The sequence below is a fragment of the Papaver somniferum genome, chromosome 5 (assembly GCF_003573695.1).
Source record: "Papaver somniferum cultivar HN1 chromosome 5, ASM357369v1, whole genome shotgun sequence".
Classification (NCBI taxonomy): Eukaryota; Viridiplantae; Streptophyta; class Magnoliopsida; order Ranunculales; family Papaveraceae; genus Papaver; species Papaver somniferum.
In genome coordinates this window covers 106,618,212-106,690,300 of record NC_039362.1, presented here as the reverse complement: position 1 = coordinate 106,690,300, position 72,089 = coordinate 106,618,212, and the positions used below count along the sequence as shown (strand labels likewise).

The 72,089-nt window shown below is 36.2% G+C and overlaps 5 protein-coding genes across 6 annotated transcripts; all 5 read left to right on the top strand.

Annotated features, from left to right (window-relative positions):
• Positions 1-24,985: 24,985 nt before the first annotated feature.
• On the top strand, positions 24,986-29,440 carry LOC113282375 (E3 ubiquitin-protein ligase RGLG2-like). 2 transcript variants are annotated; one of them, XM_026531361.1, is made up of 12 exons: positions 24,986-25,467; positions 26,075-26,422; positions 26,735-26,819; positions 26,900-27,040; positions 27,133-27,246; positions 27,347-27,444; positions 27,747-27,826; positions 27,916-28,021; positions 28,134-28,261; positions 28,401-28,617; positions 28,769-28,825; positions 28,969-29,440. In XM_026531361.1, exons 2-12 carry the CDS (start codon positions 26,108-26,110, stop codon positions 29,047-29,049), a joined length of 1,422 nt encoding a protein of 473 aa, XP_026387146.1. In that variant the 5' UTR covers positions 24,986-25,467; positions 26,075-26,107; the 3' UTR covers positions 29,050-29,440. The 2 variants fall into 2 exon arrangements, with proteins under 2 accessions (XP_026387146.1, XP_026387145.1); XM_026531360.1 differs by having other exon boundaries at positions 24,987-25,467; positions 26,071-26,422.
• A 122-nt stretch (positions 29,441-29,562) lies between these two features.
• LOC113282374 (aldehyde oxidase GLOX-like) lies at positions 29,563-31,817 on the top strand. The gene has a single exon (XM_026531359.1). The coding sequence runs from the start codon at positions 29,791-29,793 to the stop codon at positions 31,627-31,629; it is 1,839 nt and encodes a 612-aa protein (XP_026387144.1). The 5' UTR covers positions 29,563-29,790; the 3' UTR covers positions 31,630-31,817.
• Positions 31,818-36,653: 4,836 nt separating this feature from the next.
• LOC113279423 lies at positions 36,654-37,079 on the top strand. Its single transcript, XM_026528118.1, has one exon. The coding sequence runs from the start codon at positions 36,654-36,656 to the stop codon at positions 37,077-37,079; it is 426 nt and encodes a 141-aa protein (XP_026383903.1).
• A 1,748-nt stretch (positions 37,080-38,827) lies between these two features.
• On the top strand, positions 38,828-39,648 carry LOC113277702. Its single transcript, XM_026526728.1, has one exon. The coding sequence runs from the start codon at positions 38,978-38,980 to the stop codon at positions 39,398-39,400; it is 423 nt and encodes a 140-aa protein (XP_026382513.1). The 5' UTR covers positions 38,828-38,977; the 3' UTR covers positions 39,401-39,648.
• A 25,179-nt stretch (positions 39,649-64,827) lies between these two features.
• Positions 64,828-65,319, top strand: LOC113279422. The gene has a single exon (XM_026528117.1). The coding sequence runs from the start codon at positions 64,828-64,830 to the stop codon at positions 65,317-65,319; it is 492 nt and encodes a 163-aa protein (XP_026383902.1).
• The last annotated feature ends 6,770 nt before the right edge of the window (positions 65,320-72,089 follow it).

Genomic DNA, 72,089 nt, shown 5'->3' with positions numbered 1-72,089 from the left:
AACAATATAATGCGGAAAAGAAATAACACATACACCAGAAATTTTGTTAACGAGGAAACCGGAAATGCAGAAAAACCCCGGGACCTAGTCCAGAATAAACACACACTATTATAAGTTGTTACACCAATTTCCTACTACCTATTCGGACTAGATGTAATAACTTCTTTAGCACAAAAAGAACTCCTAGCACAACACCGATTGTCTTTAGGAATTCTTCTCGTAAATCTTCTAGCAGAACCCAATTAGAAGATACAACAACAAGATTCGATATTTTGTTTGCACAAAACACCGGTTTGATTTCCCTTTAGATGTAAATCAAGGTTTTGGAAATCTTGTGTTTATTTTGGTAAAAACAATTACAAGGCAAAAGTAATATCAAAACAAACTTGTAGATTAGGGATTACTGTACTCTTCAAAAATAGGAAGAGAAACCTAATAACTCTACAACAAGAACAACTAGAATAAATCTAGAGATATCTTGTTTAAAACTTCGAAAGGATTTTTACGAGATGACTTAATCCAAGTTTTCTTTCTAGCTTCCGATTTCGACTAACAAGTGTTGGTATACGATCGGAAACTGAAATCTATCAAAACCTAGGGTTTATGATCAACAACTCTTGAATGGTTTTATATCAGAAGATAAAACCTTAGAATAGACAAGAGGTGAAAAACCTAGATTACAAGTTGTATAATCAATCACGAAGATTATATTCAACTCGGCTTTGTGATCCCCAATACAAAGACTTTTATCTCACTCTTGTTCACGAAGAACAGAAGACATGGAAAACAACCTTATGAAGCTAACACCAATTTTCCAAAGGGGATGAAAACGTGTAGCACTCATGAACCCTTTATTTATAGTGGACAATAACTTGGAAGCTACACAAAGCTATTTTCCTTTTTCAAGACTTTCCTAATTTTGGGAGTCTTTCCTAAGTTACAACTCTTGCCAAAATAATTAAATAAATAATTAATTAGCAAACATTGTATTTATGTGAATAAATCACATTCTAACTTAGGAAGGAATCACAAACACTTTAATATGGTAATCAAATATGTTTGGATTAATATCCATCTTTCCTAGATAAGGAAACATCACCAATTTGACTAAAAAAAGACTTCTAGTCACGTAATTGGGCCCAAGTCCGTGAACCGTTACAAACAGTCCATGGATTGTTTCCTACTAACGAACTGTAACAGTTACAACAACACTTATAACTGTTACTTTAATAAATCACTCATAACTTCATCGTTATAACTCGGAATTGAGTGATTCTTGGCTCGTTGAATTCGTACGCTCATTCACTATAACATGAGAATATTTCCAGGGATAAAGGTTATTGTCACCAAGGTCATGAATCAAATAACCTCAAGTATATATACATAAATGTACATTTACCGTCATAGGGATTGTTTCATACAGTGAGCATTTGTCTCGATAGATTAGAAAGGTAGAATTGAACAAGAATCCAAATGAAATCAATCACATACCTTTTTTGATGAAGTACTTGTTGATGTCTTCTTGTAGTATGCAATCTTCATACTTTAAGGATAGCTTCGATTCAACTTCTTAGACCTAATCTAGTCCGAAACTATCTTTAGTATGCTAAATCAAGAATGCATTTTGGAAACTAAAATTGACAACTAACTTGACATACCAACGCTAGTGGGTTCAACCGAGCAATGCTCTAACAGAAAGCATTAGTGAAGAATCAATACCTAATAAAGTCATCTCCTGTGAATCTACTGAACAAGTTAATCGGTGTAATGAATACTCTGATGACTGGAAAACTTGCCTTGAAAAACAACTTGATGAAATTTCCAATGATGGTGACTCTGAAATTGATCAAGATGTAGAAGAATATATCTATGTATTCTCTTCACTATTAGGTGGTGTTTCTACAAAAACTCTATCTACCTCAGATGTGGTTGGAATTCTTGCTCCGCTTTGCAGAGAAAATAGAAAACTAAGCAAAAAATTCTCTGGGTTTTATAAGGGATATCAGAATGCTCGATATCTTCTTAAAGACTGCAAAGAAAGCTTGAACTCAAAATCTCTTGATTATGAGAATCTTTGCAGAAAACATTATCTTTTGAACAAGAAACTTGTTGAAACCGAAGCAAGGATTAATGCTCAAAAATTAAAGTTTGACCAAAGAAAACCTTCTTAAAGACGACCTTGTCAATGCTCGTGACAAAGTTACGTCTCTGGATGAGGAAGTTGCAAAGTTAAAATGGCTCAATGATAGCACAATCAATTATTTTCTTTGTTGGAAATAAGAAGAAGTCATGGTGAAACACGTGGCTTTGGATATGAAGGAATAGTTAGTTTTACGAACAACAAAGAAATAAAATTTGTAAAGGCTACAAGTTCTTCCACTCCAGAGGATCCATCTAAAACTACTGAGCTCCTGATCTACCAAAGAGCTCTTGTGAGAATCTAAAAGAGAACGTTACTGCAAGTAATCATACTGAGTCTCCAAAGATTAAGAATCAACATGCACAAACATCAGAACATCTCACAAAGGTAATCCTAAAACTAACACTCCTTTTAATAAGTATTGTTACTACTGTGGAGATAAAGGTCATGTACAAAGGAGTTGTAAAATTCCAAAGACGCAGAATGCTTTGTCCTTTGTTTCAAAAAAATTGGGTAAATTTTCTTCTTACAAAAACTCAAATCATCATTATCCTATTTTGAGACAAAAGAATTATTCTTATAGTTCACATTTTCTGTCATGCAAGGGTGATTCCTAAAAGGAGCAATGATAAAAAGGGTAATACCTTTGTCAACTGAAATATAAGATCTGGTGTTTCACCTTGGATAAATGCAATCTTACAAGAAATGAAACAATATCTTCATCCTAAATCCTCCCACAAGTGGATGCCCAAGTATGAAGTAAAAACCACAAAAGAGTCATCTAAAGAAAGCACTAAGGAAAACAATCAAGTTTTGATCTTAGGTAAATATGACTATGACGTCCAATTATTATACTCAAACAAGACCCAAATATATCCAGTGATATCGATACAAAGGTATCCTTCAACAATCTACTACAAAGTGGAAGAATAAAAAGGAAGTCAATCAGGAATCATTGATTACTCAAATCTTACTGGTATGCAATTTTCTTAAAAAACAAAGGGGGGTGGAGTAAATTTTGTTCTGCATACATGAGATGATTTTTGGTCATTTTTATGTAATCAAAGGAGACTTTCCTTATTTGTATATTGTTACTTCCGAAATTTGAAGGTTTCCTACTTGAACCTTTTGAAAGAGCTATATATAGTTTCAGTCATGATCTTCTTCATATAATTTCAAGAATACAATAACAAGATCTTGTGGTATATATAAAGATATTTTACAATGTCTTCTCTTTATGATGAGGAGTGTGAGGAAGATTTAACAGAGAAAATTTCGGATATAATTAACTCCTGCATATATGTACCTCTTTCGAAAGAACTACATACTATTTATTTTATCAAAAAGAGAATAGAATGTAGTGATGTTATCTGTGAATATTGTCTCAAAAAGATAGAGAAAATTCTTGAGTCAAGCTCCACATATTTTGAACAAAGGGAAGTTTGAACTGTGTTTTGAATACTGTTCTTTTCCCATCAAGACAACTCTCTCAAAAATCATTGCTCCCAGACTGTTTGAAAGAACAATAGAACTCATTGGGAGAAGGGATCTACTCAAAGATGATATTGTTGATGCTAAGATGGGAATCTCTTGCTATGAGCATCGTATTGCCTATCATCATTGGCCTCTAAAACAAGAAGGAGGTGATGCTGAGTGGAGAAGGAATTTAAATTACTGCAAAAGAAATCTGACAGAAGCAGAGAACCTTCTGAAAGAAATCTCAGAAAAGGCATGTAAAACAAAAATAAGATCAAGTTCTTATTTAAAAATGGGTTAATTCTATAAAACTATCAATATTATTATTATGAATAAAATTATTATTTATAATTCTTATTTCATGTGATAGTTTCCAATTACATTGCATGTGTATGAATGCTTATATTTTTGCTATGTGGTCTGATTTCGGTTTTTATTAACCTTAATATTCAATCTCATATGGTGTAGCCCTTATGATTTGTGTGGCTTTTTGATTTAGCAGGATTAAGTTCTAGCCCATGTTGGTAGGCTTTATCAAAGGATCATAAGGTGTTCCGACTGAAACTCATATGTGAAAAGTCACAATATGTTGAATCAATTTATGTTTACGTAAGTTGTGTTTAGCATAACATATGTGTTTCGGGTTTTCAACTTTTGCTATTGGCACGCATTAGTTAAAACGGATTCAACCTTTCTCTGGTAAAAATTGCTTTTGTTGCTGTTCTTTTGTTTCTTGCGAAAGGATGACAACACACAGGGGGAGAGTTCTTATTTGAACTTGCACTTAATGATTTTATTTGTTAATCGTTTTTCCTGTTTAAGAAAAGACTGTTTATATTGCATATATTTTGCCTTTGCTTAACAAAATGGCGGTACAATTGATATGTTCTATTATTGTGTATGGATTGTTTATGTGATTCAATTGTTTCTGGTTAAGAAACACTGTGTCATATTATTTGTCTTATTGTTTGGTATCTTCTTTATTGTTGGGTATCAAGTGTTTTTCTTAACGAAAGTCGGTGCAATTGCGGTGTTGTAATGTATATAGCTGTTTCAATTGCTTCCGGTTAAGGAAAATAATTTTTGCAAGTCAATTTATTTTGGTTTGTATCTATTGTTTTTGGCTTAACAAAATTACAGAATCATTTGTTTGGTCCAACTAATTCCGGATAAGACAAAATAAGTTTATTCTGATCTTAGTTAGACTTATCAATTGGAGGATTCGGTTATTCAAGTCCAATCGAATGCCTTGACAATAAAAGCTAGTTAACTAACCTAGTGTTTGTCTTGTACAAAGGGAAAGGTCTAAGTTATTGTCTGAATAATTAGAGCCTGATGAGAAAAATAAAGTTAATTATGATCTTTATTTTGGTCTTATCGAAACAAGCGATTGTACATACACAATCAGTTAAACAATAGAATTAAGTTTCTTAGTCGATTTGTTGGACTATAGGGAAAATTGTTTCGGCCAATTGTTTCCTTGATAATATATAGAAACTAAATTAATTTTGTAGTGTCAGTTTTAATATTGGTTATCTAAAATGGTATGTGAAACCTTTGTGCTTTACTCTTATAGGTTGTACAAGTCTTATAGATTTGTAAGATCCTTTCGGTTTGTCCTTTATTTGCTCAAACCTTTGTCATTTTGTGACAAAAAGGGGGAGAAATACATGGAGTAACCTCATGGGTGCCCAAATAGGTACTCGTGGTGCTTAAACTTATATCTAATTAAAGAGTAATGCATAGACTAAGGGGGAGAAATATATCATATTGTTGTGTAGTAATTCTTACTACAAAAGGGGAATAACAAAGATGTTCGGATTGAATATATAACGAAGGTTACTACATCTTTATTCGGTTATACCAAATACAATATATAACGAAGGTACCCAAATAGGTATGGTGAACTCATGGTGCTTAAACGTTATATCTAACGAAAGAGTAATGCATAGACTAAGGGGGAGAAACATATCATAATGTTGTGTAGTAATTATTACTACAAAATGGGAATAACAAAGATGTTCGGATTGAATATTTACCTATCTTGCCTTTAAGGGGAGTAAAATCTTTTGCTATTCAAATGTCAACAACTGCATTTATTGATTGAATATATGTAGGTTATTATGCTGTTGAAACTTGGAATCAAGCGATGAAGAATAAATTATTTATGTAATTCGTTTAGCTCCATATGTAATAAGAGTTTTGTCACTAAGACTGACAAAGGGGGAGATTGTTAGAGCATAGCTCGGTTGAACTCTCCAAGCATTGGTATGTCAAGATTGGTTGTCATATTTTAGTATCAAAACTCATCTAAAGTCGCTTGATTAAATACTGGAGTCAACATCGTTTAGGTTAGACTAGAAAGTCTAGGAATGTTGATACATACAAGTATTACTCTGAAGACCTGAAGAATGAGAAGAAGTAAGTACTACAACGACGACATCATCCTTCCACTTGAGGTTAGTAATATTGATTTGAACTTGTTTCAATTCCTAACGAATCTTTCAAGTCGTGCTATATTGAAAACATAACATGCGAAGCTGTATATATTGCATATTATACTCAAGTGGAGAGACATGATCATAATAGTATGATCATAGTACTAAGGAATTAGAATACGAAGTATAACGCTTATCTTTTGAACTTCGTATATATGACATCGACATAATCGTATGAATGCTATTGTGATTATGTGTATGGGTAAATGTAAAGATTTCATCCTAGGAAACAATTTTTTACATTTGTTTAAAGGAAGTACATTCATGAACTTGTTTCATGAACCGAAAGGGAAATCAATAGGTTTATTGGTCCAGCTATTCATTGCATATTCTTTGGATGACCAATATGTGTGAGTTGGTAGAACCGATCTCAACTCCTGTTATGTATCTTTGTATAACCGATCACAATACCTAGACTTATGATTTGTTATGACCGATCCTGGTAATTGGTATAATCGATCCTAAGTAATCACCATGAGATGGTATGATCGATCCTTCTAATTGGTGTGACCGATCATAAGTGGTTGTGTGATCGATCCTAGTGACTGGTGTGACCGATCACAAGTAGATACCATGTATAGGTAGAACCGATCCTAGTGATTAGTATAACCGATCTGAACCCATATATGTAACTTAGTAGGACCAATCACAACTAACCATTGTGACTTGGTATGACCGATCACATGGTAGTCTTGGAAGTCTGGTAGAAACAATTCTAAACTTGTTTGCAAGTGAAAAGATGAGGGTACCCAAATACACCACAATCTTTAAATTATCCACCTATAAGTCCTCTTACCGGAAGTGACTGTCTATGGACAAAGTCAATACAATACTACAAATCGGTATTCACACTTTGTGATCGTCTATGGATACGAGATCGAGACAATACAATAATCAAAGTGTGATTACTTGATAATAGGTTTGGACTTAACCAAACTCTATAGGATCACTATCAAGTAATATGGAGTTAAAGTTTGTGTAATTTACTTTAAATTATAATAACAACAATTATAATTTCGGAAAGGAAAAGTAAATGACACAACAATATTCTGTTAACGAGGAAACCGCAAATTCAGAAAAACCCCGGGACCTAGTCCAGAATTGAATACTCTCATAATTAAGCCGCTATACAAAGTCTAAACCAAAACTTCGTATAGTTGAGACCAAGCAACTAAACCTAGTTCACTTAGTTTCTTCAGTATCCCTGCACTTCCGACATTCAATAAGTGCATGCACTGGAAAAATTCCTTTGGACCGTATTCCAAACAGTAAAGAAACAACAAATCTGTTTGGTAACAACTCTCTTGATTCTTACAGATGAAGATACTCAAGTCATATGCAAAGGCTCTTCCGTTTAAACTAATAAACTCATTTGCCTGGTTAGATCAATCTATCCAAAAACTACCGAAGTAGCAGAGTTTAAATTTGCAATCAATCAATATATATTCCAACAAGAAACTATAAGGTGATGTTGATCTCACGCAACTAATCAATCGAATAAATCCGATTCTAGTTGGATTCCAACCGATCAAGGTTTGTGCACACCCCAAAGGTATAGAAACCAAATAAGATATCTTCTTTGTATTCAAATCTTCTTTAATCTTCAATAACCACCTGCACAACACCACTTGAATCTCTTGTGATCAATCACGCACAGAACGGAGTCTGTTAACAATGGATTATCACAAGATATCTGTAGATCTACAAACAGTTCTAAAGATCTCGTCGACACTTCGATCTAGTTTGAGTGAATCTTATATCAGAAGAGAAGATTCTCAAGAATAAACAAACTAGGTGCAATCAAAGTTCAACAACCGTTAGTCAATCAAATCAATAGTAAACTAAAATAAATTGTAATCATCTAGTTTCCCACCAACGGTACTCATAAAGCTTCTCGATCCCACAGAAGACTTTAAACGAGCGATCGTAAGAGATTTCACCTAATTAGGATACTTTCCGCTCCGGATAGACGGCTCCACCAGAATCAACAAAAAGATGAAGTTTGCCCGGCTCTTAGGATAATTTGCTAGAAATGCAAACTTGGGTATTTATAGACCAAGGATGTTTGGACACCAAGGAATTTCCAAAACCAAATATTATCAAGATATGCAATAAATGCCCAAATCGGTTTTCATAATTCCTGGAAACGCTTTGTCCAATATTTTCCGAAATCTCTCAGTAGAAAATCTCCAATTAGTAAATGCGCATTACTAATTTTTATTCTCTAGAGATATGATTTATTTGCTGGTAATTAAATCATATAAAACTAACAACCTTAGTTCAAAGATTCTTAATTTATTTCGGATTGGGATCTCCTTGAGTTATTAAGGAATATCTTTGAACAATAAAAGATAAGAGTTATTGTCATGTTTAAAGCATGTTGACATCTTTTCTTTGTAAATCCTCTTTCATATTTACAATCTTGGAATTGATTATACCACACTTCCAAACAAGTTTAGAATTGGTTCATCTGTATTCCAAGACAACTATGTGATTGATCAAATATCAAATCACTAATCATGGGTTCACGGTCCTACAAAACACAATGATCGGTTCTACCTCAATATGGTTTGCTTGTGATCGAACACACAAGTTACCAGGACCGGTTACATCAGTTACCAAGATCGGTTATGTCAATTACTAGGACCAGTTACCATATACTCATGGTATTACTTGTGATCGGTTACACAAGTCACTAGGATCGATTACACCAATTACTAGGACCAGTTACACCAATTACAAGGATCGATTACACAACTCTTTTTGTGATCGATCACACCAATTACTAGGATCGATAACACCAATTACAAACATCGATCATACCATCTCGGGTGATTACTTAGGATCAGTTACACTAATTAAGTCATACCAAATCATAATTCAGGAACTTTGAATAGTTATACCAAGATACATAACAAGTTATGATCGGTTCTACTAACTCACACATATTGGTAATTCAAAGATATGCAATGAATAACGATACCAATAAGCCTAGCGATTTCCCTTTCGATTCATAAAACAAGTTCATGAATGTACTTCCTTTAAACAAATATAAACATTATTTCCTAGGATGAAATCTTCACATTTACCGATACACATAATCACAATAGCATTCATACGATTATGTTGATGTCATATATACGAAGTTCAAAAGATAAGCGTTATACTTCGTATTCTAAATCCTTAACACTATGATCATGTGATCATGTCTCACTACTAGAGTATAATCATTCACAGTTTCGTAGTTATGTTTTCAATATAGCACGACTTGAAAGATACGTTAGGAATGAAACAGTTCAAGTCAATATTACTAACCTCAAGAGGAAGTATGATGTCATCGTTGTAGCTTGTTACTTCTTCAAATTCTTCAGGTCTTCGAGTAATACTTGTATGTCTCATAATCCTAGACTTTCTAGTCTAACCTATACGAAGTTGTATCTAGTTACATAATCAAGCGACTCTTAGATGAGTTTTGATTCACTAAAATATGACAACCAAACTTGACATGCCAACGCTTGGCGGGTTCAACCGAGCTATGCTCTAAAAATCTCCCCCTTTGTCAATTTTAGTGACAAAACTCTTAATACATATGGATAAACAAATTACAAGAATTCATTATACATACGCTTGATTCCAAGTTTCAATAGCACAATAACCTGCATATATTCAATCTATAAATGCCGATGTTGATATTTGAATAACAAAGCTAATACTCTCCCTAAAGGCAAGATAGGTAGATTTTTAATCTGAACATCTTTGTTATTCCCCTTTTGTAGTCAAGATAACTATAATAGCAATATGATATGTTGCTCCCTCTTAGTCAATGCTTTAACTCTTTCGTTGGATATAACGTTTAAGCACAATTGCTCTTTCCTTAGCGATTACAAATCACTTGTTTACTCCATATATTTCTCCCCCTTTTTGTCACAAAATGACAAAGGTTCGAGCAAATAAAGGTCAAACCGAAAGGATCTTACAAATCTAAAAGACTTGTACAACCTATAAGAGTTAAACACGAAGGTTTCACATACTATTTTAGATAACCAATATCAAAACCGAAACTACAAGTAATTTGGTTTTAATATGTTATCAAGGAAACAATTTCCCGAAGCAATTTTCCCTAATAGTTTAAAAAAATTGACTAAGAAACTTAGTTCCCTTGCTAAACCGGTCGTACACATACATTCGCTTATTTCAATAAGACCAAAATAAAGATCAGAAATAACTTTATTTTTCTCATCAGGTTCTAATTATTCAGACAATAACTTAGACCTTTCACTTTAGACAAGACAAGTAATAGGTTAGTTAACTAGTATTTCTTGTCAAGGCATTCGATTAGACTTGAATAACCGAATCCTTTAATTTGATAAGTCTAACTAAGATCAGAATTAACTTAGTTTCTCTTATCCGGAATCGAATTGGACTAAACAAATGATCTTGTATTTTGTTAAGCCATCAACAACACATACAAACCAAGTAAATTGACTTGCACGATTATTTCTTTTAACCGGAAGCAATTGAAACAAACATAGACATTATAGCACCGCAATTGCACCGAAATTTCGTTAAGCAAAAACAATTGATATCAAACAATAAAGAAGATACCAACCAATAAGCCAAATAAATTGACACAGTTTTTCTTAACCGGAACAATTGAATCACACATACACACATCCATACACACATAATGGAATAAATATCAATTATACCGAAATTTTGTTAAGCAAAAGAAAAATATATGCAATAAAATTAGTCTTTTCTTAAACAAGAAAACAATTAACTAACAAATTTGTTACCTCAGATTCCGCATCCTCTTCTCCCCAGAAAGATATATCATTAAGCGCAAGTTCAAGTTAGAACTCTCCCCCATTATGTTGTCATCCTCTCGCAAGAACAAAAGAACAACAACAAAAGCAACCTTTACCAGATAAAGGTTGACTCGGTTTTAACTAATGCGTGCCAATAGCAAAAGTTGAAAACCCGAAACACATATGTTTATGCTAAACATAACTCATGTAAACACAAATTGATTCAACACATTGTGATTTTTTATATATGAGTTTCAATCGGAACACCTTATGATCCTTTGATAAACCCTACCAACATGGGCTAGAACTTAATCCCGTTAAATCAAAAAGCCACACAAACCATAAGGGTTCACATCATATGAGATCGAAAATTAAGGTTATGAGAACCAAAATCAGACATCCCATAAACACATAGCAATAATATAAAGCATTCAAGCACAGGCTATGTAATTGGAAACTATCACAAGAAAAATTATAAACTAATAATTTTATTCATAAATAATTGATAGTTTTATTCAGAAAGACCTTATATAATAATTGAGATAAATCAAAAACTGATGTCTATTTTTTGCAACTTAGTCCTTCATATCAGTGCTAGAGGAGGGCAGATTATTACTTTCAGTCTTCAGCTTGTGAATTTCTTCAAGTAGATAACCTTGTTGCTTGACCAGAATTTCTTGCAGTTGAGAAGTTTTCTTGAAGGATTCTGCAAGTACATGTATTTCTGTCTTTGATTGAACACAAAAGTGTGTCAATGCCTCAATACACTGATCTTTATTCAGCATATTCTCTCTTTCCTTCCTGCTAAGCCAATCTCTCTTTTTGATTTTCCTCTTCGGTTTCTCAACATCAAGAGAAGGTGTCGGCTTCTTCTTAAAGAGATCTTTCAGATCATGCACCTTATCAGGAGAAGACATCGGATCCTGACTGATAGTTCGGACAAGGACCAGAGTAGGAGAAGGATCCTTTTAAATTTTTCATACTTCCGAAAATATAATATTCCTATAAATACGAATATATTGAATATATTTTCAATTACTAGATTTTATTCCCATAATCTACACAAAAGTGCCTTGATTTTTACTTCCTCACACATAAATACGGCACACAAGGTGGGGATGTAATTTTAATACCGATCAGATGGTATTAGTATGAGATTTTCTCTCATTATGGGATTTGGAATAACAATGTGTCCTTGATCTAGTATCATGAAAAAAAAATTCTTGTTACCTCGAACTGACGAAGTACTTTGAGATTGGTTGGAGTTGGATATACAACTTTTAGCAATTCTGCTTTTTGAGACAGTTTTGTATTTTGTCTTATTTTTCCCTTTACCATTAGATGATTTATTAACATCGGAAAACATGTCCATTTTTAAAATGGTTAAATCTCTAATGGAGGAAGAGCGAATTAAATTGACAACTAATGCAATATTAGTTGTTTCCTCTTCTTCATAATCATATGAATCAGAGGTCTCGTCTAGAGTTATAGCCAATGCCTTGCTCCCAGTGTATTTCCTAAGATTAAGACAATCTTTAGCCATATGATCAAAACCTTTACACTTAAAAAACTGAGGCCGATACTCATCATCTTCTTCCTGATCTTTCTTGTTCTTGATAGGAACACGATCATGAGGTCGAGAAGATCGATGAGCATCTTTTATGAATCTCTTATTTCTTTTCTTTAAGAGATCTCGAAACTGTCTAGTGATCAATGATAATGATTGTTCAATTTCATTATAAGAATTTTCTGCAATCATTTCATCAGAATCATCCATCAATCTATCTTTCTCCATTGTGGCTTTTGGAAATTCGCAGCTTTAAAATCAATTCCTTTAGCTTGAATAGACTGTGATTCATAATCAAAGATCTTTAACTTTCCCACAAGTGTGCTTCGTGAAAGCGTTGAAAGATCATTTGCTTATATGATTGCATGCTTCTTAGATTCTTATCTAAATGGCAACGATCTGAGAATTTTGCACGCTATATCTTTTTCAGTAATAGTCTTTCCAAGCGAGAAAGAAGCATTAACTATCTCAGAGAGTTTAATATGAAACTCTTCAAAAGTGTCGTTGTCATCCATTCGAAGGTTTTCCCAATCAGACGTAAGAGTTTGAAGTCTAGCTTTTTCTCTAATGTATTACCTTCAAATACGATCAGAAGATTATCCCAAGATTTCTTTGAAGTCTGGAAAGTTGATACATGATGTTGTAGATCACTACTTACAACATGTATAATAGCATTCAAACCATTTGAATTTTGCTTTGCAAAAGCCTTTTCTTCGCTTGTATAATCAACTAAGCGTTTAAACACAGTTTCCAAATTTTTTACTTTTGGGCGATTATAACCATCAACGACTAACATCCAAGTATTAAAGTCTCGTGATTGAAGAAAAGATCTCATAGCAGATTTCCACCATAAATAGATTGTTCCGTCAAATCTTGGCGGTACGTTAACTGAAATCGATTCATGAGAACTCGAGTTCATTTCTTATAGGTTGGATCGCACCATACACAGATTGTTAGATCTTTTCGTGTTTGCCTGCTCTGATACCAATTGAAAAGACTAGGGTACCCAAGTACACCACAATCTTTAAATTATCCACCTATAAGTCCTCATACCGAAAGTGATTGTCTATGGACAAAGTCGTGACAATACTACAAATCGTCATTCAAAATTTACGTGATCGTCTATGGATACAAAGATCGATACAATACAACAATCAAAGTGTGATTACTTGATAATAGGTTCGGACTTAACCAAACTCTATAGGATCACTATCAAGTAATACGGAGTTAAAGTTTGTGTAATTTACTTTAAATTATAATAACAACAATTATAATTGCGGAAAGAAAAAGTAAATGACACAACAAGATTTTGTTAACGAGGAAATCGCAAATGCCGAAAAACCCCGGGACCTAGTCCATAATTGAATACTCTCAGAATTAAGCCGTTATACAAAATCTAAACCAAAACTTCGTATAATTGAGACCAAGCAACTAAACCTAGTTCACTTAGTTTCTTCAGTATCCCCGCACTTCAGACATTCAATAAGTGCACGCATTGGAACAATTCCTTTGGATCGTATTCCAAACAGTAAATGAACAACAAATCTGTTTGATAACAACTCTCTTGATTCTTACAGATGAATATATCTCAAGTCATATGCAAAGGCTCTTCCGTTTAAACTAATAAACTCCTTTGCCTGGTTATATCAATCTATCCAACAACTACCGAAGTAGCAGAGTTTAAATTTGCAATCAATCAATATAGATTCCAACAAGAAACTATAAGGTGATACCGATCTCATGCAACTAATAAATCGAATAAATTTGATTCTAGTTGGATCCCAGCTGATCAAGGTTTATGCACACCAAAGATATAGAAACCAAATAAGAAATCTTCTTTGTCTTTAAATCTTCTTTAATCTTCAATAAACACCTGCACAACACCACTTGAATCTCTTGTGATCAATCACGCATAGAACGGAGTCTGTTAACAATGGATTATCACAAGATGTCTTTAGATCTACAAACAGTTCTAAAGATCTCGTCGACACTTCGATATAGTTTGAGTGAATCTTATATCAGAAGAGAAGATTCCCAAGAATAAACAAACTAGGTGCAATCAAAGTTCAACAACCGTTAGTCAATCTTCCCACCAGCGATATTCGTAGAGCTTCTTGATCCCACAAAAGTCTTTAAACGAGTGATCGTAAGAGATTTCCCCTAATTAGGGTACCTTCCTCTCCGGATAGACGGCTCCACCAGAAACAACAAAAAGATGAAGTTTGCCTGGCTCTTACGATAGTTTGCTAGAAATGCAAACTTCGGTATTTATAGACCAAGGATGTTTGGACACCAAGGAATTTCCAAAACCGAATATTATCAAGATATGCAATAAATGCGCAAATCGGTTTTCATAAATGACCCAACCTTAGATTCCTTACTAATTGCTCCCAGATCATCGTCTTGTACAGGGAAGCGTAAAATTGACTCAGACAGACTTGCTTGTAAAACGTCTTTCTTGTATCTTCACGTTATTGGCTTGTGTATTGAAGGCATAATGAAGAAATTTGATGATGTTAGATCACTTACATCCTGAATTTATGGTTTCTTTTTCTTTATATTCTTGGAGCGCTCTATTCTCATGTAATCATCATATTAGGTGTCGAATGATGAAGCTGAGAATAACCGAGTTGATGGCGATGGTATGAGCGGTATTGTGAATCAAAGAACTGACACAACCATTTATGCACCTGAGGAGGTCGTTACTGAAACTATTGAAGAAACCGAAGCTCAGGTCGTCATCACTTCAGGGATAGAAGAAACTGCTTCAATGGATAAAATAAGTTGCTCAGATAATTGAGACTCGTATAGTGGTGCACAAATACCCTAATGCAGGTATTTCCTTTGCTCCATCATTCAGTGAGTTACTCCCGTATCATGAACTAGTTGGTGGATTCAACGTACTGGATATGCTTGTATGAAAATATATGGGAGGGGTACGGTCATATCATTGTTACCCAAGACTCCAAACGTGTTTACTTCTTGACAATGCAAGTAGGAGCTATCTTGTGTGTCATAGAAGTCATATGAGAGCTATAAGTATTGTTACTCAAGACATACCCTTTGATTGAGAGTACAACTTGGAGAACGCTTGGCTTCAATGTGAAGTGGCTTGGTCAGAGAATAAATATTATCAAGGATTCTTGTGAGAAGAACATACCCTTTCCCAATGATGATGTAATGGAGAAAGAGGCCGCAATTGCTAGATTGACCAAGGAGATGGAGTTGGAGAAAGAAGTTTTGCAAGTCTTGAAGAATGCAAAGGAGCAAAAATCTTGCTTTGTTGATTTCCTTTTATGAAATTTTGATCGTCCGTTCTCTGAATATCTTATGTTGATTCGGAATCCCAGTGGAGTTCCACGTTTGTGGAGCCTTCCAAGCTTGTGGAACATGTGGACACTCATGGAGGGGAGAGTACATAGGATACTGCTTGTCGTGTTCAGCGATTATTTCAACAATGAATATATTAGTGAGGTGCTCGACTCGGAGAGGTTCCGCATCCAACCACTTGGTGAAATATTTCTGAGGTGAGGTTATCCATTCATAGCATTTTGCAATAGCTAAGTTGTTGGTGGAGTAAAGCCCTCGAACCAAAGCAGCATGTTTGAGAACTGATAATATGGACACATGAGGAGGAATAAGACTTGCCTGAGTGCGAAACCTTTTGATGAAAGTATGCGCATTTTCTTCAGGTTTTTGTGTCAGCTCCGTCAAGGTTTTGACTTCCTTCAGATGCTCGAGCAATGGAGTACCCTTTATATCTTCCGAATCAGGGCTTTCCTCAACAGAGAGATGTGCAATTAAAGGTGTTGGAGTTATCCTTTCAGCATGGATCCATGTACGTCCAAGGATCATATTGTATTCTGGATCTTCTCGGATTAAGTAAAATTTAGTTTCTGTCCAAGCTGAGTTTATCTTCATCTTGAGAGTAATATAACCATAAGCATCTCTGGGTGTCCCTTCATGATCCATGATTGAGACTGGAGCATGAATGGCTTCTTGTCGCGTGATACCAGCAGCTCTGAGATTTTTCAGAGGGATAACATTCACAGCAGCGCCAACATCAATCAACGCTCGTTTGAACTCGCTTCCTTTGAGATGGATTGTGGTGAGAAGTCCCCAATCGTAAATTTATTTATCTGTTACTGAAGGATTAGGGAGCGTTTCCTGAATCAATAAACGCTTTCCGGGAGAGGGTCTTTGTGTACTCCTTCAGTCCCCAAGTTAAGCTCTCCTGATTCGACTTTTTCTTGGATTATGCGCTTCAAAATTCTACAGTCCTTTGTGGGATGATTGACGAATCTGTGAAAGCGACAGTAACGAGGATTTTCCATGTTGGTTCTTTCTTGACATACGATAACTTGATTGCACCGTCTTGAACCCAGAAATCTAATAGTTCAATCACCTCTTCGATGGGAAAAGGGAAATCGGGTGCCTCTTAATCAGCTCCTGCGCGTTGGGTAGGAGGTTGTGCATCTCGATTTTGATTATCCTTCCTTTGTTCTTTCGAAGGGGCTGGAGAAGTATGCTTGCGTTGCGGTTCGGCTTTTCGTTTGCTCCCTTATGCAACAACATTTGTGGACGGTTGGAAGTTGTACTGTTTGTTGATTAAACGTTTGCTACCTCGAGTTTCTCATGGCTCTTCAGCTTTTGTAGTTTTATCTCTCTCCAATAAAGCAGGTGCAGTGGTTGTTGATCTCTTAGCCGCTTCATGAAGTTCTGAGAAAGTCTGGAACCTGAGATTTTCCAGTAAATCTCTGTAGACTGGAATCATTCCATTGATGCACAAGTCCACGAGTTGTTGTTCTGTGACATTTGGATCATGACAGTCTAGAGCTTGAACTCTGAACCTTTTCACATAATCATTAGGATGCTCATTGCTCCTTTGAAACATCCTTTCAAGATCAGATAGGGTAATTTGTTATGACACGAAGAAAAATTTTCTGTAGAAAGCATTAATCATTTCTCCCCAACTTGTGATACTTCCTGGTGCGATGTTGTTTTACCAGGTATATTCCCTACCTTTTAGAGACTTTGAAATTTCCTTCAGACGGACGACATGGTTGTGCTCATGTTCACCCAATGCTTCCAGAAACCGAGAAACATATTCTCGAGCATTGGAAATGCTTTATCCAATATTTTTCGAAATATCTCAATAGAAAATCTCAAATTAGTAAATGCACATTACTAATTTTTATTCTCTAGAGATATGCATTTAATTGCTGGTAATTAAAGCATATAAAACTAATAACCTTAATTAAAAGATTCTTAATTTATTTCGGACCGGGATCTCCTTGAGTTATTAAGGAATATCTTTGAACAATAAAAGATAAGAGTTACTATTCATGTTCAAAGTATGTTGACATATTTTCTTTGTAAATCCCCTTTCATATTTACAATCTTGGAATCGATTATACCACACTTTCAAACAAGCTTAGAATTGGTTCATCTGCATTCCAAGAAAACTATGTGATTGATCAAATATCAAATCACTAATCATGGGTTCATGGTTCTACCAAACACAAGGATCGGTTCTACCTCAATATGGTTTTCTTGTGATCGAACACACAAGTTATCAGGACCGGTAACATCAGTTACCAGGATTGATTACGTCAATTACCAGGACCGGTTACCATATACTCATGGTATTACTTGTGATCGGTTATACAAGTCACTAGGATTGGTTACACCAATTACTAGGACCAGTTACACTAATTAAAAGGATCAATTACACAACTCTTTTGTGACCGATCACACCAATTACTAGGATCGGTCACAACAATTACAAATATCGATCATACCATCTCAGGTGATTACTTAGGATCGGTTACTCTAATTAAGTCATACCAAATCATAAGTCAGGCACTATGACTAGTTATACCAAGATACATAACAAGTTATGATCGGTTCTACTAACTCACACATCTTGGTAAGCCGAAGATATGCAATGAATAACGATACCAATAAGCCTAGCGATTTCCCTTTCGATTCACAAAAAAAGTTCATGAGTATACTTCCTTTAAACAAATGCAAACATTATTTCCTAGGATGAAATTTTCACCTTTACCCATACACATAATCACAATAGCATTCATACGATTATGTCGATGTCATATATACGAAGTTCAAAAGATAAGCGTTATACTTCGTATTCTAATTCCTTAACAGTACGATCATGTGATCATGGCTCACTACTAGAGTATAATCATTGACATCATCGCAGTTATGTTTTCAATATAGCACGACTTGAAAGATACGTTAGGAATGAAACAGTTCAAGTCAATACTACTAACCTCAAGAGGAAAGATGATGTCGTCGTTGTAGCTTGTTACTTCTTCACATTCTTCAGGTCTTCGAGTAATACTTGTATGTCTCATAATCCTAGACTTTCTAGTCTAACCTATACGAAGTTGTCTCTAGTTACATAATCAAGCGACTCTTAGATGAGTTTTGATTCACTACAATATGACAACCCAAACTTGACATACCAACTCTTGGTGGGTTCAACCAAACTATGCTCTAACAGGAAGTGTGGTAGAGCCGATTCCAAGATGCAAATCCATGTATATACGGAATAAGGATTTGCAGTGTAAATGTGTCAACATACTTTGAATACGAGCAACAACTCTTATCATTTATTGTTCATAGATATTCATTGGTACTCAAGGTGATCATGTGCTGAAATAAATTAAGAATCTTTTAATTAAGGTTTTGGTTTTATATGCTTTAATTACCAGCAATTAAGCATAGCTTCAGAGAATAAAAATTAGCAATTAATATGCATTTACCAATTGTAGATTTTCTATGAGAGATTTCAGAAAATATTGGACCAACATTTATTGGAATTAGAAAAACCGAATTTGGCATTCATTGCATATCTTGAGAATATTTTCGGTTTTGGAAATTCCTTGGTATCCAAACATCCTTGGTCTATAAATACCTAAGTTTGCATTTCTAGCAAACTATCCTAAGAGCCAGAAAAACTTCATTTCTTGTTGTTTCTGGTGGAGCCGTCTATTCAGAGAGGAAAGTATCCTAATTAGGTAAAATCTCTTACAACCGCTTGTTTAAAGACTTCTGTGGGATCAAGAAGCTCTACGAGTACCGTTAGTGAGAAACTAGATAATTGTAGTGTTATTAGTTTTCGATTTGATTTGATTGACTAACGGTTGTTGAATATTTGATTGCACCTAGTTTGTTTATTCTTGAGAATCTTCTCTTCTGATATAAGATTCACTCATACTATATCAAAGTATCGACGAGATCTTTGGAACTGTTTTTAGATCTAAAGACAATTTTGTGATAAACCATTGTTAATAGACTCCATTTTGTGTGTGATTGACCACAAGAGGATTCAAGTGTTGTTGTGCAGGTATTTGAAGGCAATAGAAGATTTGAAGATGGAGAAGAATTCTTATTAGTTTTCGTATCTTGTGGATTTAGTGCACAAACCTGGATCAGATGGGATCCAACTAGAATCAGTTTATCTTTGATAGATCTGATTGATTAATTGCGTAAGATCGGCATTCTCTATATTTCTATTTGAGATTTATATCGGTTGAGTGCAAATCTAAACTTGACTATTTCGGTAGTTATTGGATAGATTTATCTAACCAGACAAAGGAGTTTATTAGATTGAACATAAGAGCTTTTTTCAACAACTCATCTTATCTTTAGCAAAATTGATTAGAGTGGTTACCAAACAGATTTTTCCTTTGCAGTGTAAATATGTCAACATACTTTGAACATGAGCAGCAACTCTTATCATTTATTGTTCAAAGATATTCATTGGTACTCAAGGTGATCCTGTGCTGAAATAAATTAAGAATCTTTTAATTAAAGTTTTTGGTTTTATATGCTTTAATTACCAGCAATTAATGCATAGCTTTAGAGAATAAAAATTAGTAGTTAATATGCATTTACCAATTGGAGATTTTCTATGAGAGACTTCAGAAAATATTGGACCAGCATTTATTGGAACTAGAAAAACCGAATTTGAGCATTCATTGCATATCTTGAGAATATTACCAGTTTTGGAAATTCCTTGGTGTCCAAACATCCTTGGTCTATAAATACCTAAGTTTGCATTTCTAGCAAACTATCCTAAGAGCCAGAAAAACTTCATTTCTTGTTGTTTCTGGTGGAGCAGTATATTCAGAGAGGAAAGTATCCTAATTAGGTGAAATCTCTTACAACCGCTCGTTTAAAGACTTCTGTGGGATCAAGAAGCTCTACGAGTACCGTTAGTGAGAAACTAGATAATTGTGGTGCTATTAGTTTTCGATTTGATTTGATTGACTAAAGGTTGTTGAATATTTGATTGCACCTAGTTTGTTTATTCTTGAGAATCTTCTCTTATGATATAAGATTCACTCATACTAGATCAAAGTATCGACGAGATCTTTGGAACTGTTTTTAGATCTAAAGACATTTTGTGATAATCCATTGTTAACAGACTCCATTTTGTGTGTGATTGATCACAAGAGGATTCAAGTGTTGTTGTGCAGGTATTTGAAGGCAATAGAAGATTTGAAGATGAAGAAGAATTCTTATTAGTTTTCGTATCTTGTGGATTTAGTGCACAAACCTGGATCAGCTGGGATCCAACTAGAATCAGTTTATCTTTCATAGATCTGATTGATTAATTGCGTGAGATCGACATTCTCTATATTTCTCTTTGAGATCTATATCGTTTGAGTGCAAATCTAGACTTGACTATTTCGGTAGTTATTGGATATATTGATCTAACCAGACAAATGAGTTTATTAGATTAAACATAAGAGCTTTTTTTTCAACAACTCATCTTATCTTTAGCAAGATTGATTGGTATTTGATTTTATATAACGACTTAATTTTGAGAGTATTCAAAATTGGACTAGGTACCGGGATTTTTCTGCATTTGCGGTTTCCTCGTTAACAAAATCTTGTTGTACCATTTACTTTACTTTTCCGCATTATAATTGTTCTATTATACTTAAAGTAAATTTCACTTTACGTTAACTCCGTAATACTTGATATTGATCCTATAGAGTTTTGGTTATTTCCGAACCTATTATTAAGTACACACTTTGTTGTTGTACTGTCTCGATCTCTAATCCATAGACTATCACACGATGTGTGAACCGAATTGTCGTATTGCCTCGGCTCTGTCCATATACGATCACATTCGGTAGAGGACTTATAGGTTGATAAGTAAAAGACTGTGGGTATTTGGGTACCCTCGTCTTTTCAGCTTTTGTTATTCAAATTTCAACAACGACATTTATTTTTAAATATGTGCAGGATATTATGCTGTTGAAACTTGGAATTAAGCGTATGGAGAATGATTTATTTGTAATTCGTTTATCTCGAAATGTATTAGAGTTTTGTCACTAAAATTGATAAAAGGGGAGATTTTTAGGGCATTGCTCGGTTGAACCCACCAAACGTTGGTAATTCAAGTTTGATTGTCATATTTTAGTATCAAAACTCAATTAGAGTCGTTTGATTAAAATTACTAGAGTCAACTTCGTTTATGTTAGATTAGAAAGTCTAAGAATGTTGAGACATACAAGTATTACTCTGAAGACCTGAAGAACGTGAATACGTATCGACTATAACAAAGATATCATCCTTCCACTTGAGGTTAGTGATACTGATTTGACTTTTTTTTAATTCCTATTGTTTCTTTCAAGTCATTTAAGATTCAAAACAAAACATACGAGGTTATATATATATATATGATACTCTAGTATTAGACTTGGTCATATCAGTATGATCAAAGTGTCAAGGAAATATATGAATTACGAAGTATAACGTTTATCTTATGAACTTCGTAAATGCGACATCGACATAATCTATGTAACTTGTTACTTGATTGTGTATTGGATATAGGTGTGATTACATCCTAGGAAACCATGTTTTATTACATTGGTTTAAAGGAAGTACATATACGAACTTGCTTCGTAATCGAAAAGAAATCAATATGTGTTTTGGTCCGGTTTTCTATGAAGATATTTTGGATGACTAATTCAAACCTAATGTGGAAATTCAAGTAGAACCGATCTTAATTTATGTTGAGAGTCAAGGTAGAACCGATCCTTACCTATCTTGGGATACTTGGTAGAACTGATCCTAGCCTTTGTAAGGAATCATGGTAGAACCGATCCCTACCTATATTGGTAGAATCGATCCTATATTTTGTTGGAATCATGCTAGAACCGATCCCTACCTATATTGAGAAATTTTGTAAAACCGATCCTAGCTATTATTGGGAGTCATGGTAGAACCGATCCCTACCTATATTTGGAGACTTGGTAAAACCGATCTTAACCTATGTTAGGAGTTATGGTAGAACCGGTCCCAAGAGCAAAACCGATTTTCAATATTCACATATTGCTTTATGGTTTTGTGTGAGTTTGGATTTAGGGTTTGCTAGATAGGAAAATTTCAGATGTCGATATAATTTGAACATGTACATAATTCTTATCATTGATTGTTCAAAGATATTCCTTGATACTCAAGGTGACCCCAAACCGAAATATTTACAATATTTTAATTAAGATTTTCGAATTATATGTTTTTGATTTTCCGGCAATCAAAATATATCTCTGGAAAAGCTATATTAGTTAAGTGCTAAACTAATATTAGATATTTTCTAAAGAGAGATTTCAGAATTACAGGTTGGATATTAGTTGGAAATATGAAAATCGAAATTAGGTACTTTATTGTATATCTTGAGAATCTTTTGGTTTGGAAATTTCCTTGTTGTCCAAACAACCTTGATCTACAAATAGTGAAGTTTGTTCTTCTTACAAACCATCCTTAGCCAGGAAAATTTCATTGTTTCCGGCGGAGTCGAATACTAGTATTACTTGTAATGCTCTACCGGAGAGGAAAATACCCTAATTAGGCGAAATCTCTCACGTCCGCTCATTTAAAGACTTCTTTGGGATCAAGAAGCTCTAGCAAGTACCATTAGTGGAAACTAGACAAGAGCATTGTTATTTAGTTTTCAATTATTGATTTGATTGACTGACGGTTGTTGAAACTTTGATTGCACCTAGTTTGATTATTCTTGAGATCCTTCTCTTCTGACATAAGGCCACTCAAACCAGATCAAAGTATCGACGAGATCTTCAGAACTGCTTTTTAATCTGAAGACAACTTGTGATCATCTATTATTAACAGACTTTGTTCTGTACTGATCAATCATAAGTGAAATCAAGTTTTTTGTGTGCATGTACAATTGAAGACAAAAGTACGTAAAATGCAAGAGGGTCAAGGCATTGATTAACCCCTTGAAAATTAGTTCTTCCGACTGAATAAGCCTAGAATCTGGGAAGAAGAGAAGGAAAATCGAAACATGGTCTGTCTGGCATCTACTAAGGAAAATGCGACAAGATTTTCCTAACTTAGCATGTAGATCAGTCGCTTTGTGATTCATCGGTGAATATTCATCACCCAAAGCTAATGGTATTCGAGTCCCAGCAGCACTTAAATCTTTATCAGATAAAAAAAAAGGCTTAATAGGTTTTTTTCCTTGTGTGGGCATTTTCATCTGTCTACTACACTTGCTTTTAGCACGAATGGAATAAATTGACAGGTGCATCATGCATGTATCGTTGCTAGTCTCTAATTATGAAAATCCCCGAAATACCTTGAATGCAAGAATATTTATAAAATTTTTTTATTTTTCATATCATGTAGCATTTTGTTTCATGATAAAATAAAATTGCACGGATGTTTACAAGATAATCAAGAACATTATAAAACAAGAAAAATAAAATCCAAATACAAATTACGAACAAATTTTCGGAGTCATCACACTTACACTTACATGTAAAAAAACGACGCAAATATGAAATCCTGAATCATCACACTTAGGCGAAGCACTATGGGAGGGGTTATCCCTTGATTGTAGGGAAGGGATATGAGTCAGAAGGCAGTCTCACTATGGGATGCTTTTATCCCTTCCTTACATGACACATAAACTCCATGTGAATAGTGCGAAACGGATACTAAGTATCCGTTTTCTTTTCCCAATTTTTTTTCGGTTAGGAATATATTTGTATAGGTAAAAGAACATATTTCAGAGTAAAAAAGAGAGATATAATAGGTAAAAAAAGAGTGAAAAAGGAAAATTTTAGGATAAATCTTAAAAAACCAGATACTTAGTTTCCGTGTAAAAAGTCACGGATACTGAGTATCCGTAAAACAAGATTTTACACGGAAACTTATTCCCTTCCGTACTACCTGGATCAAATGGGTGGATTTTTAGATTTTTCTCTAAATGTGAGATACTTAGTTTCCGTGTAAAAAGTCACGGATAGTGAGTATCCGTAAAACAAGATTTTACACGGAAACTCATTCCCTTCCCTGGATCAAATGGGTGGAATTTTAGATTTTTCTCTAAATGTGAGGGATAGGAAAGAAATAAAGGGCACTATAGTGCTTGGCCTTACACTTACATATAAAAAAACGACTCAAATATGAAAAAAATGAAGTCCGAAGGAAGCGTGGTTGTTTATAGATGAAGAAAAATCTAAAATTAGATTCGGTGGATGTCTATCTCCTGATACCCCATTTCCCTTGTACCGAAATCTATCTACTAAGGAAAAAGTAATATTTTCTCGATCAAGTTATAACAATCATCAAAAAGTTTCAAAAACAATTTTAATAACTCCAGTCTTTGGAATCTGTAAATTATTAGTACTGATTACAGGCTTATAAGCATCTTTTCGCCCAAATTTTCGTCCATTGGAATCTCTCTTTCTTCGACGTCAAAAAGGCTATCAACTTTCTCTCTAATCACCACTTTATCCTTTTTTTTTTTTTTTCTTTTCTCTTCTTTGTTTCCCTTCCTGGTTTCCTCTCTCTTTCTCTTTCAAGAACTGAACTCTGCCATTAATGAACCCCCTGATTCCTTCCTCCTCCTGAGTCCTGTCTATATCATCTTCTGCTGGAAGCATCATAAATGAAGTCAATTGTTATCAAATCGTAAGTTGTAATAAACCTTTGTTGTTAAACTTACTTGGTTTATAATTAGTTTTTTTTTAAGTAAGTAAAGTATTATTTTGTCTTCACAAATTTTTCTTAGTCTAATTTTTGGAGGAATTCGATCTGAAACAAATTTGGGTGTTTTCCTCGTATTTTTCTCCTAAAACAGAGAGATACATTAGATTTTTCTTATTTTTGACTTTAACAATGAGTTACTTGCATGTCTTAAATTACTTGTTCTTCTTTTTTAATATATATGTTGCGTGTTTGGATTTGTAGAAGCCAGATGGCTTTAGTTAGCTTTTTCTTACTTTGTAAACCCTAGTTTTTGGACTATTGTTTTCTGTTTCACTTTATTGTAGTGTTTCCATTATTAGATATAAGATCACATGTTTGGTAGCCTCGAAAGATCATAGGAAAGTCGGTTTGGTGTTCACACTGGTCTTCAATCAGCGTTATTTCTAAATTTTGGCTACAGATCTGATTTTATTTCTAGAAGTTTGTTAGATTTGATTAAGACAAGTTACTGATTCAGAGATAGGAAAAATATATATAGAACTGTTTAGATCGTTAACAAGGAAATTCTGATTTGTTTTTGTGAAGGAAGAGATATAATTTTGTAAATTAAGAAAATAGTCAGATGGGAGGGAAGACTTCGAGAGAGGAGAGTTACTTTCAACAGCATCCGCCGTTTAGTACGAGTTCTGGTACTTGGGAACAACACTATCCATCTCAAAGCAATTACGGAGGTACACCACAGCTACATCATGGATATGCTCCACAACAACCTGCATATCAGCCGCCCCAAACAGCGTATGCATATCCTCCAGCAGCTCAGAGTCAACCACCGCAACCAGCATATACATATCCTCCAGCGGCTCAGAGTCAACCTGGAAATAGGAAGTTGGATCGGAGGTATTCGAGGATAGCTGATAATTATAATTCACTTGATGAGGTAATTTGAAAGCCCCTTTTGATGAATTTTAATTTTGTATTGGATGCCTTTGATAAAGAGAAAAATTGGGAATCAGAGATAATTAGGAATCAGATATAAATAATAAAGTTATGTTTGATCTTATTTGTAAAGCATAAGTTCTACTGCCTGCATCTGTCCACTTTTTGGGCCTTTTAGAATATAATCTCAATTTGTGTGGAAGTTGCTCAGGTTGAATTTGAATTTGTGTGCACATGTGTGGTTTGAATTTTGAGATCTTAGTTCTGGTAAACCCCCCGTTTCACCAATAATAAAGTGTATTTTCTTTCACAGGTCACCGAGGCTCTTGCACGGGCTGGCCTCGAGTCATCAAATTTAATTCTCGGTATCGATTTCACAAAGAGCAACGAGTGGACAGGTTCGACTCAATATTATTGTACCCTAGCTTAAGAATTTATAGAATATGTCAATGTTGTCTGATTTTTGTTTATACATTAGGTAAAATTTCATTCAACCGACGAAGTTTGCATCACATCGGAGATGTTAAGAATCCGTACGAACAAGCAATCTCAATTATTGGAAGAACATTGTCTGCTTTTGATGAGGATAATTTGATACCCTGTTTTGGATTTGGAGACGGTAAAGTATCTAATGAACTTATATACTGGGAAATACCCCCAAGTTATTTTGTGGCTGTGAAAAGTGATGTTAATTCTTTATTTTTTCTGCAGCATTAACACATGATCAGGATGTGTTCAGTTTCTATCCAGAAGAAAGACTCTGCAATGGGTTTGAGGAAGCATTATCACGATATCGGGAATTACTCCCACAAATACGTTTGGCAGGTTTTCCTTTTTTCTTTTTCTTCCATTAAATCTTTGCTTTCTCAAACCCTACATTACTTGGATTTACCTGTTTTCTGACATTTGATTTTCTTTGGCATAGGACCGACGTCATTTGCCCCTGTTATCGAAATGGCTATGACTATTGTCGAGCAAAGTGGGGGTCAGTACCATGTTTTGGTGATAATTGCTGATGGGCAGGTATATATTGTAGAAAGAACTTATATTAATTTGATAAATGTTGGTTGTTGAACCATGAGAAGGTATCTGCTGGTAGAATATGAGCTCATAGTATTCATGTTGATGTTCTTACATCCAGTCATTTATAGTATTTAAGATTTTCGGACGTCATGGATAACTTTGTTCACCAAGCAGTGTCAAAATACTCTTTAAGTTCCAAACATCAGTTTTACTGATCCATTATCTTGTAGACTATCTTTTACCATCTGAACGTGATTCTGGCTATACTAGAATATATCTCTCATGGAGGCTATGGATTTTAGGTAACTAGAAGTGTTGACACTGCGCATGGGCAGCTAAGTCAGCAGGAGCAAAGGACTGTTGAAGCAATTGTAAAAGCGAGGTAGGTTTCTATATGATTCCTCTAGATGACTAGGTTCATGAGTCTTCCGTTCTATAATTGAGATGATCTTATTATTGTTGTTATTACAGCGAGTACCCACTATCAATTATTTTAGTTGGGGTTGGAGATGGTCCTTGGGATATGATGAAGGAATTCGATGATAATATTCCTGCTCGGGCTTTCGATAATTTTCAAGTAAGCAGTAGCAGATGCCATACATCATTCAAGCCGTTTCCCTGCACTTTTTCTCTTTCTCTGGGTGTTTCCATCTTCTGTGCCCGTGCTCAATTGTTTGTATCATGTCCAGTTTGTGAACTTTACAGAGATTATGTCTAAGAACATGGCTGAATCTAGAAAAGAGACAGAGTTTGCGCTCACAGCTTTGATGGAGATTCCTACTCAATACAAAGCAACAACGGAACTTAACATATTGGGGTAATAATGATGCTACTTTTCTAGGTTTCGTGAGTTCTGTCTCACTGCTTTGTTAGTGTCATTGTTAGTCTTTTTCTGGTAAATAAAAGAAGCCTAAAATCTTACTCGCCTTTTGTCCTTCTTCGTGTGTTTCAAGCAGTCGTCGGTCAGGGAAGTCTCCCCAAAGGATTGCTCTTCCTCCACCTGTCTACAGTTCACAACCTTCGCACATGAGCAGTTTTAAGCAGAGTTCAACTTTATATGATTCATCTTCATTTAACTCGAAAGCTGGATCCCAGCAAAGTGCACCCCCATATCCGGGACCGCAAATGTCTATGGGCACAGCGCCACCTGAAAGTTCTTCTTTTGATCATCAGGTATTGAGTGACTTTGTGGAGCCTTTGCTTTGGTTCTTGTTTTAGTGCTACTGGTCATTTCTGGAATACGTAAGTTCGACTTGTGATGGATACCGCTAATAATGTACATTTTTGAGTTGGATATTAATTTTTTCATATTGATCCAAAACAGGTTTGTCCTATTTGCCTTAGCAACCCTAAGGATATGGCGTTCGGCTGTGGGCATCAGGTTGAATATCTGTGCTGTCTTGTCTTTGCCTACTCAGTTTGTTTGTCATTTTGGTTATAATCTAGGTAACTAGCTGTACTGATTCTTCAACTTATAAAGATACTAATATGTTAATTCTTGTTTTTTTGTATCTTTGTTGCCAGACATGTTGTGAATGTGGGCAAGATTTGCAATTATGTCCAATTTGTCGAGCTTCTATACAAACCAGAATAAAGCTTTACTGAAACTCTTGTTGATGATACTCCTCCTTCGGGTACTTGCCCACAGCCTTCTCTAATCAGTACAAGATTCTTTTGTAATTCTGTTACCTTGGTGTTGTTAGGGTTGGGATATTATGTCCTGGATGATCCAGATGTATCTAGGTGTTAACTATGTGTTGCCTTGTGAATATTTCAGTTCTTGGAGTTCTTAAATCCTTTTTGTTTATCATCAACATAACTTGTACATTCTGGTCTTTTTCCTAGAGTGATATTTTTTTGGTTGCTCCGACTGTAATCTCAGTTTGGCCATCGTTTTGGCATGCTTAAAAAAACCGTACTTAGACAGAAAATGAAGGAGTTGATTTCCTTTTGTATACTGAATTACTGATTATGCAAGGTTTTTGGAATTTTCATATAGTATTTTCCAGCTAAAATCTTTCCTCTGCTAGTTATATTGGGATTTAAGGGGTTTTCAGTACACTGGCTATGTGCAAGTGTGAAAGAGTTAAATTAGGATCATAACATTGTGGAAGTAATTTAACCTATGTTGTTAGGCATCTATGACTATGTGCAAGGTCAAAGAGTGTGGGCACGAAATTGGACGACATTAAGGATGAAATTTCTGTTCAGTTCCAAAAGGATGAACCAACCTCTAAGAGCATGATCTCCTTAAGACCTGGAGTTGCAAGAAGCCACTCTATAAATTGAATCCTTCCTGATATTCAGTCTGATCAACATTAAGTTTATTCTACGACTCTCCAAAAAATGGTAGTACTGAGAAAACCCTTCTTCGTCTTCAATTTCTGTTTCATCACTGCTCTACTATTCTTTTCTCTGCAACATGTTGGTTTTACTAGTGCAGTTAGTAGACCATCAAAACCCAGGAGAAGAACACCAGCGGCTCACACAAGAGCACCAGGAGCTTACACAAGAACACCTGGAGCTCACGCCACAACACCAGGAACTCGCCCAAGATTGCCAGGAGCTAACACAAGATCGCCAAGAGGTAACACTAGAATATCTGGAGCTAAGATGGGGCAGTGGAAAGTTCTCCTCAACAGTACTGGTGTGGTTGCCATGCACATGACGTTAACCCCCCGAAACACGGTTTTGATGTTGGATCAGACGGAAACAGGTCGATCTGGTTACCTTCTACGTGGAAGAAGATATAGAGGGGCAGTTTGTTCTTCCTCAAATGTCCATGACTCCGCTTGCTGGGCTCACTCTGTTGAATATGATATTAATGCCAATAAGATCAGGGCATTACCAGTTCAGACTGATACATGGTGTTCCTCTGGTGCCTTTTTGAGCAATGGAACTCTTCTTCAGACTGGTGGACATGGTAATGGTTATCGAAGAATCCGATACTTCCACCCTTGCACAAATCGCCAATGCAGTTGGATACAATCAAGTAACTCCTTGATGAGTAATCGATGGTATGCTTCAGATCAGAGGCTTCCATCAGACCGAGTTATTGTTGTTGGTGGAAAAGATGTTTTCACTTATGAATTCGTGCCTAAATTTTCTCGGAACGAGAGATCTTTTTCTCTTCCTTTCTTACAAAGGACATACGATAGCGGGGAAGATGGAAACAATCTATACCCTTTTCTTCATCTTTCTTCAGATGGTAATTTATTCATCTTCGCGAACCGTGACTCCATTCTTTTGGATTATAGGCGAAATAGAGTGATGAAGACCTATCCTAGAATACCTGGGGATGGAGCTAGGAACTACCCGAGTTCAGGTTCTTCGGTAATGCTCCCTCTAAATTACAAGGATGGGTTTCAAAAGGTTGAAGTTATCGTATGTGGGGGTTCCTCCAAAGGAGCTTATGAAGCTGCAAGAGGTGGAAGATTCCTCAAGGCTCTCAATAATTGTGGAAGAATGGTGATTTCAGGGGTGAATCACAAGTGGGAAATGGAACATATGCCTGCACCTCGCCTTTTAAACGACATGATTTTACTTCCAACAGGCCAGATATTGATTATAAATGGAGCCAGAAATGGAGCTGGTGGATGGAATAATGCGGTACGCCCTTCCCTTGAGCCATACCTCTATAGCCCAAAGAAGAAATGGGGTCGTAGGTTTTCTGTTCTCAAGGCTACAAAAATACCTAGACTTTATCACTCTTCAGCTCTTCTTCTTCCTGATGGAAGGGTTTTAGTTGCAGGAGGGAACCCAAATAGGAATTATACATTTAGAAATGTAGCTTTTCCAACTGAATTAAGGTTGCAGGCCTTCACTCCGCACTATATGGATCGCTCGTACCATTCGATAAGACCTAGTAGCGTGTCAATAAACCTTCAGGACAGTGTCAGGTACGGGGAAGACTTTACCATCATATTCAGGATTGTAAGGACACCTGGGAAGGTGGTGAATTTCAATATATATGCGCCACCATTCACGACACACTCGATATCAATGAATCAGAGGATGTTGAGGTTAAGGTGCAAGACTATGATTAGAGAAAGAAGCGGATGGACTAATGCAGTTTTAGTAGCACCACCTAATCCTGTTGTTGCACCTTCTGGTTACTATATGCTCACTGTTGTCAATGAAGGAATCCCTAGTATAGCTCAGTGGCTTAAGTTAGATAGCATATGATATCATCGTACTTATTTGGAGTCTATACTTCTCAGATGATATAAAGTATTGTAATTAGGTGCATGACTTGAACTGTTGTCAGTCAAGAGTATGTGCCTACCTGTAATATCGAACCTATCTATGTTCTCTTACTAAAACTGTTGGAAAATATACTAAGTAATAATACAGTGAATAAGTTAGTTAAGAGATACTCCATCTATATGAATGTCAATGATGTACATTTTTATTACAACCCACAGAGACATTAACACAAACACTTTGTTTGCACCAAAACTGTGTATTGTTTCTAATGCAGTTCAACTCAAACGTTTACCACAATTGTAAAGTTTGGTTTACTCAAACAAAACCCAACTGCTTATGCACTCAATTGAATACAATAATCACTAAGTTAAAGAAAATCAAGCATTCATTCACAGTAGTAATTAGAAATCAAAGGACAAAGAGAATAGAGATAGAAATAGCAAACGGTGGATTGAGGCTAGAAAAATTCTCTATGTCCTTAAAACGATTACGCCCCCACAGTAATGTCGTAGGATTAATTGGCGTTCGTCTCCCAGGATACAACCATCTTCTTCTTGGTCGATGCAACACTTCAATCAATCAAGAACTCTCAAACCGAGACAAAGTGTAGTCAAACCTAGACGGCCAAAGTCAAAGGCAATTCTGAGACGATTTTGGTTAGGGTTTTTTCGCTTCATAGTGCATCTCCTCTGGCGAGATGCAAGCTTCTTCTCCGAATCTGATATCTCTAGAGGTTCCCTCATCACCTCTAGAGTCTAATCTCATGGAGGTTTCTCATATCCCTGTTAATGTTTTGTCTGAAGATCCTGTAATTCCTCCGGGGTTTGAAAATTTCCCCCCTTCTGCATCTAAAGGATCTCCAGCATCTTGGTCATCACTATTCGATAAGAAGAAGGATTCAGCTATTTCAGCTGAGACGGATTTCTATTCATACCCAGAAATTGATGGTAAGAAGTCTATGGACATTTCGTATGAAGTTTTTGATGAAGATATCCGACAATGTGAGGATAAGGTCATCAGAGCTTTTGTAGGAAGCAGACTAAACTGTAATTGGGTTCGTAATGCTGTAAATCGAGCCTGGAAACCTAAAGGTAATATGAACATGACTATTCATGGTGACAGTATGTTTATTTTCGATTTCCAATTGCCGGAAGATAGAATTAAGGATTTAGAAATGGGTTATATGTTTATTTCAAATGGATTGTTTATTGTCAAGCCTTGGTCTAAAACAGTAGAACAATAAATTGCTACACTAAAAACTATTCCAGTATGGATGAATTTTAGAAATGTTCCACTATGATTGCTAGCTATTTAGGTAAGCCTCTAATGATGAATACTCAAAATCAAAATAAGAGTAGAATGAGTTATGCCAGGATTTGTGTAGAAGTGAGTATTGACTGTGAATTTCCAGAATCTTTTACATTTACTTTGGGAGGGAAAGATACAGTTGAAATCAAGATGGACTACTCTTGGAAGCCTACAAAGTGTACAGAGTGTGCTGTTTCTGGTCATAGCCTGTCCAAAACAAGTTAAACCTAGTCAAAAAGTGGTACAAAAATGGGTTCCAAAACAGACTACTCAAAATAAAGCTGAGGAGGGATGGATGACTAAATCAAGAAATGAAGTTAAACAAACTAAAGGCTCTACTGAAGTTGCAAGTAATGAATTATCTCCTATTCAAATTAATAATGAAAAATTGGTTTCTGAACCAGTAGTGACAAATGTTTTACAGGAAGTTGTTACAAGGAATGATAGTAACCTTAATGTTGTTGGTACTTCTAATTCTTTCTCTATATTAGATCAATGTATGGATTACACTCATGAGGTCTTATCTGATCAGAATAAAGAAAATTTCTTAAATATTTTAAAGGCTACTCAATGGAAGACTAAGGAGGCTGAAGCTTCTAGTTCAGGATCAAGAGCACATTTCCAAAGAAGGTTTGTTCTTTCTCAAGCAGCTATCAATCTATTTCCTAAGGTTGCAGACTTAAAGAAGTTTGCTAGAGGTACCATCTCTCTCCCTAACAATTTAAAACGAGTTTCAACCTTGGTAGTTGGAACATCAGAGGTCTAAATGGTCCTCTGAAGCAGTTAGAAGTTAAGAATTTAATTAAAATAAATAAGCTTTCCATGATAGGTCTAGTGGAAACTCATGTTTAATCTCTCAATAAAGTAAGAATAAGAAATAATATCAACCCATCCTGGTGTTACTTAGATAATGACAGTGTGACTAGTGTTGGTCGAATTTGGGTTGCTTGGAATTCAAAAGATGTGCAAGTTACTGTGTTAAGCTCCTCTCCTCAGGCTATTTTTCTGGATGTTTCTTTCTCTTCCACGATAAACTTTGTTGTTACTTTCATCTATAGGGATAATTATTATATCACAAGGAATTTGTTATGGAATTCTATCATTGATTATGCTTCCTTGAATTTAAAACCCTGGGTCTTATTGGGGGATTTTAATTATCTTCTTTATCCTTCTGACAAAGTAGGGGGTGCTCCTGTTTTACCTTATAATTATCAAGATCTTTCTAGATGTGTTTAGTTGTCCAAGATTATGGATCTTCCATTTTCTGGCTGCTTTTATACTTGGACCAACTGTCATCAAGATGGTACTATTGTTAGATCTAAGCTAGACAGAGCAATGGTTAATATGGAGTGGATACAACAATTTCAAATCTTTAAAGCTGAGTTTCTTCTTCCTGGAATATCTGATCATTCCCCTTGCATTGTGTCTGTTGTTGAGAGAAGAAAATATGGCCCCCCTCCTTTCAGTTGTTACAATTTTCTGTTTGAAGAAAAGGATTTCATGGAAATAGTTAGAAGGATTTGGAATATTGATGTTAGAGGTAATCCCATGATAAGATTTGTTAATAAGCTTAAGAGTCTGAAAAATGATATTATGAGGTGGAAAAAGTTAATATTTAAGAATATGTCTGAACAAGTTTTATCTGCTAAAGGAAAAATGGATTCTGGCCAACTTCTTCTTCAATCTCATCCCCTGGATCATGATTTGGCTAGAAGAGAAAGAGCATACGTAGATGAATATGTTAAGTTAGCAAAATATGAAGAATCTGCAAAACAACAATCTAGAATTAAATGGCTTGACTTGGGAGACTCTAATACTTCAGTTTTTCATAACTCTCTCAAAGAAAGAAGATCTAGAAATAATATCTTATCCTTATATGACAGAAATAATGTTAAACTGGTTCAAGATGAGGAGATTGCAAGAGAATGTATTTCCTTTTATTCAGAATTATTTGGTAGTGATTTATCTGAAGCTGGCTCATCTTCTCCTGTGTGCAATCTTAGCATAAATGCTTGTGTTCAACATGATGATGTTGCTGATTTGGTTAAGCCTGTTACAAGAGAAGAAGTGGTTGCTGCTCTACACTCTATTGGTTCAAGCAAGGCACCAGGGCAGGATGGCTTCTCTAGCCATTTCTTCAAATCTTGTTGGACTGAGGTGGGTGATGATTTAGTTGTTGTTGTTCAAATTTTTTCCATAAGTCCAAGCTCCTTAAGGAAGTAAATTGTACTTTCATCGCCTTGATTGCAAAGAAGAAAAACCCATCTTTTGTCACTGATTATAGACATATATCTTGTTGTAATGTAATTTATAAGTGCATCACCAAGATTTTATCTTTAAGAATGAAGAACATTTTGGGAGTTTTAATTAGTCAAAATCAATCAACTTTTATTTCTGGGAGATCAATTCAGGATAACATTATGGTAGCTCATGAGTTGGTAAGGAATTATCATAGAGCTAAAGGTACTCCAAGGTGCTCCTTAAAAATAGATTTGAGGAAGGCTTATGATACTGTTAAGTGGGATGCTATTTTCTATATGTTAAAACATATGAGTTTCCCTGATTTATTCATTAACTGGATTTCTCTGTGCATTAAAACAACTAAGTTCTTAATTATTATAAATGGCTCACCTTATGGCTTCTTTGGTGCTCAGAGAGGATTGAGACAAGGCTATCCAATCTCTCCCTACCTGTTTGTGCTGGCTATGGAAATGTTGAGTGCTACTCTTCTTCATCAAGTTCAGATTCAGAGATTCGGCTTTCACCCAAGATGTAAGTTAACCAACCTAACTCACTTGTGCTTTGCCGATGATGTGATGATTTTTTTCAAAGGAACTGTTGTTGCTGCTTCTAGCCTAAAAGATGCTCTTGATGAATTTGGTTCTTACTCAGGGTTAGAAATTAATAATCAAAAGACTTCATTATTTTGCTATGTTGTGGATACTACTACTATGTGCCAGATAATTCAAATTTTAGACTGCACAGTAGGAGAATTACCTGTTAGATATTTAGGTGTTCCTGTTTTATCCACTAAACTCTCATATAAAGATTGTTTACCTCTGATTGAGAGAGTTGATGAGATAATTCACTCTTGGAAGTCTATTTTCTTAGTTTATCCTGGTAGAGCTTTGCTCATTAAAGTTGTTCTTTATGGAATGTTATTCTTCTGGTTCTCTTGCTTTTTACTTCCTAAAAGAATCATCAAGGAGCTGAATTCTAAATTCAAAAGATTCTTATGGGTTGGTCCTGACTTAAAGAAGAGCTACAATCCTATTAAATGGAGCTTTTCTTGCCATTCTTATGAAGAAGGGGGATTGGGAATCAAGGATTTGGAAAATACAAATGTAGCAGCAAATTTAAGGCATATTTGGGATTTAGTTTTTGGAAAAGACACTATTTGGACTTCTTGGGTTAAAAGCAATCTCATTAAAGACAAGGATTTCTGGACAATGAAGATTCCTCAAGATTCGTCTTGGTGCTGGAGAAGAATCCTGGACCATGGAGAGCTAGCAAAAGAACATATATGAGTCCTTTTGGGAAATGGAGTCTCCACTAGCTTCTTGCATGAGAATTGGCATTCTAAAGGGATACTTACAAATTGGGTTGAACCTCATATTTTAGCAACAATTGGTGCTGCAGATAACTCTAAAGTGGCTGAATTTATTTCTCCTAATGGTTGAGTGTTTCCAGATTATATGGAAGATGATGTCCAAGATGTTGTGAAGGAAATATCCCAGACTGAGTTCAACATTTCAGAGAGTGATCAAATTTTCTGGAAATCAGGAGCTACAAGTAAATTTTCTATGAAAGATACTTACATTGCAATATCTGATCATATGCCTAACCCTATTTGGAAGCATTTAGTTTGGTTTAAAAACCACATTCCTATGCACTCCTTTATGACTTGGTTAGCTCTCCTTAAAAGACTGAAAACAAAGAGTAAATTATGTAAATGGGGAACTATATCTGATTCCACTTGCATATTATGTGGAACTGATGAGGAGTCTGAAAACCATTTGTTCCATGAGTGTCACTTTTCTTCTGAAATTTGGAGAGGTCTGCTTCTTAAAATGGGGATTATAAAGGATCTTGAAAGCTCTTGGGATGAAGAAATAAACTAGTGTGCTCAAAACTTTACAAGTGCTAGCTGTGTAGGTATGATTAAAAAACTGGCTCTCAATAATTTTGTTTACCATATTTGGAGAGAGAGAAATAACAGAGTCTTTAGAAATCAACAAGGTTCTCAAGAACAAGTCAGTTTGATGATTATACATGATGTAAGGTTCAAAATATCAGCTAGAAACCACAAGGAGACTGATACTTCAGCTGCAAGAGTTTTTATAAGAAGATGGAATATTGACTGCTCCTTTGTTATCCCAGAAATCATTCTTTGCTCTTGGTTGTACCCCCAGAAGGATGAAGTCATGATCAATACAAATGGTTCAAAAACTGATACTACAGGAGGGTTTGGAGCTATTATTAGAGATCATGAAGCTGAGGTGATTGCAGCTGCTAGTGGAGAAGGTCCAGTAAGATCCGTGCTTGTTCATGAATTACAAGGTGTTGAACTTGGTCTGAATCTAGCAGTGCATAAACAAAAACCTAATATTCACTTATGCACTGATTCAATGGCTGTCTATAATTTATTAACAAATAAAGAGCCTGAACCTCCTTGGACTGTTATACAAATCTGGAGAAGGATTATAAATCTGAAGAAGAAGTTTGCCAGATGGAGAATCACCTTCTGCTACAAGGAAACGAACAGGGCAGCTGATTATTTAGCAGGCTTACACTTGGGAAGTGCTTGGACAGAGATTCACCATGATAAGTTTACTGCAGATTTCAGAGAAATCTTGGCAGCGGATAAGGCACAACAAGTTTATCAGAGAAGGAAGAAGAAGAGAAACTAGTTTTGCTGTTGTTTTTGTAGCTTTTCCTTTTATTTTGTTCGTTTAGCTGGTCTGTTTTTCTTTTGGGCCTTGTGTCCGCGGAATGTGTCAAAAAAAAAAAAAAAAAAACTCTCAAACTGAATTGTGCATTTATGTAATCTCTTTTAGACACTTGAAACTCAACCAAAAACAGGAGTAAAAACTCATACTCAAACAGAAGAGGGTGACTGAAAATAGGGACAAGAGTCTGTTCCCAAGCCAAGAGGCACCATATTTGGTCCTTTAACAGACTCCAACCCCTTCCGGAGAGACACAACAGATAGTGTAGGAACTGTTTTGGTGGTTAGTATTTCAAACCAAATAAACAAACCGTTGCCAACCATTGGCCTAGTCCCTTCACCTAACTTCTATTCAAAATGATTAAGGAATTGAACCTTATAATTCCAACAAAAACACATCAGTAATAAAAATGGGACTGTCTTCCATTTATTTACTTATAGTGAAGGTATTTGTGTTTTACCAACTCGGCAGCTGACATCGGTCTGACTCACCCCAAATTAGGTTCTGTTCTTTGTGCCTTTTGGAGTGCATTTTTGTTTATCTCCGATGACGAACACATACTCCAAGTTTATGTATAGTCACAGAAGTGGTTAAGGTCACCAAATTCAAGTCATAAGATGTCATTCTTAGGACTTGAAGTAGACTACTCACTCCATCGTTATGCTAAACCTAGTTAGGTAAAAGAGAATGAATTCACATTTTACATGATTCCTTTTGTCTTGATCTAGAATTAGATATGTACATGGATGGATGGATCCCCACATTAAACATTTTGTTGCTGTTGTGGTGACCATTCAACCACTATTATTAAATGTTCACTACTAACTAACCAATACCGATCACTAGTGTGGTGGTGACCATTCAACCACTATTGCCGACAAAAGTATGTCTCTCTTTCATTGCTTTTAAGGCACCCAACAACCTCTCAATTGCACCAAACAGCTCTCTCAATTCTCAAATGGAATTCCAATCCAATCTAAACCTCTAAGAAAGAAAAAAGAAGAAGAAGAAGAGGGTCCGTCTAACCATTTGGTTCTGTGGTCTGTTCATAGTTTTCCTCAAGAATAATAATGTCTACCTTTGAAATGGCTTCAATCAACAAGTTATCATATCAAAGACTAATAAGAAATGAAGGGTATGAATATGATGATTACGAGGAGGAAGAATTTGAGAGACAAACTGAGAAGAAAAGAAGTTGGTTCAAGTTTAAAAGACTAGGAAGCAAGAAAAGAACTAAACTTAAAATTCCCGGATTGAGAAGGTTTTTGAGGAGGAAATCAAGATTTTTCTCTTCTGTTAGAGTTTCATGGTGCAAGGTAATGAGAAGACTGAAAGAGAGTAAATCACACATGAGTGATTTATTTGCTGGTAATTATTTGTTGATGCAAGTAAATCCTACTTCTTTCAAGTCATTTAACAACAAGTATAATTTGGCAAATCGTGGCATTCATAGCTTCAATCCAAAATACGCCACTGCTAGGAATTTTGTTTAACTTGTGCTAGGCTACTCCAATTTCCGAACCCCTGAACGTACCGGATGTTGCTTTTACAGATTCACAGCGCTCTGAGATTAGTCAGGTTAAGTCCGGACGCAGAGACGTCAAATGCTTTCCACATGATCACATAAATTGCATTGTAAATTTCATTGTTTCATTTGTAACTTTGATTAAAAATAAGAGACAGATGGCCTATTGTACTTGCAAATTAGTAAGTATTCATACCTACGAATATATATGTTCATTTAAAACTTTGCGGATCATCATCTCAAGATAAAAAAGATTAAGACCGAAGATCACATGGACTACTACAGAATAGAGGACTGGGTTGGGTTCTAGTGTTTTTATTTCTAACAACTTCTTTTGCGCCACTCTGGAGATTTTATATGCAGCTCAGGTCAAAGCCTCCTACCATGATTGTAACTCTAGTTTAATAACTCAATACATGATTACGGGCTTATTATCATTATTAGACATATCTAGAAGCATGCCTCCCTGTTTAATATTCTTAGAGCATCTCCAGTACAAGTTGGAGGGTTTATATTTTAATGACACGTAGGATTTTACACCTTCATTTTAACTAAATTCATCTCCAACAGTAGGTCCTACAGAATAAGAAGGATGAAATACCAAATTTGAAGGTTTTGAAGAAAGTCTTATCTTGACATTCTGAATGACCTCCATGTCATATTTTTTATTTTTAATAATTAATTTAAATACAATTAAACGGTTAAGATTTCATCACATAAGATTTTCTAAAGGTCAAACATATATACTATTGGAGATGGTTTATTAGTTATGAGATTCTATATTTACTATATATTCAAATCCTCCTAAGTAAGGGTCTTAATAAAATTTCCACGTAGGATTTTTAACACCCGCTATTAGAAATGCTCTTAACGACCCTGGAAGTAATTGTTGTTAGTGCCTGTAAAGCGCGCCTCTTATAAGATTTATGTAAAAGAAAAAAAAAAGTAAATTACCGTGTTTGGAATTTTATAGAAATTCAAATTCAATTTGGAAGACGTTAAAAATTCAATTCGATCACCTTCTGTGTGAATAAAAATTAACAGCATACTAATGCCACGCGTATACTCGGAAATTGACAAGCTGGTATAAAAGATTGAAATTGCTTTCATTTTGCTTTTGTAGGGAATTGGTCGATTTATTCAGTCATGAGATTGCAGATAGCACAGAAGTAGCTAGTGATACATGTGATTGGTGATGGGAGCGAAGGTGGCGCAATAAGAGAAAGTCCAATGGGACTGACAAAGTAACAGATTTACCCATTATACACTCACAATGGGACTGACAAACAAGTAAAATGGATGGATCAACCGCTGCAGACAGAGACCAGTTGTAGCGCCCAAAAGTCCAACTACTTAGAAATCTACGTTAACATTCTATATTTTGAGACATTAGGGATTTAAAACTTCTATTTGAGTATCAAATAAGAAGATCTAAAATAAGATTATAATTCAAATCTAAGCCCTCTCTGAATAATATATAGATTACCTCTTGTCGGTGGGGCAAAACGAGTTGCTGGTTTTTAAGGAATTGAGGAGACGACCGTGCGGAGGAAACTCCTTGAACCGACCGAACTATCTAACCTCACACAGATGCAATGCAAAAAGGGAGTGCTTTGAATTCGAGAGATCAATCTGTAGGACTCCGGCCTAAACCAAGACAATGGCCGTTCCAGAGACAATTCAGTCACATGAGAGGATGGGTCGATCTGTAGGAGGGAAGCTGAGAAATGTGTGAGATCAATGGTGATCGAAATGGTAGGTGTGTTGTGTATTCTGCATGCAGAAATAAGATAAGTTCTGATTGATTGAATTTGCTCCGTTGAGAGTAACTGTTCAAACGCTGAGTTTTTGTTCTCTTGTAGTTAGTTCGACGAAAGAGTGTCTGTTGTTTCAATCATGATTCAGAGACTTATTTATATTGCAAGAATTGTAAACACCTTGATCCCATGAAGTGTGACAGTTGCTGAAGTCAAAGAGTGGGGAAGTGGAAATCGTGTTAGAACCAGTTGCTCATGTGCGGAGACTTGGTTGATTTTCTACCCACTACTTTGCTAACTCCTCTAACTGCTTGCACGACTTGCTCACATTCTCATCGTGTATGAACACGTGATGTAGACCGCCAGACCAAAAACCCAAGTTGATATCCCCCATGTGACACGATTGATGTCTCGTGATTTTAGTTACTCAGTTGTGACTTGATGAGACGATGAGTCTTTGTATTGCTGAGTTGAACAAATGTTCTGGGACTCATGAATTGAACGTGTCTGTTGAGACAGAGGTATAATTGTCGAATAAATGTTGATAGTTAAGGTGAACAAATATTGCTCATTTGATGAATTGTTGAATATTGATAGTCGAACCAATATTCCATAGTCTGAGCAAATATTGCTCATCTGAGCAAATGTTGCTCATTTGATGAGTTATTGGTAACAGAACCAAATAAAACATTAATTTAAAATATTGGCAACTGAACCGAGTATGATAAATTAAAATGTTGATCACAGGATCAACGTAAAATTATTAGTGTTTGAATCTGCTCAGAATTATGTTTTGCAGAACTTTTGATTCGAAACCCTAATTTTGATCAATTGTTGATTAATTGAAAATCAACCTCGGAGTGAAGAAGGGACCGTCTACATGGGATGATGAATCAACCATGTAACGCCAGATGCTCGATTGAGCAAAAACCAAAGTCTCTTGATGACCAGTTGGTGAAAGGATGATTAAATGCTGGTTCAATCATTCATTAAAACAATGCTCGTCTGAGCCTTAGGTGATGAAACCTAATTATGAAGAGATGCGGGACCGACCAAGGGGTCATGAAACCGGCCCTGGTTGGTCATGGGACCGATTGACGATCGTTATATGAAATTCCAAATTGTTTGGAAGAGTTTGAACCTAATGTGAACAAATTAGGTCAAATGATGAAAATGTGTGGGACCGACCTCTTGCAAGCCAAAGATCCAACCTTGGCCGGTCAAGGTAATATGCGCATGTCACCAAAGTGTTCGTGTCTCAGTCCTGAGAATTTTGATATTTTCTGATGCGCGTTTGAGCAACATTTTGAGAAAATATGAAGAAATCAAGGTTTTTGCTCAAACCGAGGAAACTTCATAAGATGAAGGAAATAATAATAATAAAATAAGGAATCATGAAGTGTGGGACCGACTAAGGCTAAGGCATGGCCAGCCGGCTAATAAGCCTGGTCTCATGACACTTTTCCTAATTTTATATTATTTTCATGATTTAAAGGAAATATCATGAAATCAAGGAGTTTGTTGAAACTAAGGAGTTTCCTTGAAGGGAAGGAGTTTCCATGAGATGAAGGAAACAATAATAATAATAATAATAAAATAAGGGGCATGTGGGACCGGCCATGGCTAGGGCATGGTCGGCCGGCTAGTGGCCCGGTCCCGTGAATCTTCCCTAATTTTATATTATTTTCATGATTTGAAGGAAATATCATGAAATCAAGGAGTTTGTTGAAACTAAGGAGTTTCCTTGAAGTGAAGGAGTTTCCATGAGATGAAGGAAACAACAACAATAATAATAATAAAAAAATAAGGAGCGTGTGGGGCCGGCCGTAGCTAGGGCATGGTCGGCCGGCTAGTGGCCCGGTCCCGTGAATCTTCCCTAATTTTATATTATTTCAATGATTTGAAGAAAATATCATGAAATCAATGAGTTTTCATAAGATGAAGGAAATAATAATAATAAAATAAGGAATCATGAAGTGTGGGATCCGCTATGACTAAGGCATGGTCGGCCGGCCAATAAGCCCGGGCCCATGGCACTTTTCTTATTTTATATTATTTCCCTGGTGTGTAGGAAACACCATGAAACTGAGGAGTTTCCTCAAACGAAGGAGTTTTGTCCAAATGAAGGGATTTTCATGAGATCAAAGAAAAATAATAAAATATGATAAAATAAAGAATTAGGCGTGGGACTATCCACGACATGACTGGCCGGCCGGTGGGCCCAGTCCCCTAGCGCCTTAGCTAATATTTTATTATTATTATTTTCTTCCTATTTTGCATAGGTTCATTGTTCCTTCGTATTTTGGAATGCTCGTTAGTGCATTATTGCCGAATACACTTGCACCATTTTGGTCGGGGCTTACTCGATAGTGGCTCAGATGCCCATATGTTGAATATTTATCACTAACCCATGGAGTTCTGCTGGGAAGAACCATGAATTGAAGTAATGAAATATTATGAAGAATGTAGAATAGGTTTTGTTATCTTGTGCACCCATGCACAAGATAAGAGCCAATCATTGACATGGGAAATTGAAAAAAAAAAAAAATATAAGAGAGAGAATGCTTCTTTGCATTGGAGAATGCATTTGTAGAGAGAGAAATTCAAAAATTCATGAATATTTACATTCCTTAATGCAAAGAAGCATTATCTCTCTTATATTATATGGTTTTTTTCAATTTCTCATGCCAATGATTGGCTCTTATCTTGTGCATGGGTGCACAAGATAACAAAACCCAGAAAATATTAAGTTAACGAATTTGATGATTAGAAATAATTAATTGATGGCTCTATACTAGCAGCCATGCTGTCTAGGAGCATTAATTATTTGAGAATTGAGTGATATGAGCTTGTTGAAGCATCATATTTCTTTTATATAGTCAGGGAAAACATTGTTGCATCCTGAAGACGTTATTGATCTATACTAGCAGGCGAGCTGTCTAGGAGCCGTCCAATCGTTCGATTCTATACTGAAATTGCTCGGTATGCATGAAATGTGCCGTTGCCTCAGCTGAGAGACTGCATATTCATGTATGCTCTGAGAGACAGTATACTCAGTCAGAGGTTCCCGTGGCATGAGTTTTCATGCTTCAATGAGAGACATGAGCCTCAATACTCATCTGATTGCTGGATCAGGAATATGTAGGACTACGGTTTTACGATTTTATCCTTTGCCAAAAATCCACCATCTACATTAAGTCCCCTACTTAGTGATGGACAATCATTTTCTTGAGTCAGCACTGGATGGTGATTTTCTAGTGACAGACGAAATAAGTAATTGAACTTAGTCGTAAAATAGAATGTTACCGGATTTTAGATTGTACTAGCGATCTATGGCTTGAATGAAGATCCCAGTAGCATGATAGAGCATCGTCTGACGAGCGTAAATTGGTGTAGCACCGCTGATTTGGTTGTGTCTCTACTTCTTCTGGGAAACACCAAACCAAAGATGAAAACTTTTGCAGATCTCCGTTCCAAGGTGAATCACCCTGAGATGAGGGAATTAATTCGTGGTACGCCTCTTGATCAGTTGGGGAAGAAGAGGGGCGAAGATGAAAAGCTGAAAACCCGTTGATCATAGAGTTGAGCCGTATCCACCCGGTATAAAGGTTGATCGTTTAGCCAAAATCAATTTTCATGTTGAATGTAAGGAAAATGACCATTTGGATGTTGTCTATGATGATCCTGGATATCATCTCGAAGAGATTGCTGCAAAAACATCCCTCTGCTTGCGTCTTTGAAACTAGAGGACGTCGCTCAACTGTGAGTGTTATGAATTCTGTGTAGAAATTTCTGTTTGTATGTCATCCGCTCTGGAAGTTGCTGAAACTTCATACGAGGTCGAAATATAATGATTGACCCCATATTTCGAAGCTAAGAGACCGAGGAATCATATGCAAAAAGAATACTTCGGTTTGGAGATGTCTAGGGCGGTCAATGGTGCGTGCACATTCATAACTTGTAATCCCGTGCAAACTTTCAAATTTCATAAACCTGAGTGTGAAAGCCATATCTTTCTGCTCGTATGTCTGATTGATGCGCCCTTTTAGTATGTTGTAGTAGAGGTATAGACGAACATCTTTTATCAAGGAAGTATTGTCCCATTCCTCACTCATTGGTACGTTTTTGTAAACCCATGGCATGAAGTACATTGTATCTCATTTGTAGAGGTGACGATAACATCTTGTAGAAGACTTCGGCTTGTGCTTGTTTGACGTGCAAGCTTTGGGAAGACTTTCATGTCTTCATATCTTCACATGAATCATTAGTGCTTGGAGAAGTGTGATCCATCGAGTAACACTTCAGAGGATGGATAGTTGATGAAGCCAGTCTTCAGGATGTTACTCCTGAGACCCTTGTTAATGCTAAAATCATAATTGGATTTGCTTCAGAGATCCTTGTTAGTGTTGAGACAATGGAAGGAGTTGCTCTAGATATCCTTGTTGATGGTGAGACCATGGATTGATGTGGATTTCACATAATTGGAAGAAAGTGTCCGGGGCGGAGAAGTCAAAAGTTGTTAACGCTCCTTCCATCATGACTTTTCTTATCCGCGCAATTAGGATCACAAAACCAATGTTTGTTACTTCGTTTCAGAATTTTGTTCCATCAAGTATTGACGGTCTTCAATTTCCTACTTCCATGGAAAATTAGAGTACACATGATGCTTGATCGCCTTCGGAGGATGGTGAAGAAGAAGAGTCTCAGAATCCGGGACCAAATGACTGATGATCCTCTTAATGGCGATGCTGGCAATTCTGACTCCTTGAACGCTTCATAGGCCTCCCAAGTAAATACCCATTTTATATTTTCTTTATTGAAGCATAAAATTACTGATTTGTGGATGAATGAATGAGAATCCATACGAATGAACGAAAAGTTTTGCCGAAATACGTCACCAGAAAATTCAGAACTCAGTCTTTTAACAAAAACACTGTAGAATCTTCATCCGATGTCGTATTTTTGTGGTCCGCCCCTGTTTTCTTATGCCCAGGAAATTTCATAGCTTTTTCAAAGAAGCTTTTTGGAGTTTGAGCATGTTTAGGAGTCGAAATTGACGAAACAGTGAACTTCCAGGAAGTTTTCAGAAAATTTTCAGTTGGCATGTAGTTGAGTGTTTCGACCATGTTCCATCATAAAGGGTGAATGTTGGAGAGGTATAACCTTTTGGCAGAGGAATATTTTGTGTAGCGGCGGGGTATGGAGGTTGGTGTCGGTGACGGTGGATAGAGGTCGTCTTATCTTTTCCACGATCTTCCAAAAGGCGCTCCAGGTCTTAACGAGTGCTGAAACTGGACGGTTCTTTCATTTGCAGGTTGTCTGCAGCCTTATGAACTTCTTCATCATCTACTACATGGATTGGAGTGACTTCAGGATCAGCGTCTGGAGATGTTTCTTTAGCTTTTCCTTTCTCCTGAGTTTTCTATGACATCTTGTCTGTAAGAGTCTTGAGATAATTGCATAACTCCTTCTGAGTAGTAGCCATATCAGTTTGATTTTTGGCGAGAACTTCCTGGACCTTCATGAGATAAGCTATGGTGGGTGGATTTTCTATGACTTCCTCGGGATGCCGGTCTAAGAGAGGATGATTTCCAATGTTGGTTTGAGGAGGAGTAGTATCACCACCATTGTTGGAAGCAGGACTGGTTTCTGGAATACTATCATTGTTATTGTTGCTAGTGCTAGCGTAGTTTGCATTTGTAACTAACCCAGACCTAAGACCAGCCATCTTGGGAAAATGTGAGATTGCAACCGAGAGATTAATCTCCCACTGTGGTCGCCAATCTGTAGGTGGGGCAAAACGAGTTGTTGGTTTTTAAGGAATTGAGGAGGCGACCGTGCGGAGAAACTCCTTGAACCGAGCGAACTGTCTAACCTCACACAGATGCACTGAAAAAAGGGAGTGCTTTGAATTCGAGAGATCAATCTGTAGGACTCCGGCCTAAACCAAGACAATGGCCGTTCCAGAGTCAATTCGGTCACAAGAGAGGATGAGTCGATCTGTAGGAGGGAAGCTGAGAAATGTGTGAGATCAATGGTAATCGAAATTGTAGGTGTGTTGTGTATTCTGCGTGAAGAAATAAGATAAGTTCTGATTGATTGAATTCGCTCTGTTGAGAGTATTTGTTCAGACGCTGAGTTTTTGTTATCTTGTTGTCCGTTCGACGAAAGAGTGTCTGTTGTTTCAATCATGATTCAGAGACTTATTTATATTGCAAGATTTGTAAACACCTTGATCCCATGAAGTGTGACAGTTGCTTAAGTCAAAGAGTGGGGAAGTGGAAATCGTGTTAGAACCAGTTGCTCATGTGCGGAGACTTGGTTGATTTTCTACCCACTACTTTGCTAACTCCTCTAACTGCTTGCACAACTTGCTCACATTCTCATCGTGTATGAACACGTGTTTTAGACCGCCAGACCAAAACCCCAAGTTGATATCCCCCATGTGACACGATTGATGTCTCATGATTTTAGTTACTCAGTTGTGACTTGATGCGACGATGAGTCTTTGTATTGCTGAGTTGAACAAATGTTCTGGGACTCATGAAATGAACTTGTCTGTTGAGACAGAGGTATAATTGTCGAATAAATATTGATAGTCAAGGTGAACAAATATTGCTCACTTGATGAGTTGTTGAATATTGATAGTCGAACCAATATTCCTTAGTCTGAGCAAATATTGCTTATCTGAGAAAATGTTGCTCATTTGATGAATTATTGGTAACAGAACCAAATAAAACATAAATTTAAAATACTGGCAACTGAACCGAGTATGATAAATTAAAATGCTGATCACGGGATCAACGTAAAATTATTAGTGTTTGAATCTGCTCAGAATTATGTTTTGCAGAGCTTTGGATTCGAAACCTTAATTTTGATCAATTGTTAATTAATTGATGATTTATTGAAAATCAACCACGGAGTGAAGGAGGGACCGGCTACATGGGATGATGAATCGACCATGTAACGCCAGATGCTCGATTGAGCAAAAACCAAAGTCTCTTGATGACCAGTTGGTGAAAGGATTATTAAATTCTGGTTTAATTATTCATTAAAATAATGCTCGTCTGAGCCTTAGGTGACAAAACCTAATTATGAAGAGATGAGGGACCGACCAAGGGGTCATGAAACTGGCCATGGGACCGACTGATGATCGTTTTATGAAATTCTAAATTGTTTGGAAGAGTTTGAACCTAATGTGAACAAATTAGGTCAAATGATGAAAATGTGTGGGACTGGCCTCTTGCAAGCCAAAGAGACAACCTTGGTGGTCAAGGTAATATTCTCATGTCACTAAAGTGTTCATGTCTCAGTCCTGAGAATTTTGATATTTTCTGATGCGCGTTTGAGCAACATTTTGAGAAAATATGAAGAAATCAAGGTTTTTGCTCAAACTGAGGAAACTTCATAAGATGAAGGAAATAATAATAATAAAATAAGGAATCATGAAGTGTGGGACCGACTATGGCTAAGTCATGTCCGGCTGGCCAATAAGCCCGGTCCCATGGCACTTTTCCTAATTTTATATTATTTTCATGATTTAAAGGAAATATCATGAAATCAAGGAGTTTGTTGAAACTAAGGAGTTTCCTTGAAGTGAAGGGGTTTCCATGAGATGAAGGAAACAATAATAATAATAATAAGGGGTGTGTGGGACCGGCCATGGCTAGGGCATGGTCGGACGGCTAGTGGCACGGTCCCGTGAATCTTTCCTAATTTTATATTATTTTCATGATTTGAAGGAAATGTTATGAAATCAAGGAGTTAGTTGAAACTAAGGAGTTTCCTTGAAGTGAAGGAGTTTCTATGAGATGAAGGAAACAATAATAATAATAATAATAAACTATAAACTCTAATTCGTTTTATAGAAGCCATGCCTTGCACCCTTTCTAGATCTTCATCTTCCACAATGCGATTTTCAGGATTACCTAGACTCCCAGACCCATACATTACATCTCCAACTTCTCTTCAATCCTCATGTCAAAGGGATGGTTCATCTCTAGGAGATAAAATCCCATGTCCATTCAAGAACTATGATGGATGTATAGGTGGTGTCGCTGGTAGAGGGTAAGCCAAGAGTGCGATTTACAAACACATTCATGATATGCACTTCCTTAATGAAGCTGACAAGGAGAAATGTAGAGATAGAATACGCAACAACACTAATTGCTATCTCGCCTGGGAGAAAAGTCTGAGTGCCATGCAGATGTGGCTATGTATCAAGTGCCTACATATCCATGCATGGAAGAAGTCCTGTTGCAACCATAGCTCTGGAGATATAATTCCTGGCCCATACACTGAAGGTAGAGTTGATTTTCTAATACATGGGGTGGTGAAACCTCAGGTTCTAATTGAAGATAATCATGCACCTAATGCTTCACAGATTGCTCCAAATAACGGTCTTACGGTGGAATTGCTCAATAGTATTACCAGAAACGAATAACTACAATTATAACTATACCTCCATCATGTAGACTGAATTTTTCTCGAACTCTGAAAACAGCCTTGGACAAAGTGCTTGCACACCCTAATAATGTAGAGACGTGGTTGCAACTGTTATTATTGCCTGTTTGCACATTGAACCTCTACATGCCAAAGAGATCGAATGAAGCACGTTCTGGCAACAGAAAGAAACTTCAGATTGCCACAATTAACCAATCCTTGGCTCAATGGAGAGAACCCAATGGATGTAGCATTCTGGCCCAGAAATTACTGACTTCTTCCAGCCGAAGTGACAAACAGCGACAACCCAGTAAGAAGAAGAAGAATTCCAATGTGGAGGCTTGCAGGAAGAAATTAAGTTGCGGACATTATACTGCAGCCATTCGCATACTCTCTTCAGATGGTATAGCCCCTCCCACGCCTGACACATTATATGAACTCCAACTGAAACACCCCCATGCTCCATCGCCTTCCATTCCAGCAGAGGACATCAATGTACCTGCTTTTCCTGTAGATGATGCACAAATTCTGGCTGCAATCAAAAGTTTCCCTAAGGGCACCTCATGTGGCAGAGATGGCCTTAGAGCGCAACATCTGCTAGATGATCTAAGTGGCAGTGTTGCAGCAGTTGGGGACGAACTATTAAAATCCATTGCAGGTGTGATCAATTTATGGTTGGACGTCAAATGCCCTTCTTTACTCGGAGAGTATATCGCAAGCGCCCCTTTGACCCAATTGCTCAAACCAGGAGGGGGTTTAAGGCCAATTGCAGTTGGAATAATATGGAGACGGATTTGCTCAAAACTTGCTGCCACTGTAGTGTGTAAAGATCTGGCGTCTTACTTTGGTACCTACCAATTTGGTGTAGGTGTACCTTGTGGTGGAGAAGGCATACTGCATGCTGCCAATAAGCTATTGGAGATGAAAGGTGAGTGTAACACTAACACAATGATGCTCATAGACTTCAGTAATGCCTTTAATCTTGTCGACAGATCCACATTAATCAGAGAAGTTAGAACACATTGCCCAGGCATATCTCAATGGGTGGAGTTTTGTTATTCAAAGCCTGCTCGGCTTTATTATAATGACTCAATACTCTCATCTGACCAAGGCGTGCAACAGGGTGACCCTCTTGGTCCCCTATTATTCGCTCTCACCTTACAACCTCTTGTCAACATGATTGTTGATCAATGCAAGATAGACCTTCACGCATGGTATCTGGATGACGGTACCATCGCAGGCGATACAATGGAAGTGGATAAGGCTTTGCACATCATACAGGTGGAAGGGCCCAAGAGGGGATTACAATTGAACATCAAGAAGACTGAAGTTTACTTGCCATCACCAGATCCAAGGTGTAGTCAAGAAGGTATCTTTCCGAGTGATATTGGCAGGCCTTCATATGGGGTAAAACTCTTGGGTGGACCTATTAGCCTAGATTCTCAATACTGTAGCGGCATTGTTCTTCACAGGGTGGACAAAACTATCCAGTTAATGCAGAAAGTGCAACAACTGCACGACCCATAAAGTGAGCTCCTCCTTCTACGAAACTGCACAGGTGTTTCGAGACTCTACTTTGCACTACGCACCACCTTTCCTAATAACTTGCAAGCAGCTGCTACCTTTTACGACAACCATTTACTAAAATATTTGCGGCATCTAACAGTTGGGATGGCGCGAGGTTCGGCTTAGTTCAACAACGCTTAGCCACCTTACCAATCAAAGATGGTGGTCTCGACACCTATACAATGGAAGATACATCGAGGTATTATTATTTAACTCTTATACTCAAACCAAACATTTGCAAGAAGCCATTCTACAATGCTCACCTCCATCTGACCTTAGTCCTAGATACGTGCATGCTCTTCAAACTTTCATGCAAGCTTGTGGATTTTCTTCTTCTAATTTCAGCATCACTGATGCCGCCCCTCATCCCATGAAATCACTGGCGGCACTATACTTTGGCGATGTTAAAGAAAACTTACCTATTAGCTTCAACATGAATGAACGTGAATCACTTATCTGGCAATGCAACGGGAGAGAACACGCGATGGATTTTCTAAAAGCTATCCGTATTAGTGGGTTGAACCAAACTGTTGCACCACGACAGTTTTGATCCATTCTTAAATATAGGCTGGCCATACCATTCTTTGAGGAAGATAGCAGATGTTCCGTATGCAACAGGCCAATGGATATCTACGCAGACCATGCAGTTCATTGTTCAAGTGAAGTGGGTTCGAAATTCAGACATGATATGGCTCGTGACGGCCTTATAGACATATGTTACAGGGCAGGAGTTGTGGTTCGAAAAGAAGTCTCTCTAGGATTTCTTTCTAACACGGCCAAGGAACTTAAACCGGCGGATATCATCGTCTACAACTGGGAGGACGGAAAATATGTATTTTTCGATGTCACCGGGGTTTCACCGTTCACAACTGCCAGAACGTGTAACTTTGCTTCGGGTCAAGCCATCAATGTTGTTGTGAACCGTAAGTGTACGAAATACTTAGATAAATGTATAGCGCACGACTATGGTTTCAAGGCGCTAGATTTTTCTACCCTAGGTGAATTGGGAGAGGACTTGGTTATATTTCTCAAGAGATTAAGCAATTGCCTAGTCAGTCATGATGCTAATTACAAAGTAGGTAGTTCTTTGTTCCATAGGCTTGGTATTATTATTCAAAAAGGTGTTGGTGCCCAGCTTGTCGCTCGGCTACCTTCTACCGACGTGTAATGAACATATTTTCTTAATAGTAAAAAATAAAATAAAATAATAATAATAATAAAATAAGGGGCGTGTGGGACCAGCCATGGCTAGGGCATGGTCGGCCGGCTAGTGGTCCGGTCCCGTGAATCTTCCTTAATTTTATATTACTTTCATGATTTGAAGGAAATATCATGAAATCAAGGAGTTTTCATAAGATGAAGGAAATAATAATAATAAAATATGGAATCATGAAGTGTGGGACCGGCTATGTCTAAGGCATGGCCGGCCGGCCAATAAGACTGGGCCTATGGCACTTTTTCTAATTTTATATTATTTCCTTGGTGTGAAGGAAACACCATGAAACTGAGGAGTTTCATCAAACGAAGGAGTTTTGTTCAAATGAAGGGATTTTCATGAGATCAAGGAAAAATAATAAAATATGATAAAATAAAAAATTAGGTGTGGGACTGGCCACGGCATGACTGGCCCGCCGATGGGCCCAGTCCCCTAGCGCCTTAGCTAATATTTTATTATTATTATTTTCTTCATATTTTGCATAGGTTCATCCTTCCTTCGTATTTTGGAATGCTCGTTCGTGCATTCAGGTGCTCGTTAGTGCATTATTGCTGAATACATTTGCACCATTTTGGTCGGGGCTTACTCGATATCGGCTCAGATGCCCGTATATTGAATATTTATCACTAACCCATGGAATTCTGCTGGGAAGAACCATGAATTAAAGTAATGAAATATTATGAAGAATGTAGAATACTTTCTGAATATTCAGTTAATGAATTTAATGATTAGAAATAATTAATTGATGGCTCTATACTAGCAGTCATGCTGTCTAGGAGCATTAATTATTTGAGAATTGAGTGATATGAGCTTGTTGAAGCATCATATTTCTTTTATATAGTCAGGGAAAACATTGTTGCATCCTGAAGACGTTATTGCTCTATACTAGCAGGCACGCTGTCTAGGAGCCGTCCAATCGTTCGATTCTATATAGAAGTAATTACTGAAATTGCTCAGTATTCATGAAATGTGTCGTTGCCTCAGCTGAGAGACTGCATATTCATGTATGCTCTGAGAGACAGTATACTCAGTCAGAGGTTCTCGTGGCATGAGTTTTCATGCTTCAATGAGAGACATGAGCCTCAATACTCATCTGATTGATGGATCAGGAATATGTAGGATTACAGTTTTACGATTTTATCCTTTGCCAAAAATCCACCATCTAAACCTCTCAAATAATATATATACAATAGAGGATTGGTTTTCAAATAATACTGAAAATGCGGGGTACAAAATACACCACCAACTTTTTCTTAGGCGATATGTATGGACAAACTCGATACAACTCCGAGAGTTTAACTCAATCAAGGAATAATATCTAGAGTTATATCTCTCTGTCTTGCGATTAGAACGTTTACAAAATCAAATCCGTGAACCTAATCACAAAGAGATAACTTGGACGGTACCAAAGACCAATGTCTAAGAATCAATCAATTTGTATCCAACAAACTAGGTCGGATGTATCTACTATGATTGATTAACACACAACCTGTGATATTTCAATTATAAAAATAAACAATATAATGCGGAAAAAGAAATAACACAGACACCAGAAGTTTTGTTAACGAGGAAACCACAAATGCAGAAAAACCCCAGGACCTAGTCCAAATTAAACACCAAACTGTATTAAGCCGCTACAGACACTAGCCTAATATCAATTAACTTCTGACTGGAATATAGTTTCCCTATAAGGTATCCCACCAATTAAGGTACAGTCGTGCTCCTTACGCCTCTTGAATACCAGTAGGACTCCGCGCAATTGATTTCCTTAGATGACATCACGCCAACTAAGAGTTGCTTCAACTCAATTGGAAACTTTAAACCAAATTTGCCTCCCACAGATTAAGCCTATATTTGGTTTCCTTTTACAATCAAAAAGTTTGATCAAAGGTGATGGAAATCGATAGCAATAGACAAAGTCTAGATAACCTCAAAATCCAGACTTATGCAACCTGAACTGTAGCCTAAATTATTATTTACCTCACAAGTATAAAACTCGTGGAATCAACAAAGTTTGAGGCAAAGAAAACTTTGATGATTTCTATCTATCTTGATCGAGTGAGAAGCTCAACAATCGATCAAGATCAACATACTCGAGTTATCAAGGAAATATAATTGGACCTGGCTTCACGAATCCCTATGAAGTCTTTGTAGTCGCTAAACCCTAAAATGGTTAGGAAGAGGATGACTCTAGTTAGAACTAGGACATACCAAAAAGTAGTGTCGGGATTCAAAGATCCCAGTTGCTTGAAGTTCCCATTTTATAGGCATTCATAGCATAGGTTGTTTTAGGTTTAAATTAAGATATCTTTGAAACCAAGCAATCAATATCCACCGTTAGATGAATCTTTGAATTTGATTTACATAAACAAGATACACACTCTAGTTAGGTGAAACAGTAACTGAACCGTATATAAAGACTATGTTCAAGGTGGTTAGCCAAAACTAGTTGATTTGAACTTAAAAGCTTAATATTCATCTTCATGAACACTTAAGACATTAACCTTGAGTCACAATCATTTGATCAAATAAGTCTAGTGTTTTAGAGAATTAATCAAATTCTAATTATCTCATAGAAATAATTTAATTGCACTTGAAGATGATCGACATGGTTAGTAAATGCACAAAGTACAAATACCATAGCCGTTCGTGACTCTGGTCAGTCAGAGTACGTGTACCGGTTTGCAAACATTTAACCAAACCAAATTCAGGAATTAGCAGAACTGTTTAGGTATATGTACCGTTTTGGAAACATTAAGACTATGACCAGTTCTGTGAACCTAATCACAAAGAGATAACTTGGACGGTACCAAAGACCAATGTCTAAGAATCAATCAAGTCGTATCCAACAAACTAGGTAGGATATATCTACTATGATTGATAAACGCACAACCTGTGATATTTCAATTATAAAGATAAACAATGTAATGCGGAAAAATAAATAACTCAGACAGTAGAAGTTTTGTTAACGAGGAAACCGCAAATACAGAAAAATATCGGGACCTAGTCCAGATTGAACACCAAACTGTATTAAGCCGCTACAAACACTATCCTACTACCAATTAACTTCGAACTAGAATGTAGTTGAGCCTGTTAGAGCATAGCTCGATTGAACTCACCAAGTGTCGGTATGTCAAGTTTGGTTGTCATATTTTAGTATCAAAACTCATCTAGAGTCGTTTGATTAAACACTAGAGTCAACTTCGTTCAGGTTAGACTAGAAAGTCTAGGAATGTTGAGACATACAAGTATTACTCCAAAAACCTGAAGAATGAGAAGAAGTAAGGACTACAACGCCGTTATCATCCTTCCACTAGAGGTTAGTAATATTGACTTGAACTTGTTTCAATTCCTAACGTATCTTTCAAGTTGTGCTATATTGAAAACATAACGTGTGAAGATGTATATATTGCTTATTATACTCTAATGGAGAGACAATATCAAAATAGTATGATCATAGTATTAAGGAATTAGACTACGAAGTATAACGCTTATCTTTAGAACTTCTAGATATGACATCGACATAGTCTTGTATATGGTCTAATGATTATGTGTATGGGTACATGGTGAAGATTTCATCCTAGGAAACAATGTTTTACATTTATTTAAAGGAAGTACATTCATCAACTTGTTTCATGAATCGAAAGGGAAATCAATAGGTTTATTGGTCCGGCTATTCATTGCATATTCTTTGATGACCAATATGTGTGAGTTGGTAGAACCGATCTTAACTCCGGTTATGTATCTTGGTATAACCGATCACAATACCTAGACTTATGATTTGATATGACCGATCCTGGTAATTGGTGTAACCGATCCTAAGTAACACCATGAGATGTTATGATCGATCCTTGTAGTTGGTGTAACCGGTCATAAGTGGTTGTGTGACCGATCCTTGTAATTGGTATAACTGATCCTAGTGAATGGTGTGACCGATCACAAGTAGAAACCATATATAGGTAGAATCGATCCTAGTGATTGGTATAACCAATACGAACCCATGTATGTGACTTGGTAGGACTGGTAATTGGTGTAACCGATCCTAAGTAACACCATGAGATGTTATGATCGATCCTTGTAATTGGTGTAACCGGTCATAAGTGGTTGTGTGACCGATCCTTGTAATTGGTATAACTGATCCTAGTGAATGGTGTGACCGATCACAAGTAGAAACCATATATAGGTAGAATCGATCCTAGTGATTGGTATAACCAATACGAACCCAATATTTCGATTAACAATCTGTATGGACTAACTCCAATATACTTTTAAGAGAATCAACTAGACAGTCAGATTCAATTTTAATGAAAGTATATCAAAGAGTTATATCTCTCTTTCTCGATTCAATAATTACTCAAGCAAATAGAAATCTGCGAGTCTAATTGAATACAAGAGAAATCACTTGAACGGTACCAAAGACCAATGTTCAAGTATCAATCAATTTCAATCAACAACCAAAGGTTGGATTTCTCAATTTATCGATTTAACGCACAACCTGTGATATTTAAATTATATAACAAAATATAATGCGGAAAAGAAATAACACAGACACCAGAAGTTTTGTTAACGAAGAAACCGCAAATGCAGAAAAACCCCGTGACCTAGTCCAGATTGAATACACACTGTATTAAGCCGCTACAGATACTAGCCTACTACAAACTAACTTCGGTTTGGACTGTAGTTGAACCCCAATCAATCTCACACTGATCCAAGGTACAGTTGTGATCCTTACATCTCTGATCCCAGCAGGATACTACGCACTTGATTCCCTTAGCTGATCTCACCCACAACTAAGAGTTGCTACGACCCAAAGTTGAAGACTTTAATAAACAAATCTGTATCATACAGAAAAATCTACGGTAATAGATAAATCTATCTCCCACAGAAATACCTACGAGTTTTGTTCCGTCTTTTGATAAATCAAGGTGAACAAGAACCAATTGATAACCCGGACTTATATTCCCGGAGAACAGCCTAGTATTATCAATCACCTCACAATAATCTTAATCGACTAGCGAAAGAAGATATTGCAGAATCACAAACGATGAGACGAAGATGTTTGTGACTTCTTTTATATCTTGCCTATCGGAGAAATTAATCTCAATCCAATCCTTACGATTGTACTTAGTATGATAGAAACAACAAGATCAGATCACACAACTACGAGAAAGTAGTATCGGTCTGGCTTCACAATCCCAATGAAGTCTTCAAGTCGTTAACCTACAGGGTCTCGGTAGAAACCTAAGGTTAAAGGAGAATCAACTCTAGATAATACAACTAGTATCACACAGGAGGTGTGGGGATTAGGTTTCCCAGTTGCTAGAGTTCTCCCTTATATAGTCTTTCAAATCAGGGTTTACAATCAATGTTAGCTTAGTAAAAAAGCATTCAATATTCACCGTTATATGAAAACCTGATTAGATTCAAGCTAATATCTTTCAACCGTTATGTCGAGACTTAGCTTGTTACACACAATTGAAATGCACGTTTATCTAGGTTTGTGTAACCGTACCCAAACATGTACATCTAGTTGGTTTAACAGTAGTTAACAAAATGGTTAGCCATATGAGCACTTTCATATCAACCATATTCTTCTTTACCACAACTAGTTCAAATGACTCAAATGAACTAGTTAGAGAGTTGTTCAATTGCTTAGATCTTTATAATAGACACAATTGAAACAAAAAAGATTTGATTCACTCGAATCAATTCATGAACTTTATAGCCACGGTTTGCAAACTTGCATTCCTTAGTTTATATAAGTTTAAGTTCACGAATAATCATTTTTAGAAAATAACCAACTTAAGTACGCGGACTGGTACGCGGACTTAAGTACCCGGAATAAGTTTGTTTTCAATTCACAAAATCCAGCAGAAATTCTCGGGATGAGAACTTCCAACAGCACGCAGACTGGGTACACAGACCGGGTACACGGACTTGTTACGCGGACTCTAGTTCCGGTCTTCCTGAGCAGCAAAGTACGCATACTTTGGTTCAAGGAATAAGGACTTATACATGTATGAGTTACCACACAATGCTTATATCCAACCATGGTTATATAATCTAAGCTCTCATTTCAATCATTGAAACATTCTTAGAGGACGTTATATAGTTGTTGTTCACTAACCATTTTTCGTTAAAGCCATTTTCAAGTGATTGAAACATAACATGACTTTCGTCACTAGTAAAGATGAACTTGGCCAAAGCGAAAGCTTACCAACACATATTTTGAGAAATAGATAAGCGAGATAAACTCGTCTCGAAATAGCAAATGTGTATAATCAAAGTCTATATAGCAAAATGACTTTAGTCTCAAGATAGGAGATAGAGTAGATAGACTTTTGAGTGATAGATAAGTTCAAGTCTCCACATACCTTTTAGTCGATGAAGTTCCACCAGTTCATTGAGTAGTTCTTCGTCTTTGTATGATAGTCGCCATGGAGTCTTGAGCTAAACTACACTTTCTATCCTAGTCCGAGACTTAGCTATAAGTAGACTAGAAATCAAGACCTATAGTTTTGATCACTAACATTGACAAACATGCTTGAGATAGCAACGCATGCGAGTTCAAACGAGCAGTGCTCTAACAATCTCCCCCTTTGTCAATTTTAGTGACAAAACTATCAATACATATGGAATACAAAAATAGATAAATAAACTTTTGTAGCTTCTCTTCCACATGCGCGATCTTCTTGGTTCTTCAACATTACTCGAAATATTTGTCACTTCCAAGTACTCCAATGATCCCAAGGTCGTAAGTTTAGTATCATCGTTGTTGAAAATCCGTAGTCAAAACAATGAGAAAACAAGAATTCTCAATCATTGTTATACAATGTCATAGTATTATTAGTGTGAACTACACATTAATTCTCCCTCTTTTTGTCAATAAAATTGGCAAAGGTACGAAAACTAGTGGGATCTTAATGAAATTTCCATAGAGACATTTCATGACCAAAAGCAAGTACATATCAACTTTTTTAGATGCAATCATATAGCCGAATCTAAATACTTTCATCAAGGAGTTTATAAATATACAAGATAACCCCTATAATATTCCACGGCTGTACTCGCCACAAAGATTTGGCAATTAAGCACAAGTTCAATTGAGAACTCCCCCCCATAAAATGTCATTCCCGAAAGAACAACAAGAGCGACCTTACTTTCACGAGAAAAGAAGGATTTCTTTGGACATAACAAATCACATACGAATATGAATTTGAATCAAAAAATACTCAATTAAATTAACCATAAGAAAACCCATGATTAATTCAATCGGAATACACAACTAAATTACCACAAGAGAGTGATCAATTCAATTGGCCATGCTCGACATAAGAGAACTTACGGAGCACTTGAAACTAAAACTGGGCTGTGAATCGGAGAGCTCTGTGAATCAGAGTCAACTCAGGCGATTAACTCGGTTTCTAGTTTCTTCGAGATTTTCTAGTTTTCTGTGTTTGTTCATTAATTTCAGGTGTTAATTCAGATAGATCTGATGATTGGTGTTCTATTATTATAATTTTTACTGATCTAAATAGCATAAACAATCAATTTTATGGAAAATTGACCAGGTTTTTCTAGGTAGTTACCAGAAAATTTAGAAACAAATTTTTCGAATCTTAATACTTCTGATAATATGTTTGATCCAGTCTCTAGTAATCCAGTGTGTTATATTCCTGATAAAGTGATTGATGAAAGCTTGGATGAATGGAGATTTAGCCTAACTGGTCGGCTGGATTTGGTAAAGCTTAAGTTTGATGATGCTGTGACGATTTTGAAGAAACAATGGAGCATTAAAGGTACTGTTCAGTGTATTCCCCTTGGAAAATGTTATTTTATAATCAAATTAGACAATCCTGAAGATAAACATTATATTTGGGAAGGGTATTGTCCTGTTGAAGCTCAAACTCTTAAATTAAGAGCACGGGAACCCAATTTTAATCCTGGAACTCAGAAATCCTCTACTGAGTTTGTTTGGGTTCATTTCCCTGGATTAAGCATTGAATATTGGAAGGAGAACATTCTGATGCAACTTGGAAGATCGATTGGCAAACCAGTCAAAGTGGATGAAGTAACTCTCAAGAGGTAGATTGGCTATTATGCTAGAGTTTTAGTGGAAATTGATTTGTTGAAGGCTATACCCATCAAGGTAAGAGTAGAAAAAAAATATGGAGGTTTTGAACAAGTTGTTCAAATTCCTAATTGTCCTAAATTCTGTAGTCATTGCTTTGTTATTGGTCACTATGTTATGGAATGTAGAACAAAAAGAAAAGAACAAGATCAACAACAAAATGAGATACCTCCAAAGAAGAATACAATGGAGTGGAGAGTTGTGAACAACAAACAAAATAAAAAAGGTTTTGATATCTGTTTCACTGCTGAGGAGTTAGATAATATGCAACCTGCAGTTCCACAAGGAAAAAACATTGGAGCAGAAAGAGAAACTGAGACTCAGGAAGAGCACATTGTAAACAGTATTAATCTTTTAGTTTTGACAGTTGCAGAAACTTCTAAATCTCAGGAAGAGGTCATTAATTCTGGTAAATTTCAAGCGCTTCAATTCATGAATGATAATATTTTAGAATCAACTACTGAATTTCCTGCTTTATCTATTAATCAATTAACTCATGTTGTGGTAAGTTCTCCATCCATAAATTCTTCAGTCAAGATAACACCTACAATGGGTAAACAAAGTACAAGTTCTGAGAACATTATAATTTTGAAGCCAAAGAATCCTAAAGTTGGTAAAGTTACCACAAGAAAACAAGCTGCTACTTTAAGTTCAAAAGGATTGAGGAGCACTCCTTCTCAGTCACCACCTTTTAAATGAAGATAGTTTTTTGGAATATCAGAGGCTTGAAGAGATTACAAGCCAAAGATAAACTGAAAAAATTAGTCCATACTTTCTGTCCTTCTTTAGTTTTTGTTGCTGAGCCAAAAGTTAAAGCTACTTCAGAGTTTTGCAAGAGTTTGAAGTTACCAAATATGTATCACAAAATGATCCATAATTCTACTAGCTCAAGGAAGGGTAACATTTGGATGTTCTGGAATGTAAACATATCCACACCTACTGTTTTTTCTATTACTTCTCAATCTATCACTGTGGAAGTGGGGGGAGTTTTGGTCACAGGAATACATGCAGCTTGTCTTACAGTTAACAGAAGAGAACTTTGGGAGGAATTGGAGTTTGTAAATTCTCAAGATAAACCTTGGATTGCTATTGGGGATTTTAATATTATTATGAATGCTAATGAAAAGAAAGGAAGAAGGATCCCTTTAACTATATTTATGCAAGAATTTAATGACTGCCTCAATACTTGTGGGTTGATTCAAGCACCTAAATCTGGAATTGAATTCTCTTTGTGTAATAACAGAGCTGGAAAAAAGAGAATTTTGTGCAATTTGGATAGGGCTGTATACAATGCTAAGTGGCTAGATATTTATCCTGGTTGGAGTTATAAGGTGAATGGAAGGGGAACTTCTGATCATAGTGCTTTATTAGGAGCTAATGCAGTAATTCCAAAACCTGCAAATGTTCCTTTTAGAGCTCTGAAAGTATGGTTATCTCACCCTGATTTTCTGAAGTCAATTAAAGATACATGGGAAGGTGAAGTGGTTGGCAATCCTGTGTTCATTTTCTTATCCAAGTTGAAAAAATTGAAAAAAAATTATAAAGGAGTGGAACTGGAATGTCTTTGGTGATGTCAGAGCTCAATTACAAAATGCAGAAAAGGAGGTGACCAAGGAAAATATTATATCAGATGAACAAACAGAAAATACAACACTATTAAATAATATGGTAGTTGCAAGGGGAAAGCAGGAAATTCTGGAACAAAGAAATAGAGAAATAGCTCATCAAAAGGCAAGGGTTGAATGGATGAAAGAAGGAGCATCTAATTCTAATTTTTTCCATACTACTATAAAGATAATACAAAGTTACAATGCCATTACAGAATTGGAGAATTCAGCTGGAAATATCATTTCAACATAACAAGAAATATCTGATACTCTTGTGGAACATTTTGAGAATAAATCCAAGAAACAAGAAGTAACTTTTACAGATGGAATATTTGACAATACCCAAAAGTCATAAGTGAGGAAGATAATAATATGCTTAATGCCATTCCAATTAAAGAAGAGATTTATACTGCTATAAATGAAATGGATCCAGACAGTGCTCCTGGTCCAGATGGATTTGCTGGTTGGTTCTACAGGAGTACATGGGATATAATAGGTGAAGACTTCACAATGGCAATTCAGTTTTGTTGGAGAAGAGGTTTTATACCCAAAGGAATGAATGCAAACTTTCTTACTTTACTGCCTAAAGTCCAAGGTCCAAAGAAAGCTTCTTAATTTAGACCCATTGGACTGAGTAATTTCTGTTTCAAGATTTTCACTAAAATAATAACTACAAGAATGGGAAGAATTATTAAGAAAGTAGTATCTCCACAGCAAGGAGCATTCATCAAAGGGAGAAACATTCAAAACCAAATAGTGATGGCTTCTGAGCTGATAAATGAAATGGAATCAACTAGAAGAGGGGGGAATGTGGGACTGAAGCTAGACATAACACAAGCATATGAATCCCTCAGTTGGGATTTTTTTATTTCAAGCAATGTACTCTTTTGGTTTTTCAGCAAAACTCATAAAATGGCTCCTAGTGCTCTTTCAGTCAACCAGAATTTCTGTTATGGTGAATGGTGGTCCAGCTAGTTTTTTTCCTATCGGGAGAGGCTTGAAGCAAGGTGATCCTCTTTCACCTATTCTGTTTATCATTGCCCATGAAATTTTAAGTAAAAAGTTAACACAGTTGGTAGAAGAAAAGAAACTAATTCCAATGGTTATTAGAAATGGAAATCAGCCTTCACATATATTTTTTACCGATGATATTTTCCTGTTCTGTAATGGTGATAAAAGAAATATTGGTAAACTACTAAAACTTCTAAGGAACTATCAGTAGTCATCTGGTCAAATAGTAAGCATGGAGAAAAGCTGATGTTTTGTGGGAGGCACTTCTGAAGCTAGAAAAAGTCAAATTGCAGAATATTGTGGTATGTCTCTATCTTCATTTCCTGATAAATATTTGGGAGTCAATTTAGTTCCTGGGAAAATTAAATCAGTTCATGTATGGGAATGTGTGGATGCATTACAAAGCAAAATGCCAGGTTGGATGGGGAAAATGTCGTCATTTCAGGAGAGACTCATATTGGTGAAGCATGTGCTTTGTAGCATTCCAATTTACAATATGTCAGTTTATAAATGGCCTAGGAAGGTACTAGAAGCAAGTGATAGAATAATTTGAAACTTCCTTTGGTCAGGAGATCCAGCAAAGAAGAAATTACTGACAGTGAAATGGGAAGAAGTAAATTCTCCTTTTGCAGAAGGTGGACTTGGCTTAAGAAGTTTAGAAGATATTAACAAATCTCTGTTAATGAAGTTAGCTTGGAAAATGCAGAATGATGAAGATGAGTGGGCAAAATTCTTTCAAGCAAAATTTCAAGATAAACGAGGAGAATGGATCAATTACTATAAAAAATCTTCTATATGGATTGGGTCCTTAACGAAGTTTTCAAAAATTCCAGATAGATAGTGGGTGATGGTAAAAGTATTTTCAGTATGGAATGATATTTGGATTACAAGTAAGCCTCTAAGCACATTATTTCCTGATCATTCTTTTATATCTCAAAATCATCAGCTTAAGGTGCAAAATCTGCTATCAAATGGTGAATGGGTGATTCCTCCTGAATTAGCTGATATGATTAATGTTAATGAGCTCCCTGTGGTGGATGGTTAAAAAGATAGAAGAGTATGGATTTGGTCAAAAACTGGAGAATTCACAATGTCAACTGCAGTGGAATGTATTAGAAAAAAAATTCCTGAATTACAGTGGACTAAGAAAATATGGAAAAAAAGCATTCATCCCAGTGTTTCTAGTAACATTTGGAAGATAATCATAGGAGTTTGGTCTACTGATGAGAACATGAAGAACAAAGTATATCAAGTTGCTTCCAGATGTGCTTTTTGTGAACATGCTGAAGAATCTATAGATCACATACTATGGTATTGTAATTTCAGTGAGATAATATGGCAGTGGTTGGGGGGAATGTTCTCCTTCTTTAACCCTATATCTTTTGATGAAGTGTTCTCCATGGCAAAAGCAAAAAGCCCAGCTGTGAAGGAAATTTGGATGTCTGCTTCTCTCATCACTATAAAAGAACTATGCTTTATGAGGAACATAGTGGTATATGGAGAGTTTCAACCCAATGTAGAGGAAGTGAAGAAAAGAATATTCCAGTTCACAAAAGAATGCGAAATCAGGATGAAAGGGTGTATGTGGAACACAGTTGAAGACTTGCAGATCCTTCAAACCTTTGGTATGAAATGCAGAAAAGTCAAAAATTGCAGAATACAACAATGTTTTTTCTCTTTACCTTGGGGAACAAAATCTTATTATGTTGTGATGGTGCTGCAAGGAAGAACCCTGGAGAGGCAGGATATGGCTTTATAGGGAGGGAGAGTGCAGGAGTAGTGTTAATTGCTGAAGCAGGAGGAATATGGATTGCACCAAACTACATGGCAAATTTTTTTGCAATTATAAATGCTTGTGAATGGGCCATAAGTAAGGGACTACTTCAGGTATGCATTATAACTGACTCACCAGCAGCTCTCAATTCTCTGATAAACAAGAGAGTGCCATGGTATGTTCAAACTAGATGGAACAAAATTATCTCAACATTAGTCAGTTATGAATTCATTCACAGCTATAGAGAAGTGAATTTTTCAGCAGATGAGCTTTCAAAAATGGGAGCTACTCTAATGAGAGGGGAAAAAAGAACTTTTTTGCGTAAGCCCTCCTTCCTGATAAGCTTAGAACAACCAGATAAGATATACTATAGATTTGTGTAAACTTTTTACCTTTGGGCTGTAATTTCATTTTTAAAAACTCTTTTGTAACATCTTTTGTTAATCAATACAATTCTATTATTAAGCAAAAAAAAAAGAAAAAAGAGAACTTACGGAGCCGCATAGTATATACATAAAATATGGATCAGGGAAGATCAATACTGCGGAATAGACTAGGATTCATTCTATTTTCCATCACTATTTGCATAATGACATATAATAGACACAATCCTCGTAAACAAAAGTTCATCCTATGTTCCATCAATACTTGCATAATGACATAATAGTCTTAAAACATTTGTAGCGTCAAAAGTTCATTCAGTCTTTTATCAATACATGCACATCAACATATGAAAGACTTAAATTTTGACAAGGTATGGGACAATCATAGTTCACGGACGCAAACACACATATCCCATAACAAATTTGCAATATATAAAACCATAAAGATTAATACTGCAAACTTCCAAACAACTTTTTAGAATTTAAACAAATAAACCTAAAAACATGAAGATGAAAATGTTGGACATAGCTATGTGTAATCATAATAATGGCTATTCCAAACTCTAGTTATTCTTCTAAATAAAACAAGAAAAGAAGATTTACTAGACAAATAAAATCAACAATCTAATAACCAAAAAACATACTCCTATGCCAAAGACGAACATGAACTGAAGTCAAATAGACGGTTCACTATCCTCGTGAGTCTTAAGGTCTTTGAGCTTGTGATTGACTGCATCTACTGCATCTTTAAAGAAGATATCCTCATTGAGAAGGTCTTTAACTTGTGCTTTTATGCGACCAAGGTCAGAGGTAACCTTTTTCAACTCAGTTTTTAACACATCAATACTCTTCAAAGTATCAACAAGCTGCAGTTTTGCTTCCTCAAAATATTTAAGAAAATCATGAACCACTTCAGCAGAAACCATATCCTCATTCTCAACACCCTGATGTGTATATGCATAGTAACATGAGGCATTAGTATGATCATCTTCTACTAGGGTTCTTTTCTTCCTTCCCTTGGACTCGAAACCAATACCTTTGTCAAGAAACCCTTTTGCAAAACCGATAGAGTTAGAAGAAGACATTCTTGACTGACCACAAAAAAAAATCCCAGAGTATGCGTACGAGACTCAAGGGTTTTGGTATTTAAATGGTTTCTTAGGGAAGGCAACATTTAGGGTTTCTAAAAATTGATTCGTTACCCAACAACAAAGGTACGCAACCCGTCGTAATTTTACGACAAGACAGAATTTCTGCTATGTGAAAAATATCGCAAATTTTTTGGCTCAATAAGTTTTATATCTCAGTAGAGAAACAATATTAGAGCACAAAAGTAGCAGGCAACATAGTTGCAAAAATAAAAAAAAACTTTTTCGAAAAAGAGAAGGCACAACAAAGAACCTCATTAGACAAAACCAATATTCTACGCAAAGTTGTCTGCAGACAATAGTTGAGTCATAAGCGATAAGAAGATAACTCAACTAAACAGAAAACAATTTTGACAGAAGTATACCCGATTATTAACACAACTTACCCAACATGATTTTTATGAGTAAGTTCTCAACCCTTGTGATTAATTAGCACAAAAATGAGCTTTCAGCGCATTGGATGAACGAAGTTCATGGTTGAGTTTCTTTTTCCTTTCAAGTCTAGTAAAAAATCTCTTTTGATGTGAAAAATTATCATAAAACTTACTGTCATCAAAATATGAGACATAGTTCGAGTTCTTACCAGACGAATTTTGACTTGAGAAGGTTGACAACCTGTTGACAATTTCTTTATAGCCTTCAATTATCTCCTTCAGTTTATTTCTCATGCCATCATTTTTTCTTCTTTCTCCTGGTATTTCGTTCACATCAAAGGTAATGTTATCTCCAGAGGAAACGACTTGATCTTTCCTTAGACGATTTTTGTTAAGACGTCTGTTCTGCTTTTGAGCATTCGAGGAACTCATTGAACTGACTTTCCTGGTAACATACACAGGGTAAGTACTGAAAAAGCGGGGGTCTGACAACCACACCCAATATTTTGATTAGAAATCTGTATGGACTAACTCCAATATACTTTCTAGAGAATCAATTAGACAGTCAGACTCAATCTAGAGAAAATTATATCGAGGAGTTAATATCTCTCTCTTGATTTCATTTTACTCAAGCAAATAGAAATCTGCGAGTCTTTATCAAATACAAGGATAATAAACTTGGATGGTACCAAAGACCAATATCCAAGGATCGATCAATTTCCAATCAACAACCAAAGGTTGGATTTCACAATTGATCGATACAAACGCACAACCTGTGATATTTCAATTATATAACAAAATATAATGTGGAATAGAAATAACACAGACACCAGAAATTTTGTTAACGAGGAAACCGAAAATGCAGAAAACCCCCGGGACCTAGTCCAGATTGAACACCACATTGTATTAAGCCGCTACAGACACTAGCCTACTACAAACTAACTTCGGTATGGACTGTAGTTGAACCCTAATCAATATCACACTGATTCAAGGTACAGTTCCGCTCCTTACGTCTCTGATCCTAGTAGGATACTACACACTTTATTCCCTTAGCTGATCTCACCCACAACCAAGATTTGCTACGACCCAAAGTCAAAGACTTTAATAAACAAATCTGTATCACACAAAAAAGTCTACGATGATAGATAAATCTGTCTCCCATAGATAAACCTAAAATTTTTGTTCCGTCTTTTGATAAAATCAAGGTGAACAGGAACCAATCGATAACCCAGACTTATATTTCCAAAGAACATCCTAGAATTATCAATCACCTCATAATAATCTAAATCGTATGGTAGCGAAACTAGATATTGCGGAATCACAAACGATGAGGCGAAGATGTTTATGATTTCTTTTTATCTTGCCCTATCAGAGATAAAATCTCAAGCCATCTTACAATTAAACTCGTACGATAGAAAATGGCAAGATCAGATCGCTCAACTACAAGAGAAGTAGTTTCTTCTGGATTCACAATCCCAATGAAGTCTTCAAGTCGTTAACCGACAGGGTCTCGAGAAGAAACCTACGGTTAAAGGAGAATCGACTCTAGCAAACCAACTAGTATCACACAGGAGGTGTGGGGATTAATTTTTCCAATTTATAGATGTCTCCTTTACATAGTTTTCAAATCAGGGTTTGCAATCCAAGTTACCTTGGTAACAAAGCATTCAATATTCACTACTAGATGAAAAACCTGATTTATCCAAGCTAATATCTTTCAACCGTTAGATCAAAACTTAGCTTGTCACACACAAATGAAATGTATTCATTTAGGTTTGAGTGACCGTACCTAAACGTGTACACTTAGTTGGTTCACAAATAGTTAACCAATGGTTATCCATATGAGCACTTTCATATTAACCGTATTCATCTTTCTCATAACTAGTTCAAATGACTCATAAGAACTAGCTCAAGAGTTGTTCAATTGCTTAGATCTTTATACATAGACACAATTGAAACAAAATCGGTTTGATTCATTTGAATCAATTCATGAACAATATAGCCACGGTTTGCAAAGATTACACTCCTTATTGTTTTATTGTTTAAGTTCATGAAACTACCGATTTGAGAAATAACCAGCTTGGGTACGCGTACGGGTATGTGTACCTTAGCTACCAGATTTGAGTTGGCTTTTGGTTTCCAAACTCAGCAGAATTTTTCGGGAAGAAAAGTTCCGCCATTACGCGTACGGGTACGCGTACCTAAGGTGACTGGTTCATGAGTTCGTAAACTCCAAACTCAGCAGAATTTCCCGGGAGGAAAAGTTCCGCCAGTACGCATACGGGTACGCGTACCTAACCCATCTCCTTCACCAATAATGTATGCACACATATGCACACACTTGGTTTCCGGTACATGGATTTATACACTAATGTGTGAACACACTATATATGCTTATATCCATAGTTGGTTACGTAATCTCAACTCTACATTTAAATCATTGAAACAATCTTCTATAATGTTATAATAGTTGTTAGACATAAAGAATCGACTATCGTCATCAAAGCTATTTTCAAGATTGAAACGTCATCATGACTTTCGTCACGGGTAAAGATGAAAATGGTTAAAGCAAAAGCTTACCAACACTTATTTCGAGAAAAAGATAGGCGAGTAAACTCGGCTCGAAATAGCAAATGTGTATGTATGAAAACTATCATACTTATACGACTTTTGTCTCAAGAGTATGAGATAGAGTAGATAGACTTTTGAGTGACAGATGAGTTCAAGTTTCCACATACCTTTTGGTCGGATGAAGTTCCACTGGTTCCTTGAGTAGTTCTTCGTCTTCGTAAGATAATCTCCGTGGAGTCTGGAGCTCAACTATTTCTAACTATCCTAGACCGAGACTTAGTCATAAGTATACTAGAAATCAAGACATATAGTTTTGATCATTAACATTGAAAAACATGCTTGAGATAGAAACACATGCGACTTCGACCGAGCAACGCTCTAACAATCTCCCCCTTTGTCAATTTTAGTGACAAAACTATCAATACATATGGATTACAAAATAGATAAAAACTTTGTAGCTTCTCGTCCACATGCTTGATCTCCTTGGTGCTTCAACATTAATCGAAAACTTCGTCTTTTCCAAGTACTCCCATGATTCCATAGATGTTCAATTCAGCATCATAGTTGTTGAAGTTCCGTAGCCATAACAATGAGAAAACAAAAGCTCTCGTTCATTGTTATACAGTGTCATAGTATTATTACACAACATCAAAGTTCTTATATCACAACTTCGACAGCAATACTATGGTGACATGTATCACTCCCCCTTAGTCAATACTTTCGTCTCAAGATGAAAACCACTCCCCCTTACATAATGACTCGTAAAACACGTAAATCATATGTATTTGTAGTGTGAACTATATATTAATTCTCCCCCTTTTTGTCAATAAAATTGGCAAAGGTACGAAAATGGGATCCTAATGAAATTTCCACGAAGACGCTTCAAGACCAAAGAAAAGTACGTATCAACTTATTTATATGTAATCATAAAGCCGAAGCTAAATGCATTCATCAAGGAGTTTATAAAGATACAAGATAGCCCCTAAATAATTCCACAGCCGCACTCCCCACAAAGACATGGAAATTAAGCGCCAGTTCAAAAGAAATCTCCCCCATTTGATGTCATTCCCGAGAGAAGAACAAGAGCGACCTTACTTTTACAAGAAAAGAAGGATTTTGTTGGACACCAAAAACCATAATGAAATGATTTTCTATATCCAAAATTCTCAATTAAACTAACCACAAGTAAAACGATGATCAATTTAATCGGAATACACAACCAAATTAAACACAAAAGTGATCAATTTAATTGAACATGCTCGACATAAGAGAACTTACGGAGCTACGACTAAGTTAACCATAAAAGCAATCGTTTTATGCTCAACACAAGAAAACCTTATGGAGCATTGCAGTATACACATAAAAAATGGATCAGGGAAAGATCAATACTGCGCATATACAAAGATTCATTTTATCTTCGTTACTATTTGCACAATGACATATAATATACATAATCCTTGTAAACAAAAGATTTTAACCTATCTTCCGTAAATAATTGACATAATAGGCTTAACTTTTGTTTGTCAAAAGTTCATCGATCTTGTATCAATATATGCATATCGAAATATAACCGAGATAACTTTTGACAATATATGGGGCAATAATAGTTCACGGACGCAAACACACGTATCCCATAACATATTGCCATATATAAAACCATAAAGATTAAAATTGCAATCATCATCTTCCAAAACAACTTTAGAATTTAAATAAATAAATCTAAAAACATGAAGATGAAAACGTTGGACATGGATATGTGTACTCACAATAATGGCTATTCCAAACTCTAGTTATCCTTCTTAAACAAAAACAAAAATAAAAATTCTCTTAAGAAGTTTCCTAGAAAAATCTATTGGCTAAAAAGTAAAACAAGGTGAAGATACTGTGTCAACCGAACACGAACTATCATCAGTTAGCCAATTTGGGATCCTCATGAGTTTTGAGATCCTTGAGCTTGTGATCAACAACATCCTCTGTATCTTCAGAGAGGACATCCTTGTTTGGAAGATCCTTTGCATGATTTTTCATGAGAACAAGGTCAGGATTACCCTTTTTCAACTCAGAGCTTACCATATCAAGACACTTCTTTGCATTAACAAGTTGTTGAACGTCAAGAACCACATCAGGTGGAACCTTCTCCCCAATATCTAAGTAGGAAACAGGAGATTGAGGAAAAGATCCTTCAACTTCAACAAAGGTTCCTTTCTTTTTATCGAACTCGAGATACATTGCATTATCAAGTAAGTCTTCAGGTAAATCCCAAGAACATGAAGAAGAAGCCATTGATAATAGGAAGCCTAGAGTGAGATATTCCAACTCAATAGGAAGGGTATATAAACAATTTTGAAAGGGCTTAGGGTTTACAAGATTGGTTTGTGAGGACCCAAAAAAAAAAAAGTGAACTTATTGAAAAGAGGTCCACAGAACCCTAAGTAAAAAGGCTATAAATGAAGATAGACTACACAGTACCTGAAAAGTGTTGGCAAGATGCAGTGCGCAGTTAATTGATGATTCTTTTATATCCTTTAGGTTGTCATCCATCTGTTCAAATCTGCAATCTTCACTTGAAACAGGATTCTCATCATTCAAACTTCCAGAAGAACATACTGGAAACAAATGATTCAAGAAGAAAAAAGGAGTAGTAGGGGAATACTACAAAACTTTTACTGAAACAGGT

Bases quoted from the DNA above. Each gene is read 5' to 3' on its own strand.
- LOC113277702 (XM_026526728.1), top strand. From the start codon at position 38,978: ATGTCTACCTTTGAAATGGCTTCAATCAACAAGTTATCATATCAAAGA.
- LOC113282375 (XM_026531361.1), top strand. From the start codon at position 26,108: ATGGGAGGGAAGACTTCGAGAGAGGAGAGTTACTTTCAACAGCATCCG. The intron at 27,041-27,132 runs GTAAAGTATCTA...TTTTTTCTGCAG, and splicing joins CTGTTTTGGATTTGGAGACG to CATTAACACATGATCAGGAT. The intron at 27,827-27,915 runs GTAGGTTTCTAT...TTGTTATTACAG, and splicing joins GAAGCAATTGTAAAAGCGAG to CGAGTACCCACTATCAATTA.
- LOC113282374 (XM_026531359.1), top strand. From the start codon at position 29,791: ATGGTAGTACTGAGAAAACCCTTCTTCGTCTTCAATTTCTGTTTCATC.
- LOC113279423 (XM_026528118.1), top strand. From the start codon at position 36,654: ATGGAAGATGATGTCCAAGATGTTGTGAAGGAAATATCCCAGACTGAG.
- LOC113279422 (XM_026528117.1), top strand. From the start codon at position 64,828: ATGTTTTTTCTCTTTACCTTGGGGAACAAAATCTTATTATGTTGTGAT.